Source organism: Talpa europaea, assembly GCF_964194135.1.
Source record: "Talpa europaea genome assembly, chromosome: 6".
NCBI classification, from domain to species: Eukaryota; Metazoa; Chordata; class Mammalia; order Eulipotyphla; family Talpidae; genus Talpa; species Talpa europaea.
The window spans coordinates 90,256,053-90,328,141 of NC_140072.1; the positions used below are offsets into that span (position 1 = coordinate 90,256,053).

At 41.2% G+C, this 72,089-nt stretch overlaps 2 protein-coding genes across 2 annotated transcripts; both read right to left on the minus strand.

Moving 5' to 3' along the window:
* Positions 1-16,685: 16,685 nt before the first annotated feature.
* On the minus strand, positions 16,686-49,215 carry TEX26 (testis expressed 26; the record flags this gene model as incomplete). The annotated part of the gene is made up of 7 exons (XM_084234882.1): positions 16,686-16,747; positions 23,224-23,385; positions 25,329-25,505; positions 34,453-34,606; positions 36,820-36,985; positions 43,030-43,111; positions 49,011-49,215. The coding sequence occupies 7 exons, from the start codon at positions 49,213-49,215 to the stop codon at positions 16,686-16,688; spliced, it is 1,008 nt and encodes a 335-aa protein (XP_084091008.1).
* Positions 49,216-56,629: 7,414 nt separating this feature from the next.
* MEDAG (mesenteric estrogen dependent adipogenesis) lies at positions 56,630-71,986 on the minus strand (the record flags this gene model as incomplete). The annotated part of the gene is made up of 5 exons (XM_084234970.1): positions 56,630-56,754; positions 58,121-58,406; positions 58,860-58,972; positions 61,686-61,795; positions 71,709-71,986. The coding sequence occupies 5 exons, from the start codon at positions 71,984-71,986 to the stop codon at positions 56,630-56,632; spliced, it is 912 nt and encodes a 303-aa protein (XP_084091096.1).
* Positions 71,987-72,089: the final 103 nt, after the last annotated feature.

Sequence of the window (72,089 nt, forward strand, 5' to 3'; positions counted from 1 at the left end):
ACACAACCTGTTTTCTGGGACGGTAGAGTGTAGAGATGAAGTTACATGGTTCATACATTTTAATTTTCCCAAGAGTAAAATGGTAGTAATCATAGCGCCTACCTTATAGGGTCAAAATATGAAGTAAATGCTAAAAGTATGGAAGTATTTAGAGTGGTGCAAGGCACAGGTCTTCTTATGGGGAAGACCTATTGGATCCACCTTTCCAGTTTGCCAACCAGCTTGACGCTGGTCTCTGACATGAGACCTTCAGTGCTCAAAGGGCCAGTAGCTATGGGTGAGGTTTGTCCTTCCCTGCTCTAGTTCATACAACTCTTTCACATGCCTGCCCACTCCACCTCCCAGCCTGCTTGAACCCAGGCACAAAGGGATAGTGAACAAGTCCTGTGCAAACAGGCTCTTTTAAAAGCTGAGCAGTTCAGGCAAGAAATAATCCAAACTATCACAGGGATGCATCTGTGTGGTGACCAGATCAGAGCCAACACTAACCTCCCTGCTCCCTGGGATTCTGTCTGTGGAACGTGCTTACCAGGCTGGGAAATACTAGCCTGTTTCAGATCACGATCTGGCATGCCCTAGTTGCCCATGGCAACCCAGCTGCGCTGGAGTGTTAGCATTTGTAAATGTGTGTGGGCTTAAAATTATATTATTGATTCTGTCTGCAAGACGATAGTCTGATTTGTATATAGCTCTGAATAAATTACTCATTATCCTTTACAGCCATCAGAGTACGAGTCTCTCTCTCTTCTTCTTTTAATTTTAGAGAGATAGCAAATTGTGTCAGCAGATGTGAAATGAAATGTTTCCCATAACAACCATACTAGAGGAATCAACATCCAGAGCACCAGCCCAGGAAGCAGTCTGGGCATTACTGAGTAGATAACAAATGGAATGGATTTGGAAGGAATGGAACTTATATCGGGTGTCATGTTCCAAAGGGACCATGAGGTATATTTTGACGGATTGTAGAAGTAAAGAGGGAGATACAGGCGCATCATGGGTTTGTTCTGTTCAGGTTGAGCCCAATTTCTCTCTCCTATTTCCTTTGATGTATAGTACATATTCAGGCAGTATATGAAGTATCATCATAATTCATCACCCTACCTTGTATCACTGTCCCTTGCCCTGTGACTCTGTAAATCCTCTCACAGGAGATACCATGTGATGTCCTTTACTTTGGACTTTGACTAGCTACCCTAGGTGGCAGTGTGCCACTTCTTAGCCTAGGTTTTAAGAGAATTCAAATGTTTCCACTTTGCCTTCCTGTATTTTTTGTTGGTGCTGTGGAGAACTTCCATTGGGTAGCTCCTGTCCCTTAAGCCATCTATATGGAGGAGAGTAACCCCCATCAAATCCATTCAGATCAACAACTTGAATAAGAGCTACACCTGTAATGCCCAGTCTAGGTGAGTCACTTCAGCCAAGCTGCTCCTTACTGTATGCAACTAAGGCTTTGTAGCTGCCTGTTACACAGCAGGAGCTGACTCATATAACCTCCATCTTTCCAACGTCATGGCAAACAGTGTCACTGATGATGGAAAAGACAAGAACAATATTCCTCAGCTCTTAATTTCAGTAGTGACTGATCACAAGCCTTACTGAGAGAAAATGCACATGATGCACTACAATTTCCATTCACATGGTGCACCATGCTAGCAGACAAGATTGGACATGTTCAGAATGTAGACTGCACCATGCCATCAAAGATAGCATTGCTTCCAGGAGCATAATAGAGATTTATGGGTCCAAGAGCAGCTCCAAGTAAATGTAATATTCCATGTTCACTAGTCCCTTAATGCTTGTAGAAGTGCTGTCAAATGATTGGCAGGATTAGGTTTGACTTGGGGAGGAAGAATGGCATTATGCCTCTCAGAAAGCATCACTGATGTTTTTTTCAATTCATCCTAGAGAGATCCTCCTTATCAGGAAGCTGTGCATTATTACCTTCAAACTCTTTCTAACCTCATGTTTCTACCTTCCAGTCAAGAACGTGCCACATAAGCATATTCGATCAATTTTCAACTAATATCTGGTGAGCATTTACTGTGGGCTTAGCCCTCAGAACAACATGCTAGATATCATGCTGGACAAAAGAAAAGTGGTTGTGATGGGTAGTTCAGGAAGTTGAGTAGTTAGGAGATTCTGAAACATGAAGCAGAGGGAGGTGGCATTTATTTAGATGGGAACATTGGGAAGGGGCTGGTATGGGGCAAATGAAAAGTTCAATTTTGGACATTGTGGTTTTCGAGATGCCGTCAAATGAGAGGTTCGATGTCCAAATATGGAGCTCAACAAGGCTGAAGCTATCAGTTTGAAGGGTTGCCAGTATGTAGAGGCCTTTAAAACTACATAAGTAGATGACTTTGCTAAGCAGAGTATATTCACAGAGAAGAAGGTCTAGGCTGAGTACTGTTAATAAAATTCCAATGTTTTAAAAAGAGGTAGAGGATGAGGAATAAATAAAGCAACCACAAATAAACAGCATGGGTGATAAGAAGAAAGCCAGCGCATGCACAGTGGGAAATGCTCGAGCCCATTCATTTCTACCCAGCAGCCCTCTCCCCACCTCCCATCTGCTTTTGTGTAGGTGTTGGGGGTCCATGTCCTTCAAGAGAGGCAGGGCTTTTCCTAGTTTCAGGGGTCGAATTGTGGGGTCTAAAACAGTCATGGAAACCTGCTGTCCTTGCTGGTTTGGGATGAGTTATGAGCACATGACACAACTCAAGTCAATCAAATGTGAGCAGAAGTTCATTAAGGACTTTTGGGAAAGATTTTCACACCTTTGAAAAATGAAGAAAAAAAGAAGACCAAGTAACTGTCCTACTTGAGCTGTGACCACTTATGCCTTTCAATGATCAAATTAGCCAACTTTTGAGAACTCTCTGCCACTGAATTTATATTTTAAGATAATCAATTTCTAAATGTTTCAGAATTGTCTTTGACTTTTAGCCCAAAGCATGCTCACTGGTACCTGTAGTTTTAAGAGACAAGAAACAAGATGACTGGCCCACTGGACATGAGTGTGCCAAGGACTTGAAGGTGACACTTAGTCTATAACTTCATGGTTTCTTTTACCTTTTGGGGAAGTGTGGTAATGACCCAATTTTATAAGTGTTTTGTCAACCTTAACACTAACTTAGTATTATGGTTATAGTTTGTTTCTTTCAGTAGTCAAAAACTAAATTCTTCTTCAAAGCTAAAACTTTATTTTGTCTCAGTCATCTCAAAAGAAATGGATCACTTTTAATTATGTTAATATTTTATCAACTCATGGACCAGTAAGAAGGTTGAAAGGTTAAATTAGAAATAGTCTAGGACTTATTTTCCTGCTAATATGAAAAGGAATGATAGGGGAACATGAGGAATAAGACTAGATACCTAATCATCAGGACAATAAGAAAATTAGGTATACATTTAAATGTAAACAAAGTGCCTTCAAGTCAAAATGTTTGATGACACATAGAACCTTAATTAACCAGATTCGAAGATAATGACTTTAGTGTCTTTATCTGCAAATGGTTAGGTATGTCTTTACAGCTCTTTGACTGGTGTTCTTTTTATTCAATTAATTCTTCTAAAAGAGCTTTAATTTTACATTAATCAAAAGCCCTCATGATATTTTCAGGATTTACTCAAATTCGAAGGTTTTTTTTTTAAGTATAATTAAGTTATCAAGTCAGAGGTACTGATTACAGTGGTAAAATTCCATAGCAATAGCTGATTGACACACTGAGCCCAACGCAATGCTGCTGCAGCCAACATTGACGCCAGGCCAGGGGAGTGTGGTCAGGCTCCACAGTGACTACGACAGGCTTTGCTTTACCTCCTCGTGAGGAGCAAAATCTGCTTCCTTGACAATGTAAACAATTACCTTATAATACCTATGTTTACAACAAGCAGCTCTCTGCCTATATCCTAAGCAGAATTCTAGAAAATTCTATGATATTTTACAAAAGAAAGGGAAAAAAGACCACCTTTTCTTACCTGTTAACATGAGATGTTTCTAACCATCCCAAAGCAGAACCTGTTCTTTTCCTTCTCCAATTCATGGTATTTGACAGCAAAATTTTTCAGTACTGCTTTACCTATTACAGTTGTGCTCACTTTGTCCTCTGGAATATTTACGACTGATCAGAGAGAGGCCAGAGAAAATCTTGCAGCTTTCTTTCTGGGAGCAGCTAATGCTGGCGAGCTCTACCCAAGGTGGTGGCTTGCCTCCCACTGCGCCAAGGTTTGTAACTGGAGTACCAGCGTTGGTTCCTCCTCTCCCCTCCCCTCCCCAGGTACATTAATCTCATCACATGGGAAGGTAATTGATGCTGATGTGAATTGGGGGATGGGGTGGGGAGGAAATGCTGGGCAGTGAACAAAGAGGAAATAAGTCTGGTATTAAAGTACTTCTTTATCATCTCACCCTACCAGGGTGAAATTAATAATAATTACATTTGAGGGCTATCCACTGTCTGAAATTGAACCCTTGAATGTCAAATCCCACTGCTTCTCCATCTTCCTTATCCCAGAGAGCAACTCCGTTTTTCTTGGTTAGGGAAAGCCCCTGGGCATCATCTCTCTTCCCTCTTTCTCTCTCAAACTCATGTTAGTCTTCCAACAAAGCCCGTCATTCTACCCTGGAAGCCTCTAGCATTCAGCCACTCCTCACATTTCTCTGGCAATACTTTCTAGCCGAAGTTACTCATGTCTCTCACCTGCACTTTGACAAAAGCCTCCTGATTAGTCTCTCTGGTTTAATTTTGGCCTCCCTACGATATGCTCTATGTAGAGAGTGATCTTTTAAAGACTGAAGTTAGACAATGTCAACCTTCTATTCAAAACCCCGCCATGCTTCTCATCTTACTCAAATGGCCTCAAGACTCCTATGACCTGTCTGACCTCACAGACTACTATTCTCCCCTGGCTTCTCTGGAGCCTCAGTAATTTTCTCGTAGAACATGCAGAATCTCTGTCCTTGTTCCCTCCACCTGGAAAGTCCTTCCTCCGGATACTGACAAATCACCCGGCCTCTCGCTACTGTCTGGAATGAGCTCAAGCCAATCTATAGAGACCTGCACAAACATCCCAGTAAAATAGCAGCTCATCATGCCTCTCTGTCCTTGGGCTGCTGCATTTTTCTTCATACTCCTGAATTCAACCCTGTAAAATTTATTTACTTGATATATTCTATAGGATGTACACACAGGTTTCCTTTGCTATCTGAAAGTAGAGTATTCCTATGAACCCTTTATTAAATGTAAATGGTGTAAATTAAAGGCTCAGTGACCATATTTATAGATCCCCAAATTATCTACCAAATCATACCAAATAACACATAAAACCTAAATAACACTAATACATTTAACAAAAAAAAATAGAATAAATACATAACCTGTGTAAAGCAGTTCCCAGGGGAGGAGCTTGGTGATGCCTTCTTTGAGGGTTCCCTAACTCTGTTTTTGTAAAACAAATGCTGGCCACTATTTTTGTTTTGTTTTGTTTTGTTTGCCTTTTGTCATTAAAGCAAAATTCTGATTTCTTAAAGTTAGTAAATTCTGATTTCTTAAAGTTAGTAAATGTATGTCCTTCATAAAAGGGAAATGACATCAAACTTTTGAAAAGTAAGGGATATCTGTATTTGTGTTAATATGTACATGGTTTTCCTCATATTATTACTTGAACTGCCACTAAATCAAGCATACATTTATTTGTTTATTATCAGCATTCTCCCTTCAAGAACATAAGCCTCATGGATGGGAATTTACCTCTTTTCCTGCTGCATTCCCATAGCCTAGAAGTGTGTCTAGCAGAGTTTAATGAATGAATGCACGTGTCAATCCCTCCAAAATATTTCATCAGCCTAATCTTGGGGGTAACTCTCTTAAGTGTTATGATCCTCATTTACATATGAAAAAAAAATCCAGATGGGATGTGACTCGCCTGAGGTTTCATAGTTGGTCTGTTTGGGGACATGCCAGCTCGACTCTCTGTCCTGAGCTTCTCTACAGTCACACCACCTGTGGTCTCTCCTGATGTTTTATATGAAGTGTGGAGATATCGAACTTTAAGTGGTATGGGTGAGATACCACCCAGTATACAACTCTGATTATCAGTTCCTGCAGATAAAGTATACTGGAGTGGACTTCTGTGTATATTTGTTTATTTTACATTTACATGAAGATGAACAATTCTATATCTCGTTATTTTGTAATCTACTTTAGTCACTTAACAAGATGTCTAGAATATGCTTTGTTATTCATGAATATAGAACTAAATGTGTGCAAGTCGTTCCATTCTGAACTTATTTAACAGCCCCTTACGGGGGTCACTGACATTTTCCTGCAGTTTTACATAGTACTTTGATTTCAAAACAAACTGGGCACATAACTTCTCCCCTTTGTGCAAATATCTCATTATCGTAAATTCACAAATGTGAACTCTGAAATATGTCATCAAACTAAGATCATGCTGGCTTAGGGCAGTCCCCAATCAAGTATAACTAATATCTTTATAAGAGGAAAATTTGGACACGAAAGGGAAGTGGCCATGTGAAGACACAAAGACACAGGGAGAATGCCTCATGACAAGGAGGAAGAGATTAAAGTAATGGAACTAGAAATACCTGGGACCACCAGATGCTAGAAGAAGCATGAAAGGTTAATCCTTTAGAGGCTTCAGAGGGTGAAGAGCCCTGTCAATTTCTTACCTCTAGCCTCCAGGATGGAAACAACAAATTTCTGCTTTTTAAAGTTACCCAGTTTGTGGTACTTTGTTACAGCAGCCCTAGCAAAGAGTGCTTCCCCAACAATGCAAGACAACATTGTTTCACTGCTGCCAAAATGGCAAACCTTTGCCTATTTCTCTACTAAGGTGATTGTTAATTTTTTATTGAATTAAAAAAATTGTTTAAATATACTATTTTATTACATATACTACTCATATTTTTTCAGTTGTCTTATTTTCATGGTAGGAGTTCTTTGGGATGGGTGTTTGCAGAGGTTTTAATTTTTAGGTAGACAAATTTATTTAATAAAGATTTGACTTTTACAACATGTTTAGAAAGGGATTCTTAGCCAGAGATTTAAACATTTGTAGTAGCTGGATGATTTCAATTTTATTTTTAACATTTTACATTGATTCATTCATTCATCTGCAATGTATTTTTATTGGACAGTGATGTGTAGATACATCTTTTTCCCCCCCAAAGGCTGATTTTTTAATGATATTTATTTCATTAGTCATTTTCTTCCCATAGTTTTGCATACTGGCCCCTTTACACCGACTTCCATATGTATTTGAATCTTTTTATAGAAACTCCTTTTTGTTTATTTTTTTTAACCATTCACCTACAATATGGTCTAGTATGATAAATTTGTGACATATTTAAATATTTGTAAGGAAAATTTTCTCCTAATTATTCATCTTGTGTCTAGCATCTGCATCAAAAATTTCCTAGCTATTTTTGATTTTTGTTTTTACAAATAAACCTTAGAAACTTTTTTGTTAAATTACACGCATGCATAGGGCCTACCCTGGTGGCGCAGTGGTTGAATGCTGGGCTGCAAAGCTGCCCAGCTGCCCGCAGCCTCTGCAGCGCAGGTTCGATCCCTAGCCGCTGGCGAGGGTCCCACATGGCGCGCAGACCTCTCCTGCCGCCCGCTGCTCCCCTCAGCAGTGTATTTCATAGGTCTGCCTGTTCTGCTCTCCGCTCTGACTCTGGTGAATTCTCTCACCCACCTGCGCTTCTGACTGTACCCAGTGCTTGTATGGAGAAATAAATAAATCTTTTAAAAAAAAAATTACACTCATGCATATACACACACTCATACAATACTGTTAGAAATTCTATTGCTATTAAATTTATAGGTCAATTTAGGAAAAAGTGGCATTTTGACAATATTGAATCTTCTACATAAGACTGCAATGCTTCTTCATTTACTCAAGATTTACTTTATCTCCCTTAGTGAATTTTATGCCTTCTCCAAATGAGTCCCATATATTTCTATTAAATGTTAGACAAGGTATTTTATGGGAGTTTATAGCTACTATAAAAATAAGAAAGACTAAACTAATAAAGTGAAACTAAAAAACTAATATTACTAATAATGATTACTTAATAATTGATGACTGATTAATTACATATAGCAATTAAATATAAATGTTAACCAGTAAGATTTTTAACACTATGATTTCTTATTGAGATATAATTAATATTCCATAAAATTTACCCTTTTGAAATTTTTTTCACTTTTTCCAGTTTTATGGCGATAATTTTTTTGATAACTTTTCCAATTTTATGGAGATATATTTGATAAATAACAATGAATACATTTAAGGTATAGAACATAATGGTTTAATATATGTATATATTACAAAATGATTACCACAGTAAGTTTAATTAACATCCATCACCTCACATAGTTATTTTTTTCTTGTGATAATGTTTAAGATCTACTCTCCTAGTAACATTTATATATATACAAGATAGTGATTTAATACAGTCACTGTGCTACACGTGACATCCCAGAACTGGTTTATCTTATAATTGGAACTCTAACTGGTTTATCTTATAACTGGAAGTCTGTACTTTTGCCCATTTCACCCACCTCCCACTCCTCACCTCTGACAATCCTATTTCTAGGAGTTGTGCTTTTTCAGATTCTCTATATGAGTATGGTCACAACATTTGTTTTTCTGTCATTTATTTCACATAGTACCATGCCTTCAAGACCATCATGCTGTCACAAAGGGCAGAATTTACTTAATTTTTATGGCTGAATGCTATCCCATTATCATATCTATGTCTGTATCTGTATCTATATTTATAACCTTATCTACCTATATCTATATAGCACTATTGTAGGGTAAAGAAAATATCAGGCTTTTCTGCCCTTCCGCCATCAGGATAGATGATGGATCCTTGCCTGAATGCATGCCTGATGGCGGGCACCTGGAATAGGGTGTGGGCATAGGTAGATGGGATTCAGCTGAGCTAAGACTGTGCTTTTAAGGGCTGCGTCACAGGGGGACGCTAGTAGCAGCAGCAGCAGCACCAGTAGCAGCAGCAGCACCAGTAGCAGCAGCAGCAGCAGCAGCAGCAGCAGCAGCAGCAGCAGCAGCAGCAGAACCTGAAGGAGAAGCATGAGCAGAAGCAGAGAAGGCCAGAGAGCCCAGATAGAGTGGGGATTTGCTAGGGGCTGGGAGGACTGCCAGCCTCCCAGCCCCCCAGCACCCCTGCCTGCCATGTACCCACTGAACCCCAATAAAGACCTGCAAAAAACCACTGAGGACTCTGACTCCTCCTTTACCCGGTCTGCATGGGATCAGAAAACCTGCACTGTGCCCAGTCCTGCCCTTACAACTATATATCATTATATCTCATTTCCTTTGCAATTCATCTGTTGCTGACTATTTAAGCTGGTTATTATAAATTATGCTGCAATTAACATGAGAGTGCAGACATCACAGTTTCTCTCTCTCTCTATTTTTGCTGTTGAGTTGTCCTTCAATTTGGCTAGGCAGAAACAGACATCACCTGGGCCCCAAACTGACAAGACACTAAGAAGCAGCTGTACCCTGCTCACACATGGAAGTACAGAGCCACTTCACACCTAGATATGTGCTGGCCTGCATGTGGACACTGTGGTGAACTGTTAAAGACAGAATGCTTCAAATTAAAATTATATTTCTGACTGCAGTTCTGCTTGGGGATCTAGAAAGCTGGAGATGGTATAATTCCCACTTTTACAAGAACACCAGAAAGTCAAACTAGTTGCAAGTTTTTAACTTTTCTTGTGCCCAGAAGATAGTTGAGGTCATAGGACAACCAATAAGCCCCAAATCTGAGGATACACAGACACCTGCAGGGAAAAATAGGACATTAACATTTCCTTACCTGGGACAGAAGCGGTGGAACATGAGACAAGAAGAATTTGGCAAGAGAAGTTAATGATTGGTGCAGACTGAATATAAGTTGGCGAAGAGAGTAGCCCCTGATGAAGCAATAGACGCAGGGCAAGTCCACATCCCCTTGTGGACTTCTCCATGGAACACAAAACCAGACCAATTGCTAATGAGGACGTGGAGCACTGTGAAGCAGACATGTTGCTTGCCGGTGGGAAGCATAGTAGTGCAGCCATTTCAAAATGTTTGCCAATTTCTTAGAAGGTTAAACATGCATATGACACAGCAACTCCAGATATTTATCCAAAAGAAATGAAACTTAAGAAATGAAATGAAGGGCCTCCCCAGTAGCGCAGCGGTTAAGCACTGGGTTGCGAAGCTGCCCGCGGCCTCTGCGGCGCCGGTTCGATCCCCGGCTGCAACCCGGCCACCGGAGGAGGGTCCCACATGGCACACAGACCTCTCCTGCTGCCCGCTGCTCCCCTCAGCGGTGTACTTCGGTCCTTCTGCCTGCTCTGCTCCCCGCTCTGGCTCTGGTGAATTTTCTCGCCCTCCCGTGCTTCTGACTGTACCCAGTGCATGTATAAATGAAACAAACAAACAAACAAGCAAATAAATAAATAAAACATGCCTCTATTAAAAAAAATTTTAAAAAAAAGAAATGAAATGAAAATGTATGTGAATGTTTATAACAGCTTTATTGATAGTTGCTAAAAACGGGAGACAACACAGATGTTGTCCATCAGCCACCGACGAGATAAACCATACTTCCATTCTCAGCAATAAAAAGGAAAAAATTACTATAGATTACAACAAAAATTATCTCAAATTCATTTTGTTAGGTAAAAGAAGTTAGACACAGAAGGTAACATACTGTATGATTGCAGTTAAATGACATTCTAGAAAAAGTGAAACTATATGGCTGAAAATCAGGGTTGTAACTATTCTATATCATGACAGCAGTGGTGGATACGCTACCCTATGCATTTGTCAAAATCTAAAGCATAGTACACTGAAAAGGGCAAATTTTATTGTATCTAAATTAAAAAGAAATCTGGATTTTTCAGGAACCCTATACAACCGATATGTTCAATGGGCATAATTAACTAGAAAGGACTTCAGCAGCCACTTGTAGACATGGCAAACACTTTCCAGTTCACCATAGTCCTCATCACTCCCTAACATCTCACACCTTCCCATTGTCCTCATTTAAGTCACCTGCCAAGCTCCTGCAGGCTTTTGAGTTTGAGACTCTTGCTTTTGAAAGCATAATTACAGCACTGTTTTCTCCAATAAAGATCTGGTTTCTACATTGTTCTAGCAATCTTGTCTGCCTCTTCACAATGGTGAGGTAAAGCCTCTTAGAAATCCCAAAACACCCTACACATTGCTCTATCGTAACTGTAGGGTAAGGTAAAATAATGCTTTTCTGCCCTCCCGCCATCAGGATAGATGAGGGAACCCTGTGGTCCTGAATGCATGCCTGATGGCGGGCACCTGGAGTGGGTACACCTGTGCTAAGACTATGCTTTTTTTAAGGGTGGTGTCATGGGGACGCCAGGAGAAGCCGAAAGAGAAGCAGCCCGAAGCAGAAGCAGAGAACGCCAGAGAGCCCAGATAGAGTGAGGATTTGCTGGGGGCTGGGAGGCCTGCCAGCCTCCTGGCCCCCCAGCACCCCTGCCTGCCACATGCCTGGTGAACCCCAATAAAAGACCTGCAAAAAACCACTGAGGACTCTGACTCCTCCTTTACCCGGTCTGCTGGATCAGGAAACCTACACTGTGTCCAGTCCTGCCTTTACAGTAACTCTCAGCATGCCCACTGAACTTTCTTTCTATGTTAGTTAGAAAGCAATAAATTCCCAGTGTCAGAAGTCCAGCTCATTTCAATGGTAGGAAAATGGGAAATGAAACATTTCCTGCGGGGAGGTGGAGCTGGCCTCAAGGACTGATAATCCAGTCTTGTGAAAATTTTCCGCTTTTCATGCATCTTCCTTACATATATTTTACAAATTGTTGTCATCAGTTTCAAGTGATATAATCTTTCTACTATTTTGAAAGCAAAAATAGGACAAGTTTAAACATTTATGTAAGAGTTTCCTCAAGGGGTTAAAAGCAAAGAACAGATGTTTCTCGAAAGCAACAGAACATGCTATATGTACTTTTTTGATTGAGTGTATGTGTGGAATTAAGTTTCGCAGGAGGCTAGAAAGGGAATCAAAGAGCCATCACTGGAGACCAAAAAAGAAAAAAAATTTCAGAATCATTATCTATGTTGAAACACTCCTCTCTTTGAAATATAATAAGAGGTACTAGTGCTACATAATTAACTCATGTCGAGTGTGTTGACTGATCTGATCTTGACAATCTGCTCTGGGAAGGAACCATATTAAAGCAATAATTTATACCCTTTGGCATATTAAAATAAGCAGTGGCCACTGGGCTCATGAGAACCTTTGAAGTGTTCAATGTTTTAAATACCTTCACCATTTGGCAGATTTTAAAATATAAAAGAACAACAACCATACTCCTCTATGTTAAAACACAATCACTTTTGAAACACTACACATTTTTTCATCATGCTCAGAGAATATTTTTAAGAGGGAGAACTGATTTGAACCAAGTCTTTCCAGAGATGTGTCTTCTAAATAAATCCTACGTGTGTATCAGTTAGCTATTGCTGCGTTAACCTCAGTGGCTTGCAACAGAAAGTGTCTCTCACTCACAGTCTGTGGGTCACTTGGCAGGTCTACTAGGGTAGTTCATCTGGGCTTCTATAACAAAATACCATAATTGGGTCATTTATAAACAGCAAACATTTATTTCTCACAGTTCTGGAGGATGTAAATTCCATTTCCATGATCCCAGCAGATGTGGTGTTGAATGGGGCTCTTCACTTTGATGATTGTGGTTTTTCTATATCTTCACATAATAAAAGGGATAAGGGAGTTCTGTGGAGACTTTTAAAAGGGCTCCACCCTCATGACTAGTTACCCCCCATCTCCAATGCCATCACTTCAGAGATTAGACATTTGGGGGGGGGGGAACACAAATGTTCAGGCTGTAACAGTGCTCTCCTCCACATGTCCGTCCTCTAAACCCTGGGACAGTCTAGGTTTCTGTCTTCTAACAGTCTGTTGGCTAAAGAAAATCACACTGCCAAGCTCACAAATGTTGGGAAAATACAATCCATCTTTAGTAGGAGGGACTGCAAAGTTATAACACCAAGGATGTGGATACTGGGTGAGATGAAGAATCAGGAACAATCATTCAGCCAAACAGTGTGTCCTAACACTGTATTTACACATAGAATTTCTGGCCCTAAATGGAAGTCACAGACAAATAATCAACTTCTGTACAGAGGATCCCTTTTGTCACAGGCAATGGAGGTTATGGTGGCTTTTCTTGACTGTCCTTTTCTTTGAATACCAACGCTGTCTCTAAAGAACTTATGATGGGTTTGGGGTGGGAGGAGATCGTTGAATAAATGAAGCACAGGATGATTTTTTTTGGTGAAACTATCGTATGATGTGGCTGGCAATGGTGGATAGGACACTATGTTTTTGTTGAACCCCGTAGAATTTTACAGCATAAAGAATGAAATGTAATGTATAGAAATTAAAACTTGTTATGTAGGATATTGGAGATCCCCTTTGGGACTCCCAGGGTAGGGAACCTCTCCTTTGGTGGTACTTGGAAAGCTGAAGATGTATCCACATATGTCTGCAGTGACTAAAAACATTAGTTCTGGACAAAGCGTTGCTACCACAGTTTGAGGAAAAGGATTAGCATAACACCAAACCATGTTTATGAGTGAGCCACAACTTGATTCAACAGAAAATTATTGAATATTCTGAGATACAGAAACTAAATGAAGAGAGTCCATGTTATCAGAAATCAGTGGAAATCAGACCACGTGTGATGTGATCCCTGCCTCCTTGTTTGTATGGTAGTTCTTCTAGTCCATCTCTAGCTGACTCTTCGAAGGTCACTGCGGGGGGAGGTGCAGCATCTACCACTCCGTCTCCTGCTGTTTCTTGAACACTTGAGATATTTCCTACCTTAATGTACTTGTCTCATTATTTCCCAAGCCTGGACTGCTATTGCCTCATCTCCTCACATGACTGGTTCCTTCTCTTGAAGGACTGACTCAAATCCTTCCTCGGAGGAGTCTGCCACTATTCTCCAGCACGGCACCATTTATATTGAGTGTAACACTTATACTTTGCGATTAAAATGTTCATTTATGATCTGTCACTCCTTCTAGAATGTAAGGACATGTGAGGACACAGAGAAACTCTATTCCTCTCTACAGGAAGGCCTATGTAGAGGCAGGAATGACACAGAACAGGTTTTTTATGATTCTATGCAGAGGGGGTAAGGGGAGGAGTCAGAGCCCTCAGTGGCTTTTGCAGGTCTTTTATTTAGATTTACCAGGCATATGGCAGGCAGGGGTGCTGGGGGGCCGGGAGGCTGGCAGGCCTCCCAGGCCCCCACAAATCCTCACTCTATCTGGGCTCTCTGGAGTTCTCTCTGCTTCTCTTTTTCTCTCGGCTTCCATCCGTTCTTGGCTTCTGCTGGCGTCCCCGTGATGCCACCCTTATAAACTCAGTCTCTCAGCCCTGGTGTACCCACTCCAGGTGCCCCGCCATCAGGCATGCATTCAGGATCACAGGGTTCCCTCATCTATCCTGATGGCGGGAGGGCAGAAAAGCCGGACACTTTTTACCCTACCCTACAGCCTACCAGACACCATATCTGCTGGTGTGTTTTCACTTTGTGTGTATTCCCATTACGTAAAACACTGTTTTAAAGATAGTGGGTGTTTGACAAATATTGAATGAAGGGGCCTCTTATTTTTTAATACTTGGTTCTAGATCCTGAATAGATCATTCCATTCTTTGGCATGATCATTGTGGGGGTAGTCAGGAAATCCCAACCTCGCACACTGAAACGAGAGTGCATGTGAAATTACTGGCTACACAGCACTCTGCCTTAGCACTCCAACAAAGACACAGACAGCAGCCTGATGCTCGAACCCTGGCCAAAAACTACAAATGGAGGACACACACCAGCTAACTGGTAGAAAATTACCCCCATCTGGAAGAAGCACAGATGGGATATTACTGTTAAGGTACAAAATGGAAGCAGAATGTAGGACAGGGCCCAAAAGAGATGCAAAGAAAATCTAGTGCTCGGGCTACCTTTCCAGGCGAGTCTTACTGGCAGTTGTCCTTCAGGGCAGGGGGAAGAGAAGAGGTGCCTCCTCTCCCCACAAGGACTTCCTCAAAGGAAGAAAGGGCAGTGAATGTGGCAAAGAAGACTTACTACAAATCTCTGAAAAATGTGTAGCTTCCCGGTCCCCTTACAGTCAACCAAACTGAGCATTATTGAGAGGGTGCTGGGATATATGTGAAGCCACATATTCTTCAGAGATTTGGAGTAGATACAAGACCTCATTCTCCTGAAACCTAGTGCCAGGATAAAGCAGGAGGTGCAGGGCTATAGGGAAAGTCTCTCTCTGCTGGAGTTCATAGTCAAGACCTCAGACTTCAGACTCTTTGATGGCCCCAGGTGGGCAGATGTGGGAAAATTCCTTCCAAAAGGAGTCACACCTGGTTTACTTGTTGCTTATGGTTCTTAAGAGGAACTGCCCAGGCATGTTAGCTATACAACATACACAACACCTGGAGGGGTTTGCAATAGCGGGATATACTTTTCCTAGACTGTGCAGTTGAGAGAGAGTTGCCATCCCCTACTTGAAGGAGACCAGGGGAAGCATGGAACACTTATCTGAACTCTGTTACTACCACCCCTTTATTGTTTATCCACGAAACCAAAAATTGACCAGCTTTCCCTTAAGGCTCATTTTCCTTGATCCAAGAGGCCCCAAAAGGAATTATAATTACAAAGAAAAATTGTCATTTAAGGGACGGCAAAGACATACTAAGTAAATTCAACGGGAAAAAGAAACTGAATTTAATAGCAATATTAATATCAATTAAAATATAGTTAAAGATCAAAAGCATTAATAAATGAGGTCTAAGAGGAATAAAATGTAATTAGGGGAAAAGTTATCAATAAAGAGCTCTGTATGAACCATAAACATTAATAGGTAAACAAGATAGTAGCCATACACACACACACACACACACACACACACACACACATATTTTGCCCAGAAATGCAAGGAGACATTGATGAAATTATTTTTATTTGAGGATGTTTTAATATTATTTCAGAACTTGACAGCTCATATACAATGAAGGCAAAGAGGAGGTGAAGATAGGGGAGTTGAAAAATGTAATAAACTGGTTAACATTTTTCACTTTTATTCATGGAATGCACAAAATAATCATATAGTTGGCCTTAAAGAAAACGGTTAAATTTCCCAGTGCAGAGACCTTTTTTTTTACTTTTAAACAAAAAGTCAACAATAAAAGTTTTTAAAATTCTCAAATTATTGGAAAATTAAGAAACCTTTTCCACAATATTCCTGGTTCCAAGAGGAAATAAAAATTGAAACCACAAATTAAGTATCCAAAAGAGAATAGTTAAAGACCTTATAGCAAAACCTACTGTAAAGCTATATAGCTATGTTGGGGTGTGGGGAAGGGAAGAATTTATACATACAATTTTAGTGTTTAAAAATAAAATAAAATTGCACAAACTCATGAATATCAAAACATATTTGGAACAATTGCCATCTTATTTTTCCTTGATTATTGAGAAAATGGCTCAGCAAGGTCTAATGCTTCCATTGAGTTATATCTTTTCTTCATTTTCTTTTTTTCATCTTATCTCCCCGTCAATGTCAATGTGAGAGCGAATAAAACGATCAAGAATTTGTCTGTCTGAAAATTATGAAGAAAAACAGAATGTAAGCCTCTATTTAACTATTTAAATGCTAACAGAAAAATTCTAGGAAGTAGGCACAGATCTTATAATAGTTCTCTGTATTCAAAACTTGGTGAGACCAAAATAACCAGAGAATACCATGTCTAATAGCTAAAAAAGTCACAACTGGGTGATTATTGATTAAAGAGCTATCTTAAGTTCAAGGATGAGCAAAGCTTACTGGAAAGAACATGGATTTTGGAATGAAACAGACTTAGGTTTCAATTCTGTGCTGTCACATATTTGCAAATTATTTAACCTCTCCATCTCTTCAGTTCTTCATCTTTGAACAAAGGTATTAATAGTTACCTTTCTTGGTTGTTGGAATGGATTAGGAACACTGTGAGCACTGTACCTAGACACTACCTTGTTCATAAGAGATAATCACAATCAATAGTACAGCCTTATCCTTTTATTACTGAGTCCGTAGCAAGAAGCACTGATGATAAAAGAACAATAGAGACTATTCCCTACTTTTCACTGAAGCTGGGGCTCTTTTTCTGCTCACCACCATTGGTATGGCTTGCAAACTTTGAGTGATAACTGATTAATAGGGGACCGTAGCCTGGTCTCCATTTCCTCATCTGTGAAATGGAGGAGTCTTGTCTGGTTCTGAACATCTACCATTCTCTAACCTCAAGTACGTGACTTTTTTTAAAAAAAGATTTATTTATTTATGCATACAAGAGCTGGGGTTTAGGCCAGAGGTGGGGGAGGTGAGAGGATTCACCAGAGACAGAATGAACAGGCAGATTTAGTGAAATACACTAACGAGGGGAGCAGTGAGCGAGACAGGAGAGGTCTGCTGTGCCCTGTGGGTTAGCTTCCTGGCTGGGGATCAAACTGAAGCCGCAGTGACTGCTGATAGCTTCATGGTGCTGAGACTTAACCCCTTGTGCCAGCAGGGACTTTTTTTTAACAGTACAAAGTAGAGCTGTAAAACTTTGCTCACCCCTAGCAATTGTCATGCTTGCAGCCAAAACCAAAAGAGACAAAGAATGCAAGTGATGACATATCATGTTCAATGTCCATACTGTAATGTTCAATGTTACAAATGCCAGCTGAGGTCTATAGATCAGGGGTGTGTGTGTGCGTGTGTGTGTGCGTGTGTGCATGTGTGCATGTGCATGTGTGTGTGTGTGTTCTTATTTTACTCTCCAAATATGCAGCCTCTATTTGCATGTATTTGTTTATATGATCTCACAATTAATTTTTTTAAAGATTTATTCATTCATGCATACAAGAACCAGGATACAGGCCAGATGCGCAGGAGGGTGAGAGGAACAGAACAGGTGGACTGACTGAAAAACACTGCTGAGGGGAGCAGCAGGCAACACAGGAGAGGTCTGCCATACCATGTGGGATTCTCTCCAGCTGGGATCGAACCAGCGCTGCAGAGGCTGCAGACAGCTTCACAGTGCGGCGCTCAACTGTCTGTGCCACCAGGGGAGCCCTCTCTCACATTTAATTTTGAATCATTTCTACAACATTTGAAAATTGAGGTATATTTATCATAAAGTGAAATACACTAATATTCCATGCACAGTTCAATGGTTGACATGTACGTGTAGCCCACACCCTTATGATGATATAGATCATTTCCATCACCTCAGAAAGACCCATTACACCCCTTCCCAGTCAATAATGTCTACTTTAAGATAGCCACTGTTTAGATTTCTTTCATTATAGATAACTTTTGTCTCTTGTAAATATTTAAGTAAATGAAGGCATAAAAATGCATTCTTTTATGTTTCACTTCTTTCACTCAGCATGTTTTTGAGGCTCATACATTTTGTACACTACATCAGTAATTTGTTCTTTTTGATTGACTAGTAGTATTTTATGATGTGACTATACCACGCAGTTTGCTTGTTGATGGAGATTTGGGTTATGTCCAGTTTGCAACAATTAAGCATAAAATAGTTATAAATATTTGTGTACAAGTAATTTTGTGAATTTATGGGTTTTTTTTCCTCTTGGGTCAATACCCAGAACTGGAATTTCTAGGTCATGGAGTAGGTATACATTTAACTTTATCAGATACTGCTAGGTCTGTTTCCAAAGTGATCTTACTACGTGATACTCCTATAGCAACGTATTGCTCCATATTGTCAACATTTGGTATCGTCAATCCTTTTCATTATGAGCAAAAAATGTTCCAATTTTTAAACCTTATCCCAAAAAGTTAATTTTAAGTAAGCAAAAATTTTCTTCTAATAATAAAATAAATTAAATATAACAGTTGGGCATGATTTAATAAAACAGATGAGTGTCAAATTTTTCAATTTAAACACCCATTCAAAAAGGCTATTGTTGTCATTCAAATGCTACCTGTATTATGCAAAGGCAGATTCACTGGGATTTTGTTTAAGTTGTACCTTCTGCATAGGAGTTTTCCTGCCTCTCCTTGTCATGCTCATTCATCCTTGACTTTTAAGGGGGGGTCTCTTGGGTCCCTATCAACGCACAGGTAGACCTCTTACAGGTTTCTAATATGCTCAAATACTATTTCCATTACAGAGTTTATGATACTCTAACTACATGTCTGTCTCCCAAATCTGACAATACATTCCCGAGACAGATTTGGTTTTTATTTATATTTGTATCAAGATAGCACTTTAGATATTCAGTCAATGAAACTCACTGAGAGAGGGAATAAATGCATTCTTAACAATCCTGAATCATCCCCTAGAAAGAAACACCCCTTTGATAGCTATATCCATGGCAGCTTTAACTGGAAAAAGAAATGGGAAAACAAAGTTGAAAAATTCACAAAAAAACAGATTTTGTATAATAATATCCCTCTAGGGGAGGAGATAAATAGCAGAGATAAGACTATCTGTACCGGGCCTCCCCGGTGGCACAGCGGTTGAGTGCTGGGTTGCGAAGCTGCCCGCGGCCTCTGCGCGCCGGTTCGATCCCCGGCTGCTCCCCGGACACCGGAGGAGGGTCCCACATGGCGCGCAGACCTCTCCTGCTGCCCGCTGCTCCCCTCAGCAGTGTACTTTGCTCCTTCTGCCTGCTCTGCTCCCCGCTCTGGCTCTGGTGAATTCTCTCACTCTCCCCTGCATCTGACTGTACCCAGTGCATGTATAAACAAAAACAAACAAACAAATAAATAAAACATGCCTCTATTAAAAAAAAAAAAAAAAGACTATCTGTACCAACAGAGAGCAGAAGCCCAAAGGGTAAACTTTTGGGTGGCCTGAATCACACCCAGAGATTACAACAATTTTGAAACTACAATGGCCACTGAAGACATCTAGTTTGATTTCCTTAAGTTATAAACAGAAACTCAATAGTGACACCCAATGAATGAAAATAAAAGGCTTATCTCAGCTGCTTTTCCTTTCTTTTCCCCGGCTCTATTTTTTTTTTTTTTAAGGTTTATTTATACAAGCACTGGGTACAGTCAGAAGCACGGCAGGGTGAGAGGATTCACCAGAGCCAGAGCGGGGAACAGAACAGGCAGACCGACTAAATACACTGCTGAGGGGAGCAGCGGGTGGCAGGAGAGGTCTGCTTGCCAAGTGGGACCCTCGTCAGGCGGCCAGGGATGGAACCGGTGCTACAGAGGCTGCGGGCAGCTTTGCAGCCCAGTGCTCAACCATTGCGCCACCAGGGGAGGCCCCAGCTCTATTTTTTTGTCTACCTGCTTTTTTCTCTATCCCACCTCATCCTGCCATGTTCCCAGATCCTGACTTAGGCCATTATTCTGACCCTGGCCCTCCTCTTCCAAACTGTACCTGTTCTGGGTGCTATACTCTCTAGAGAGGTAATCCAGTAAAGTTATTTGATCTGAGATGACAGAAATTCAGCCTCGAATATCTCCCAGTTTTCTTTCTTTCTTTTTTTTTTGGTAGATTCCATTCTTTATTGATAACATTTAATTTTTCTTATTACACAAATAATGTATTCACTGTAAAATGGTAGATTGATTTCCTTATGTCAATATTTTGGGTTTCTTTATTTTTTTATATTAATTTTTAAATTTTTTTTTACAACATTGTTCATTTTTAAACAATATTTGCTTCCCCCACCCTCTCAGGTGTAGTCCCCATAGAGTTTCCTTCACCAAGGCACCCGTGCACCATCACCTCAGTGTCCTGTGCTCCTCCCTCCCTCCCTCTGATCCCTCTCCCTCCTCCTCCCCTGCAGTATGTCTCCGATTTATAATTGTCTGTTTTTACTTTGTTGTGTTTTGTACTGTCATTCTCCCAGTTTTCTTATCCTCTTGTATACTTGCTCAGTTCCACCATAAACCAGCTCTGACTGAAAAACACAGGTATCAAAAATACTGGCAAATGACAAGAGGTTTGGGCAGCCAGAATTCAAAGGAAATCTCTTATTTGCTTGTCATCCATCAGCACAGCTGGTGTTGATGAGGTGGCCATTCTAAAGCCAAGCTAGGAATGAGAACTAGAACCTGTAGGAAGCCCCACATACACCTCAGCCAGCACTAAGTGACAAGACCAGGTATGGGCATTCAGGTCCCTGCCTTAAATGATGTCCTATGTGACCCAGGAAAACAGAAGAGCTATGAAGAAACAAAAGGCTAAGCTGGTCCTAAGTTCCATTGTAAGCTAAGTAAGTTCCATTGTAAGTTCCATTATAACTTAAGGAAAACAAATTATGTTTCCTCATCTGAGTGGCCCCAAGTAGACAGAATTTTTATGTGAAGGATCAGTTTTACTTTGAGAATCTTGAAGAAAGTAGATCTGAATTGAGTAGAGGCTGCCAGAATGCTTTGAGGAGTCTTCAGCTCACCCTCAGGGGACACAGCTAAGGAGTGGATGTAAATGACACACAGACAGAGGCAGAGGTGCCCAGCAGCCACCACAGTTTCCACGCAGACAGAGAAGTGACAGCTCCATCTGCAGTGTGAGTCCCTGGGCAGACGGGAGCATCTGCTTCTGGAACCCAGAAGTACTCACCCTCTAGGGTCAAACAGATGTGGCTCCTAAAGGTTAAAAGGGCACCTTACAAAATGCAGATGATGCTTTCATATATGTGAACCAAAACTGGGAAGGAACACACAGCTTCTGCTCTGCCTCCTGGGAAGATCTGACCAGCAGACCTCAAGGAGCCTCTGAGTTTCCTTTTGACGCGTGAAACTGGCCCAGAGGCATCTGCTGAGAGGAATGAAGCTCCCAGTGGAAAATATAGACTTCTGCCTCTGCTTAATGTGAGGCGAAACATCTGCTTCTTATATTTCCTTGAAACACGATATTCAAACTCTTTTAAGTGCCTTCGGGCTGTCAGTCCTCTGAGGGTGGAAAATACTCCCCCTTTTCCCCTCCACTACAGGGTACCCCCCTTTCAGCCTTGCCTACAGTAGGGTTTCAGTCTTGTGTGGGGCAGAAGATCCAAAACGAAAATTTCAGAGGAGCAATTTCTGATTATGACTAGAGAGGACGGGGCAAAGGGCAGAAATTGGGGACCCAAGGGGGTCAGCAGGAGACTGAGAACAGTTAGAGGATTATTGAGTAGCTGAAAGAAGTCCTGAATTTAAGTCTGACCCTGGGGAACAACGCACATCAGCAACACCCCATAGCCTAGAGCACTAAGTGGGGTACAGAAAATGGTCTACTGTGTGCAGGAAGAAATACTGCAAACTCTATTTAGATTTGCTTTATACTCTATTTAGATTTGCTTTATACTTCCTCTAACTTTAACATTTTCTCTGTTTTTAAATGCACACAATACATTAGTTTAGTGGTATGGGAATTCTCTCTCTATAAAATATCCATCTACATTTGGTGGGCACATGCTTCAAAATGAGGAGTGATCAGGTGCATGGTCGGTAGCTCCCTAGCATCAGGTGCTGAGGGGCAGTTGCTGGAAGAGTTTCATTTCCAACTCATTCTCTGAGTTGGCTTTTTACTCACATGCAGTGAGGCTCAGCATTTGTCCCCAAAACTCTCCCAACAGACTCTCACCACTAGACCCTGAACTGGGATGAGTCTTTGTTTTGTGACTGACATTTGCTCTCTTTGAAAATGTGATACAAGACTCTCATGTATTCTAAAAAAGCCTGTCACAAAAAAGTACTAAACAGGAAATAAAGATTAAACAAAATAAAACAAAACTATGCAAAAGGACAAACACCCGCTAGAGAAATCAATTAACTGTAAGAAAAAGAGAGTCCTCCTGGAGCAATTCAACTCCAGGCAATGCAAGATCAGAAAGGAATGAAAAACGATGAATTTTCTTTTTTAAGTGGAGATAAAGTCATTGGGGCCTCCTTTAAGAAAAATATATTTTCAATGATGGTCGAGTTTTACACAAAACTATGGGATTTTTTTGAGGCAGTGTTTTGTGTGTGCGAACATTTAATTGCAGTGCCTGGAAGTTGGAACAATCTTTGTTTGGTATACAGCAATGGATAATGACCTGCAGATACATTAAACAGTAACTGAAGACCTCATCTTACCTTTGCAGGAAACACTGTGAAGGTACTCTTGGACTTGAGAGGGAGGGAATGCTTTCAAAAGTGTTAAGAAATCCAGGTAGTCTTTCCCATAATCACTTTGGTATATAGTTTGTGTCTTTGTGAGCTCTTGATTCTTCATGTGGCTGTGGAGCACAGAAGGTACTAGGGAAACACAAAATAAGGAAGGGGTGGCTGTCACTGAGCAAGGAATTCCAACCCTTATTTGGTGCACATTCCCGGACAGCGCAGAGTTCAACTTGCAGTTCCATCAACATCCTTGCTGATACTGGCCACTGAGGTGCTGCATGAAGTGCTGGAGCCCATGACTAAGACAGTGCAGAGCAGCTGGGACTCCCAAGCTGCTGCTGTCAGAAGTGGGAATGATTGGAGAGGACAGCCAGAGGTTGCATTTGATCACTGGTTTCTGAAAAGAAGTTCTCCCTGAAAGGGACCCCTCTGCAGACCAGTTAGGATGTCAATATTCACCACCTGCTTAATGAACACCTTCATCGATGTTTCTTTCCTTTTCCTGCCATCTCCTGTACAGATGTGGACTGACATACTAAGGGACCAAGTGTATTAGGATGAGCACTTTGGAAGAATGATATCTATGGTCAGCACTTATTGTTCAGACTAGTAGAAGTATGAGGTGAATGCAAAGCCAAAAATTACTTATATTTATTTCTAAATTTTTGTTTAACTGTCATGGAATTATCATGAAAAAAATAATGAAGACAAGATGTGAGAGCATAATTTCTATTCCTTACCCAATCTTTATAAACTTTAAGGACACTTAAGTACCGCTTTCAGTTACAGATGTCCCCTGTAAAGGAACCACTGGCTAGATGGAGGGGCCAGGTGGATGAGGAGACTTGGAGACTTGAGGGTGTGTCCTGAGAAGTGTACTGGTAGTGTCTGGAAATGCTAAGTGGAGAAGACTTAGAAGGCATGTAATATGGTTTTCCTTGAATAATGGATTTATTTTAGTTTATTTTGTAGGGAGAAGTAGAATCAGTGGCTAGAGATTTAGTGAGGAAGATTCCAGTTATTAAGGATTTTCCAACAGTATCTAAGAAGTAAGGAGCTGCGTTGGGGGACAGGTACTCCCGTAGGAGTTTAAGCAGGGCTGATATCACCTCTTGGCAAGAATTTGATAGAAATTTTCACATGTGATATGAGGACCTAGACAAAGTAACTTCTAGGTTACCTTCTAACCTCAAGATCCTAAGCTTCTATTTGTGATTTTTGTCTAAAGTAATACTTGATCCTAACTCTGTGCAGGAATAAATCACGATTTCACAGAGACATCAAATTATCCTCTTAACTAGTATCCTGAAGATAGCTTAGTCATGGACTTTTATTTTTTAATTTTTTAAAGATTTATTTATTTATTATTTATTATTTATTTATTTATACAAGCACTGGGTACAGTCAGAAGCACGGGAGGGTGAGAGAATTCACCAGCACCAGAGCGTGGAGCAGAACAGACAGACTGACAAAGTACACTGCTGAGGGGAGCAGCAGGCACACAGGAGAGATCTGCGGGCCAAGTGGGACCCTCGCCTGGTGGCCAGGGATCGAACTGGTGCTGCAGAGGCAGCTTCGCAGCCCAGCGCTCAACTGCTGAGCCAACAGGGGAGGCCCCGGTCATGGACTTTTAAAACATCTGTCTAAAAAACAAGGGGAATCGGGATCATAAAAGAACATTTTAATTGAGTGGATGCCAGATCTGAAGATTCTTGTGTCACATGCATAAATCTCAGTGGATAATTGACAAGTCTTCTTTGACTATCATCGATTCTCTTCTTCTGCCTTTTATAGCAGCTGAACCTTTTACTTTAAAGGGGGAGAGTGTTCCCTAATCCCGACACGGCCACACACATGCAGAGAATGTACTCATTTCAAGGCACAAGCAATCAGGCCTCATCTGAGACTTACTGTTCCTTGTGTTTGAGGGTAGACACCATGGTTTAGCTGCTGTGCAAAGACCACTGCCTTCTCCATGACAGTTCTAAGGGCTCCTGCCAAGGTCCAAAGCATCGGGAAATCTCATAGCAAGAGGGCAGAATCTATGAAGTTGTTTTAAAAACTACAGGCGTACTTACCTATACCCCGAGAAATATTTGGAAGGCTGGAGTAGCATCCATATCTGAAAGCGAAATCCTGAAACTCAGGAATTTTAGCTGGAATTTGGTAGTTCCGTCGAAATTCGGTGTCTGCAGGTTGCGGAATTAATGTTTTCCACTCTGGAGACATCTGAGATCTTTGCTTAATCTTCTCAGCTAAGGGAAGGGTAGAAATAGAAGGCAATAATTATTCTTTATAAGTTATTTCTAAAAAGCATTATATTTTCATTCCATTTTGCTTCTGGCAATAGCATCCATTTTATCACACTAAAACCCACTCTTCTTTTACTTAGAGGTATGGCCAATGTACTTTTTGTGGATATTTCAGTCAAGAAATAATTTTCTGCTTTATCAAGTCAAGAAGTATATGCTGAAATTATTACAAGCAGTTTCTAATGAATATATTGTGTGACAGTTACATGTGTCCTTTTGTTCTGCTTGGTGTACATAGAAGACATTGTCCTCTCCAGTAGGTCTGCCCATTCCTTGGGGCTGGGGTGGGGAGCAGGCGGAGGTATGTTAAGTAGGGCTAGGGTTCCGAGAGAAAAGAAAGGACACCAGTTAAATTTGATTTTCAGATAAATAATGAGAGATAAATAAGGATTTTAGGGTAACCACATATTGTAAGTATAATTATTCATTATTTATTTACTATAAAGTGTTATTCATATTTAGCTGGATATCCTTTATTTTTATCTGCTAAGACTGGCAGCCCCAGATTGGGCAGTCCATCTCATACCCATCACCTGGAAAACACTTGAAGCTTATCCTTTACTTAAAATAACCCTGCTAAGAAATAGTCACTAAATGTATAATCATTACATATCCATGGAGCAACGACTAAATATCAGGTTGCACACACACTACCAGGTCACAGAGAAAAGTGTCACAAGCCATCTCACTGAGAATGAGTTCATTCCTAATTCTTGTTAGTTGAGAGGCACATCATAAAGCACCAACTTGATTCAGGACGAAGGTGTTTTAAAAAAAAAAAAATGGATTTCATGAGAAATATCCACACAGCATAAATTACTGTTGATGCTAAACTCAATTCTGTTCCAGATTAGTTTTTCAATGGGTCTTTTCAAAATTTCAAATGTAAATTATACAGTAAGCAATACGTGAGGTCATCTACTGGCACCCAAGAGCATTTTCACATTGACTTTTAAAAAATGGTCTCTGTCTAGACCAGCACAGGGAAGAGGGTTTCACTGCACGTTGCCTTCTAATTTATATGACTCAGGAGGAGAGAACGATGTACTCAGTAGCTCTCAGGGTGACCTCAAAGTGCCTAAGGAGAAGGCAAGGTTATTGGGGGGAGGAGGAACCCCAGGGTTCAAAATCAGGACATTGCTTAAGATATTTTGGAAAGTCATCTGTTATTATTTTCAGTAAGCAGCATCTGTAACTTGTTTTTTTATAAGTTACCAATTTTTTTTAGGAGAATAGCAAATTACCGTTGAAATACTTGATGCATATATTTACCCCTCTGCCCTAGAGCTATTCCATTCACAAATGTTTTCAGTTCCTATGTATATTCTGTGCAAGGTTAAAGATAACTAAGTTATTGACTTACATTAATACAACCTCAAACTGGTATAATTAGAAGGGTATTTACAGGATGAACAGATAAGGAATATAGTATCTTTCAAACATAACACTGGAACTTAGGTTCTCACATAGAGCTATACATCGGAATTACCTGGGATAGTTTTTCCAAAATATACCTGGTGAGCCTTGTCTCAGAGATTGGAGATCTTTGGAAGAGAGATCCAGGTACTTATGTAGCAAACCAGCTTCCATATGCTTAAGAATCCCTCACTCAGAGCTTTGAAAAGGTACTAGGGAAGCCCAGAGTGTAGTCAACTCTGTTAAGGGAAGGAAAGACAAGAACCGAAAAGCAGATACAGGAAAGGATATACTTTGACAATGGGTCAACACAGACTCAAAAAGTATACAGCGCGGTTATGGAACGTGGTTTAGCTGGTGGGACTGTGAAGGACTCAGGACAGGGAGGAGGAGCTGCGGGTGAAGCGGGAGAGGTAGGTTTAGAAGCAGGCTGGGAAGGTTCTGCACAGACCAAGATGGAGCAGAATAGAGGAGCAGCAATTGGAGATGAAGACCCAGAGAATATAGGAATAAGGACTTACTCTGAGTTCCTTTGAACATAAATATTATGTTATTCTTCATTGATCCTTAGTACTTAACACAGTAATAGGTCTCATTAAATATTTATGAAATTAATGCGAGACAAAAGAAAAAATTAGAAACATAATCGCTACGGATTAGCAATCTAAACCACACTCTAGCAACTGCCTGTGTGATATATACTTAAAGTATTTCTTAGTTTTTCTCAACTTATGCCTTTATTGCCTTTATAAAATTCCATGTTAATGAGTTCCTTCAGGTATTATTAAAAAGAGAACTCTTGATACAAAGGGATCTAAACCAAGGCCTGAAGTTCCCGCAGTCATATTGAAGTATTGGCAGATAAGACAACTGTGACTAAGAGTGAACCTGTCCCAGTGCCAACCACACCTCCAGGAACTGGGCCCCTGTAAGGTAAATAATTTTCAGGCTTTTCTGCCCTCCCACCATTAGGATTGCCACGTCTGATGATGGGTACCTGCATTTTGTTACATTGTTAATTTCAGTCATGTTGTTTACTTTTGTGGGCCATGGCTGCAGTATTGATATGTTAGCCAAGAGAAGCAGAGGCAAGAGAGAGAACAGGAGACAGAAGGGGAGAAAGAGCACTTGAGAGCCCAGAGTGAAGACTTGCTGGGGGCTTGGAGGCCTGCTGGCCTCTTGGCCCCCCTGTTGCCCCTGACTGCTGTGTACCTGGTTGCCTTACTACATGTAAAATCCCAATAAAAACCTGAAAAAGCCACCGAGGTCTCCAGGAATCTCCTTTATGCATCTGGTCCAATCATAGAGATCCTGCTCCATCCCTTCCTGGCACTATAGCCCCTCAAGGGAGAACCTCTGCTCCTCAGGAGCTCAGCTCCCACTCCCTGCTGATTTCTTTTGCATTTGATAATTATGATACTATACAAGAGTAGTTATAGTCCAAAGAGGCCCATTGGAGATGAGATACAGTGTCTGCACAAAGGTCTAATCCAAAAGGAAATCTCAGCAAGGACTATTCAAAACCACTAGGATCACTGGCACCTAATCTATAGCCAAGTGAGAACTAGTTGTGCTGTCTTTACCTGCTTGTAGTGCCAGGAAGGCACTGAGCAGGTTTTCTCTGGCCCGGCAGACGGGTAAAGGAGAGTCCTGAAGCTCTCAGTGGCTTTTCTCAGGCTTTTATATATAGTGCAGCAATCAGGTACACGGCAGGCAGGAGTGCTGGGGGGGCCAGGAGGCCAGCAGGGCTCCAAGCCCCCAGCAAGTCTTTACTCAGGGCTTCTCTCCCTCTTCGGGCTTCTTTCTCCTCTCTCCTCTCTTCTCCTGCTTCTTCTTCTCTTGGCAGCTGATATATCAATACTGAGCCATGGCCCACAGAAGTAAACAACACAGCCTACAACAATGTAAGAACTGCAGGTGCCCCATCAGGCAGGGCTATCCTAATGGCAGGAGGGCAGAAAAGCCTGAAAACCATTTACCCTACACTGCTATTCTATTTCATCAAAGTCTAGTTCTCCAAGTCTGTATGTGAAAACTAGCACCTTTTTAATGCTTCTCATTCACTTCAATTCAGTAGTGAGGATACAAAGATAAGACATTGTGACTGTGCTTCAGAAGCTTAAAGTATTGAAGATACAGATACATAAAAAGATAATTACAGAATTATGGCGTCAATGTGGTAAAAGAAGTAAGAGGAAGTTCTGGGAAACACACCTGAGAGGATCAGAGAAGACTCCTGGAAGAGAAATGAGGCTTACAGTTACACTGAAATGATGAAGTAGACAAAGGTCAAAAGATGGAGGGGAGAGGTATGCCATAGGGAAAAAGAAAAGCGCAAAGGGTGTGGGTGTATGTGCAGCATGGGTCTGGAGGGGGAAAGCAATGGATCTCATAGCTTGGAAGATGGCAAGGGAGGATCTTAGAGAGGTGGACAAGGGCCAGATTACATAGGACTCTTGTTAAGGTGTTCAGCTTTTTTTTTTTAAGTTTTATCTATTTATTTATGCACACAAGAGCTGGGGTACAGGTCAGAGATGTGGGGGGGGGGTGAGAGGATTCACCAGAGACAGAGTAGAGAACAGAATAGGCAGACTGACTGTAGAGGCTGTGGATTGCTTCATAGTGCAGTGCTTAACACCTTGCACCACCAGGGAGGCCTAAGGTGTTTAGCTTTTATCTGGAAGACAATGGGAAGTCACTGAAGTGTTTGAAGGAGGCAGGTAAAGTTTGCACATCTGGAAACAGTATAGCCAGTGGATTAGAAGAAACTGGAAAAGGAGTTGGGTCCAAGGTCATCCAAGGGAGAGACCTTGGCAGCCTGAACTAAGGTAGTGGTTGTGGGGAGGGAGAGACGCAGACAGCATTAAAAAGTTTAGGAAGGAGTCTTGGGTATTTATCTGCACGTGGGGAAATAGCAATTTGCACATGTTGAAAGGTCAACTTTGATTGGGAGGTCAAGACATATTTTAAGAATGCTGACATTTCCGATGCTTTCCATGAAACTTAATGTATAGAGCTGCAAGCATGGAGGTCTTTTGATTTTATACCCAACTAGCTTCAAAAAGCATACTTTCATGTATTATTTGCATCATGCAGCAAATATTTAGAGTGCTTCCTATACACTATGCATTGCACTAAACCCTGGATGGATAAAGGCCTTTGGAAGCTTACTGTGCAGCAGAGGAAAGAACAAAACAAAGATAACAAAAGATAAGAATTGGCAAATGACTATAAAATGCAAAGTTCTAGAAGGAAATAAACGGTGGCAGCATGCTGGTCAGATCAAAGAGTAAGAAACATCTCGCAGACAAGGTGACATTTAAACAGAGTGACAAATGGAAACCACAGAAAGACCTGGGAGAACATCATTCTGGCATAGGGGATAACCTAAACACTGACCAAAGGTGAAAAAGCAGTTGACATCTTATAGAAATTAGAAAAACGTCCACATGACTGAAACCTGGTGAATGAGGGAGCTAGAATGCAGAATGATGAGAAAGCAAGCAAGGACCAAGCTCACCTGGCACGACTTATGAATTAAGACAAGGAAATGGAATTAGTGTTTTATACAAAGTTCAGTGGGATGCTAGTGAAAAGAAACAGTAGAATAATATTATCTGATTTAGATGTCTAAAAGATCAGTTAGTTGCCCTGTAGCAAAGGCAATGGAGGGGACATAAATAAAGTATGTATGATATAGCTAATGTAGGGAGGTTAGTTGACAGGGAAAAGAATAGGTCATAAATTGGAATCCCTCTGAGACTTCTACTCAATCCCCAAATATATAAAATCAGGGATTCAGGAGAGGTTTGGGAAAGAGATACAACTGTGTTAATCCTCAGTAGAGATGCTCTGGAAAGGAATCAGGTGCTCTAAAGAATTCAAATTATTAGAGGTCAAATAGAAAAAGGATCAGAAAGAAGACATCAAAGAATAGGGAAGCCCGGCGGAGTGTGGTGTCACAGAAGCCCAAAGGTAAGTGTTTTAAAAAAGAGCAAACAGCCAACAACATTTAATGCTGCTAGAAGGTCGGGTAAGATGCAGACAGGAAAATGTCGCTGACAGTCACTGGGGCCCTTGGCATGGGCACTTTCAATGACATGATGGGGGCAGAGACCAGGTTGAAAGGGATTAGAAAGTGAAGAGGTTAATGGTGCTTCCCACGAAACCCTGTGGGAAGCACCTCCTTCCCCAAACTTCATCAGAATAATAGTTGAGATGTTAACCCATATTTAGAAGATGGAAACCAAGTGGAGATGAAGCAATTGATTTAACAAAGTAGAGGAAACTAAAACTAACAATCTGCAGAGGGGGCTAACAAAAAAGTGAATTCATCCACACTACAGAACCCCAACAGGTTGAAATTTAGAAGTAACACCTATAGTGGAAGGCAGGTAGTGAGGTTGTGGGCTGAAACTAAAGAGTTTGGGCGAAAACGTGGATACATGGTGGTTTCCTTGATCACCTCCTTAGCCTCATATGCACTCATACAACTATCCCTTCCTAACCAGGAATTCTCTGTAGAACTGAACCAGAGAAACTCTGGATTTAGGGACACCAGGCACAATTAAAGGTAGGTGACTTGAGATACTGGACTAGAAAGAGAGGGATTCAGTAAGAGTCCGTACAACAGGAAGATCCAGTTCCCTCCCTAGTCCTGCTCTCAGAATGTCAACTGCCAAATGTGTATCTTTCACCTAAGTCAAGCACCAGCTAACAAGTTCCATCTCTATATGTGATTTCCAGTCAGATTTGAGTGACACCCTGGTAGGTTTTGTGGACCTTGAGCTTCATATTTTGGGCATACCTGATGGAGGACAAGAACAGAAAGACTGGAGGGCCTCCCCGGTGGCGCAGCGGTTGAGCGCTGGGTTGCGAAGCTGCCCGCAGCCTCTGCAGCCCCGGTTTGATCCCCGGCTGCTCCCCGGCCATCGGAGGAGGATCCCGCATGGCATGCAGGCCTCTCCTGCCGCCTGCTGCTCCCCTCAGCAGTGTACTTTGGTCCTTCTGCCTGCTCTGCTCCCTGCTCTGGCTCTGGTGAATTCTCTCACCCTCCCGCACTTCTGACTGTACCCAGTGCTTGTATAAATAAATAAACAAATAAATCTTTAAAAAAAAATTTAAAAAAAAAGAATAGAAAGACTGGAAAGGAGGTGCCCCACTACCAGAACCTGACTCACAAGGAGGTGGGGGTCGAGGGGAATAACATGACCATTTATTTACCCAGCTGTAGTGGTCGTGATCCTCAGGCACCAGTGCTTTATCACAAGGCATGAGACCCAAGCAGGATCAGATGCTACAGGGAGTAGAGCACAGACCCGAGGGTAAAGAGATGGTGATTGGGCCCATCCTGGAATCTCTGGTCCCTTCCTGGTTTTGCCTAGTTATTCCAAATCAGCAACAAACAGGCCACTCCACGGAGGAGTGACCCCTCCCAAAGAGAAGAGGACTATATCAGTGCAGTCTCTGCACAGGCTCAGTGCAGCTCTCCCGCTGCCCACCTGTGCCTATGCAGGTGCTTCTTTTCACCAACTCTCTCCCTCTACAGGGCAGCAGCCTTCTGCCTGCCTGTGACCTGCACCTGTCGGGACTTCTCTTCACTGACCTCCCTCAGCAGAGGCCGCTCTCCTCAATGTCACCCGCCCGCAACCATGCAGGCTTTTTCTTTGCAAACCTGTCCCTTTCCCCTTCCCTAATAAACCTATTTTTTAAATATGACTAATGTCTCCATCTCATGGAGAAACTCGCCTGGGGAACTCACCATGTGCCGCTGAAATAGGAGCTCTGGTGAAACCTTTCCCAGAGTGAACCCAAGGACCCGCAACTCTACAAAACCCCATCACACCCGCTTTAAGAACACACGGAGTATGATTCAATTTTTATTAATTTCATAGGAAATCTGCCTTTGCTCCTTTGTAAATATAAACAGAAAACAAAGTTTTTACCAGACCATTAAGACTCTCAGAGAAAATAGAGCTCATGCAAGAAACAGATGAAAACAATGAAAATAAAGTATAACAAAGATTCTAAAACATATGACGATTTTTGCATCTATAGAAGAACAGAATGCTGCTTTAAAATAATCAGAGAGAGGAAGAAAAGGGGCTCAGAAATTGAAAATATGAGAGCTAAATTTAAAAATTCAGTAGAAGAGTTAAAAAGCATTTTTTTTCAAAAAGAAAATTTCTTTTAACAAAAAGAAAGATATTAGGAGAGAAAAGATAAGAAATTTAAAGGATCAATCAGACAAACAGGAATCTCAGAAGAGAACAAAGAGATGGAGAACAATAGTGAGGACTACGCTGGCAACAGTTCCCAGAATGAAGGACGTGAATTTCTAAATTGAAAGGGCCCTTGATTGTTGGACATGAGTGGCAAAAAATTCTCACAAATGCATACAATTGTAAACTTTCAGAATGTCAGGAATAGAGAAGATCTTAAAAACTTTTCCAGGAAATAAAATGATACTAAAGTTCAGGCATCAAAACAGCATTAGTCTTCCACATAGAAATCCTGGATACTGGGAAACATTGGAGGAATACTGTCTGAGGGAAGATTGCCATCATATCCAGCCAAACTATCAGACTAGTGTAAAGAAGAAAAAAGGACATTCCTAGAAGAATGCACTCAAGAACATTCCTCCACACACTATTTCTTTTTCTTTTTTTAAAAAAAGATTTATTTATTTATGTATACAAGAACTGGTGTATAGGCCAGAGGTGCAGGGTATGAAAAGATTCATCAGAGCCAGAGTGGGAAGCAGAACAGGCAGACTGACTGAAATACACTGCTGAGAGAAGCAGCGGGCTAGACAGGAGAGGTCTAGGAGATACCATGTGGGTATCTCCCTGGCAGGCCAGGAATCAAACCTGTGCTGCTGTGGACAGCTGTGGACAGAGGCTGTGGACAGCTTCACAGCGCTGCACTCAACCCACTGTGCCACCAAGGAGGCCCTAAGGATATATTTTTTTAATATGAAGGATCACATAAGAAGAAATAGTTCAAAGGATTAAAATTGGTTGCCAAAGGGAGCAGGACTAGGAGTGGAGAGAGGTGCTGTTATTTCATTGTACATTGTTATTTCATTGTACATTTCATTGCAGGTAACTATAGTTAAGTAGATACATGCATTCGTTTAATTAAATTAAATCAATGTTTTAAAATAGCAAATGAGCAGTTAAGAACTGGAAACAGGTATAACTCAATCCCATCATCTTTACATGGCTAATTTGTCTCATCCTTCAGGCTCATCTTTTCCTGACCTCTCTCCCCTCAGCACCTTATGTAAGTACCCACTGCACCCGCATTTCCTACAGAGTGCATCTTTTATACCGCATTCTTCTTGTTTACTGAATCACCTTCTTCCCTGTCTACACTGTGAGTTCCTTGAGGAAAGAGACTGCATCATATTGCTCATTCCATCAGTATCAAGCCTATGCAGTACAAGGATTAGGAAAACACTAAACATGCTTACCTTTTGTTCTGTCCACAAAGTCTCTCTTAGTGTGGGAAATAAACTGATTTGCTATTGCCTTCTTGACCTCTTCCATTGAAGCATCAATTTTCCAAGGGAAGTAGTTCTTGACTGATGCTGATCGACCTCGAGGTAGTGTCCAGAGAAAGCAGTCCTATGACAAACACAATTTTCAAGAAAATCCTTTTGGCTTCAAGTATTGGAATGCAGAAAGTGTGTGTCTCTGTGTACATGTTCTTTTGAGTACTTTACATCGGCTACCACAGCACAGTTTTGATAGACGCAGGAGCCTGTCAACAGGTCTCATTGGATACCCAACTGTAATGCAGGTACCCAATCATTTCTTTGACTTTAACATTGGGCCCACAAAAATGTGATTGCAAAGAGCTGTGCCTGCAACCAGACATCTCTTCCAGACAAGAACACATGAATTACAGCCCTGGCCAAGGATCAGATAGTCACTTCTTCCCCTTAAGAGCCCTCTCCTCAAAGACAACAACCTCACTGCAGAAGCCTCAGCAGCATCCTGAAGGAACTGAGAGGGTGGGACCTCTCTCCTCTTCACCTCCAAAGAGACTTCATAAAACTTGAAACCTCCATTACCTCTTCCATCTTCCCTCTCTCTTGACTTTGCTTCCTACTTTCCTGATAAAACCACATGAAGAGACCCTCCATGGCCTGCCATTATGTTTCAATGGGATTGAAGGGTAGCCGAGGTGCTCCTAGATGGCTCAGTCCCCGCCCATGGCCTTCAGGCGCTCCAGCACATCACCCCAACAATTCTTATTTTTCTTTCACAACTTCTATTTCTTTCTCTCTACTGGGTCATTGCCATCAATATCAAGCTTGCCTTCATTTTGCCAATCTTAAAGAGAAAACACTCTCTTTACACTAAACCCCTCTAATTACTCCTTCTCACCTGCCCCTTACACTGGAATTCCTCATAATAGTTATAGGCACTCACTGTCACAAATCTGTCTTTTAAGTCTCTATTACTTTCAAGTTCCACCTCCATCCTTTCCTTTCCCTTCTAATTTCTCTACTGAAGAAACTAAGCCTTTTGATGTATAGAACTTTCCATAATCTGGATTTTATTGATTATATATTTACTGTGCTGTGTGCCCTGTATTTCTTGCTTGTTGGAAACTAGATCCAGAGACTGACTTAAACTTATTTGAGAACCCATTGTCAAGATGAGAGATGGTGTTTGGAAAGACTGTAGGAGGAGATATTGTAGTTATTCCTCTGGTATGACTGTGTTAGCAGCTGTTGCTACTCGATGTCTAGGTTAATTGAGTCAAAGTGTGATACTCTATCATTTCTTTTCCATTTTTTTATTAGTTAGAATATCTTTATTAAGAGACATATCCTCTCAACTATAGTTTGGTTCTCCAGTGCCATTGTTCATAAAGAAAAGACAGGAAACAGTTGATCTTTTTCCCTTATCAGTTTTAGAGATAATAATGAGCTTCCTACTTTCTCTGAAAGTGTCCCAATTTCTTAAACAGAACTCACAGATTTACACATATTTGATGTGTTTCAAAGTATCACATATATTATCTATTGAAGACAGGCACCTCTTCAATTTTGACATGACTGTAGTAGTTTTTGATAAGCTTTTTTTTAAAAAAAATTTCTATTTTAGAGAGTCAATGGAATGATAAAAGGCCTGTGGTTTGAAAATATATAGTACCAAGTGCAACTATTTGTACATAGCTGTTCATAGCACCATTATTCATAATAGCCAAAAGACAGAAACAACCAAAATGCCCATTGTCAGATAAACAAATTAGTGTATATGCATATAATAGAATATTACTCAATCATAAAAAGGAATGAAATACTGATGAAGAATACATTAGTCTTTATCCTAAGTGAATATTATCCTAAGTGGAAGAAGTCAGATATAATAGGTCACATTTTGTCTGATTCTACATATGAAATGCCCAGAATCTGTCATCTATAGAGATAGAAAATGGATTGGTAGTTGTCCGGCTAGAGGAGAGGGGAGTGGACAATAATTTCTTAATGGGTATGGAGTTTATTTCTGGGACAATGAAAGTGTTTTGGAATGAGATCGATGTGGTTGGAGAACATTAGGAATGTACTAATTGCCAGTAAGTTGTTTATATTAAAATAGTTAATTTTTTGTGTGAATTCCACTTTAGATATAATTTTTTGTAAATTTAGGAGATAGGGAGAAGTAGATAGACAGAAATGTGAAACAGTTGCCAAGAAATAGTCTCATAAGAATCATACTGTAGAAGATGAAGGACTTTTTGATATAGATTTTAAAAAAAAAAACCTTTCATTCCTATGGGTTTTGATACAGTATTAAATTCAACAGGTATGTAGATATTATCTTACTTGAATGTAGTGAGATTTGTGGTTCTTGATTCCTCTTGAAGTCCCAGGTTTGATCAAATCTTCTTTAGAATATGATTTCCAAACATACTCATCATTGTACTGTGTCTGATTGGGAATAGGATCGCTAAGTGAGTATGTATATCCTAATCTTCTGATACTTTTTTGACTATAAGAAAAGACAGTGGAAATTAAAGGGTTAAATACCAAATCTCAGGACTCTACACATGTCAATTGATTTTACTCATGACAGTTTTTTAAAGATTGGCTAACTTAAAACTTAATGTCAGAAATAAATTAATTCCCAGGTTCCTCCAAGAAGAAGCAATCCTATATTTTAGGATGGCTCTTAACCAAAGTATGGGAGGCCTTAAATCAAATATAAAAGAGCAGCAATTTGAAATATATTAAATTTCTAATTTTTAAGTCCTAAGTCCTCTACTCTACATACAGTACTTCAGTGTAAATGGATTTTTTTCTACAGAAATATTCCAGTTAACAAAAGGGATAAATAAAAATATTAGCATACCACTGGTTTGCAAATTCCTAAGGTAAGGACCAGCAGTTGCTAACCATAGCTCAAAAAGAGAGACGGCCAGATGTTATATGCTGTGGATGAGCATTTACACCACTGTCTATTAGATATTTTTGCCAAAATACCCAACCTGAGTCAGAAATCTTTAGAATTTCAGATTACAGGAAACACACGAAAAGAGGAAAATCAAGAGCAGCAATGCTGCTTCAGCAAAGAATGTCTCAAAAAAAAAAAAAAAAAGAGAGGAGGAAGGAATGCAACATGCAGACCTAATTTAGATTGTTTTGAATCAGTTGCTTGTTTTTAATTATAAGATAATTAAATAATTAAATAATTGGGGGATTTGATAGAGAATTGGCTATTTGATATTAAAGAAATGGTTTTTATTTGAGATAATATCACTGTTATATATTATTAGGATGTCCTTATTTTTTAGAGATACAGAAAAAACATATAGAATTGAAATGATACATTGATTGCCTGGAGTTTGCTTCAACATCATCCTGTGGGAAGGCTGCGTGGAAGTTATCCATGAAGTGCCTGCAGGTTGTCGATTATTAAAGCAGCGTGGTAACTGGATACTCATTGTATGTTGTATGTCTACAATATTTCATGTTGACTACTTTTAAAAAGAGGGCTGGATTCAGTCCTAGTTATATCTGCAAGAAACCAACATCCAGAGAGCGGGATACATCTGGGTGATGGATTATTTTACTTGTCATCCAGATGCGTAGGGTCAAGTGGGACTGTGGTCCTAAATCAATCTGTGGTAATCAAAGGCACACGAAGATTTTCCAAGAGGAACACTGCACAAGAAGCTTTAGCAGAGTCGATGTTCAGACCTCCATTTCTCAGCACACTCTTTCCCAGCTTGCATCTACCTAAGAGCAAACCTACACGTCTATCTGGGTCCCTTCTCTCCCTTCTGCAGTTCACACAGGGTTTCACTAAGTGCATTTCACTCCAGCATGCAAGCCTCCAACCTCTGGAAGAGTGCCCAATAGAGGGAAACTTTGTCAGAGTGGCTTCAGGATAGTTGCTTTGTAACCCAAGTCCCACACAAGTGCCTTGGGCTTGTCACACTAGGTCTGATGCATATTTCTGAGGGCACGAAGCCAGGCATGACAGTGAGGGGCTGTGTGGGGTGTTCTGAATGTCACTACCTCAGTAGTCCCACATTATCTTAGGTTTTGCTTGCCACTGCTTCCTTTACCCTGGTCAACCATGGTCTGAATATTATATCCAATAGGGTATTTTGGGGAGGAACACATTCACATAACTTGTTATGATATAAAATTTTATGATTGTTGTTAACTTCTTACTGTGCCTAATTTATAAATTAAACTTTATTATAGTGTGGACTAAAAGAAGAAATCTACTGTCTGTTGGAGATGTCTGTGCTCTGAAAACAATGCAGAACAGCTACAGAAGCCTGGAGGCAGTGGGAGATGTTTGCTGTGAGGAAGCCTGTGGCCAAATTAATGCAAAAGCCCTGGGGCCAAGTCTAACACCCCTATCCCCCTTCCAGATGCAAGTGGCTACAGGAAGGAACTAGAAATGAGCAGCTGGCCACACAGTCTTCCCCTCACATCTCAGGAACACTCTAGTATTAAAAAAAAAAAAATCTAAGCCTTGATGCTTGCACCTTCCCCCACATGGATAATATCTGACTATAGGGTAAGAGATCATTTTACATTATACACAGCATCCTCCTTTATCATGAATGAAGAATGCAAACAGATGTCTGCTTTATCTCTGTTACGGAATTATGTGTCCTTTCTGTGCATGTAGCCCAGCTACACAAATGGTGATATAAACTGGAACCAAACCTTTGAAGAATGAGACTGGCACTCAGAGAAATCTGAAGGCTGTCTCCCTGAATTTGCTCTGAATATCCTCTTTAAAAACCTTTTTTGAATTGCTTCACAATGGTGAATATTTCAGTCAATAACAGCTATGTATGTATAAGAAAATCATAGGATATATAAGGTTTGTACCCTCCACAGTTTCAGGCATCCATTGGGGGCTTCCAAGGTATCCTCTGTCGATAAGGGGAGACTACTGTACATTGTGTGGTGATGTGACTGAGGCAATGTCTGGTTTTCCATCTAACAATTACCAAGTGTACATCCTTCTTCAGGGAGAGGCCTCTGAAGGGAGAGCAGAAAACATGGAATGGCTGAAATGACCCTTTCCCCATGTATTTAAAGCTAACCGTTTTTCAACTTTTTAAAATTAAAACATTTGTTAAGTCTCTGGGACATGTCATTTGCTGGAAAGAAAAATATCTCTGAGTCAATGAAGCAGCACAAATTGGCAACGCAGACTCTTTTAAAGCACCTGGAATCTAAGATTATCAAGTTTTTAAAGATCTTGGTATAAAACTGACTGGTGATAAAAATCTTATGGTATTTTTTAGATTTTGTATTTATTATTCAATAGGTATTTAAATCTTTTTTAAATCCACCCAGATTATGAAATACTCCCATTTAGCCAGTTCTCATTTTATCTTACCTATGAAATATGTAGTCAAACATGAAAATATATGCTAGATTGTCAGAACAATTAATTTTTTAGCATATATAATATTAATTTCATTAAATGCATAGTAAATGTTTGATTTTGTGTATATAAAAATTAATGAAATTGTTTCTGATTTTTATATGTAACGATTAAATTATTTTCCAAAGTAAAGTACCAAAGTTCTACATGAGAACATTTAACTGAGGAACTTCATCTTTTAAAATTACATTCCTCACTTTACAGACAGCACACACATTTTAACTACAACGTTTCATTGCATTTTTTGTATTACTTGGATATAATTAATCTTATTAGACCTGAATCTTTTTATACTTCTTGTCTACATTTAATAATCTTTCCTAAAATATTCATTGCATAAATTATTAGTAGTTTTCATAATACTCCTTAAAACACATATTAACATTTACTTGAAATAGAAGCATAGTCATATTTTGTCACAGGAAGTAAGTTTAACTCTACTTGTTGGTTTGACAACAGAGACTAATTTTATCACTAGATAAACATGATGTAAATTGCATGAGTTAAATCTTCAACTCCAAGGTTTTGATAAATACATATATATATTTTATAGAGGCATGTTTTATTTATTTATTTATTTGTTTGTTTGTTTGTTTTGTTTATACATGCACTGGGTACAGTCAGAAGCGCCGGAGGGTGAGAGAATTCACCAGAGCCAGAGCGGGGAGCAGAGCAGGCAGAAGGACCGAAGTACACTGCTGAGGGGAGCAGCGGGCGGCAGGAGAGGTCTGCGCGCCATGTGGGACCCTCCTCCAGTGGCCGGGGAGCAGCCGGGGATTGAACCCAGGGCCGCAGAGGCCGCGGGCAGCTTCGCAACCCAGCGCTCACCGCTGCACCACCAGGGAGGCCCTGATAAAAATATATTTAAAGTACTTTATGATAAGAGCATTTTGTCAAAAATAAGATTGGACTGGAAACATTTATTGAAATTAATGTTCCTATTTTCCTAAGTCCTTTTTGGTTATATAATATCAAACAAGTTTCCACCAAGTGAAAGTGTAACAGATGTAATTTAATAGTCATTTGTAAAGATGTGCCTTTCTGAGAAGTATACTTCCCAGAAAAACATGAGATAGGGAATAACTCAATAACTGGATGACAAATCATCTAATTGTTTATTTTGAAAAAATTGAAGAAGTGCCCAACCAAGTTGTCAGCTGATCAGTTATTGAAAATCACCTTGTAATTTTTGGCATAGAACTCAGAAAGAGTTCGAACTATTGAGTGACAATGCGACATGAAAACTCACTTCGTTCACATCTACTTGTTTATGTGAAGAAGGCCTCTCAATGTTAGCATGTATAAATTGAAAAAAAAAAAAAAGGAGCAAAAACCTCTGATGCTCAATGTGGTCTTAGTCCAAAAACAATGACATTCAAAACTGGATACATAAACGGAATTAATTGAAAACAAAACAGCCCCATTTATCTCATTAAGATGTGTTTTTAAAAATTTACTTTTTGTCTTTTATAGTTATTTACATTTGTAGTAAAATTGCTTTGGCCAGCAGTATACTAAAAATAATTGTGATAGCTCAATACTTAGGGTCATATAACATGTTTAAAAATTAATTTCAATTAATGTACTGAAACACTTGTAAAGAAGTACAATGGAATGATCAATAAATTGCTTTTAAACATATTACCTCAGGGTAAAATTCAGCTGAGGAAGTGGTGTGGGAATAGGCATTCAAGAAGCACTAGGAATGAAATAAATTATCTATTAAAAGGTGTGTTTCTGTATTTTTTTAAAGGATCATTGTGTTCTCAATTCGATCACGTGTTTAAATTACCCATTGGTTTTATTTAAAGAAATGACTCAATAATTTTATTTTAAAATATCAATATTTAGGGTGGAATGGGAATTTTATCTTTTGCAGCTATTTTAATTTAAAACTTTCCTATGAAGAGAAAAAATGTGAATTTATAGACCACTGACCTAGACTCAGTAAGCACCCATGTGTTTTTGGCTTTCAGCCCAAAGGTTTCTTTCTTTAGACTGTGTTTCTGTCTGGGAAGCTGGTATAATCATTACTGTCAGATGATACATCTCCTGGTTAAGGGATACAATGCAACTCAGCGGGATACACAGTAATTCGGAAATCAGAAGCCTTGCAGCCCCTGCACTTTTTTGGAAATCTGTCATATATTGTGCTGTGGGGAAAATTAATGAAAACATTTTAAGTAAGTCTTTTGTGCTAGTCACTGCAGTGCTTTCATTCTGTGCTCAGAGCCACCACCATGGGGCTGCGTCATCATTTCCACTTCACCAGCCATAAATCTGAGCACAGGTAGCTTGTTACTTGCCTGAGGCACAGAGATGATAAGGGTTAAAGCAGAGAGCTGAGTAAGAACCCACCCTTGTCTGACTCTGCAGCCACTGTCTCCCAATACTTCATCTGACTTCTCAATAACTTGAACTTCTAAGGTGAAAAGATCCTCTTTATTGGAAACAATTCACAGAGTAAACACAGGTTAGTGAAGATGCCCCATGTTCATTTCCCATCACAACTGATCCAATGAAAGACGGCATGGCTTTCCTGGTCCCACTCTCCCTCACCCCTCCCGGAGCTTAGAGGGGCATCCACTGGATGGAGGCTACCACGACCCTCAGTTCAGATGGAACTGGAGAAGTTACAAGCCTAGTTGCGTTAGCAAACAATGAATGGAGATGTGGGGGTAAGGAAGGAAGGGGATTGCACCTTCCTTCAGCTTCCAAGACTAGTATTGATGATGGAAGTGATAGCATTCATTCATTCAATTGTCATTGACTGCCTACTACTATGTATCAGGTAATGGGTTCAATTCATACACAGTGTTTTAGGCAGTGCAATTCTATTGACATATATGCTGAAGCTATTATAAAGCATGATGCATGCTTTATAACTTTATGAAGAATCCACATTAATTTCCCTAGTTTGGAGGTTTGGATACTGTTGGAAGGGGGATCTCTCTTTGATGCTCGGAGGAGAGCTGCACATGCCATAGGTCCTAACTGAATGCATTTTGTGTAAGCCTTCTGTGATTATTTTTTTTATTGTCTTTGGATTCTGAATAATAGAATACAGGTGAACAGATTATAATGTGTAAATCAACCTGACTCAAATAAAGATCTACCGAATCAAGGCAGGCACTGCTCCTGTCTTGGGTGTGAATGCAGTCTTCATCGTGGTGGCATAGGAATCCCAGTTGGTATCACCTGCTAAAGCATAATAGAACAGTTTTAAATGTGGCAAACCAGCACAATTTGATCAAATGTTGTTTTAATAATTACAATGATTTTGCCAGAGAAAAACATTTTGGATCAGATTTAGAGTCTAAAGGAATAAAGGGAAGCTTGTGCCTTCTATTAGGAGAGAGGGAAAGCTCAATTTAATTTCTGAGTTTCCTCCCTTAGTAAAAGCAGGTCTCTTATTTTTCTCAAGAATACATACATGCTAGTTTTCTCTAAAATTCTTGTTCAAGCAATGCATAAAAATAGAAAGCAGAAAGTTCATTTGAAATCCTATCATTGAAAAGATGCTCACTATTAATGTTTTAGTGACCAGCTTTTCATGTATCGTATTAGACATATTGAACATATGAGGTGATTTTATACAGCAGGGCTCATGTTTTACATGTCAAGGTTTATCCGGGACACCTATTCCTTGGTTCTTCCTCTCTGTATTATCACTCTCCTTTCCTCCCTACACCATGTTAACAGCTGTACCTTTTACTTTTACACCTGCTGCTATAATCACATGTAGGTTTATATATGCATATGCAAATACATTGACACATTAGGCTTCAGTTCTCACCATTTTTACAAAAATGCACTCATATTAAACAGTGTCCTTTTCTTCTACCGTGACAATAGTGTCTTTTTGGAACCCCCCCAACTCATTGGATATAGCTCTAATTCATGTTTGTATTAACTGTGTAAGATTCTGTGGCATTGGTGTTATTTAAAGTGGATGAGATCAACAGGCAAAGGAGCATAGTTAGAGGAGATGAAGTCCAAAAGTTAAGTCTGGGGTCGTGTCAGAGGTTGGGGAGATGAAGGAGCCAGTAAAGGTAGTAGGCAGAGTAGTCACTGAGAGGAGAGGAACACGGATAGTATGCGGCATCCTAACAGCCACAGGAAGAAAGCGTTTACAGGGGAGGAAGGGGCTGCCTAAGGCTAATGCTCCTGGTAGGATCTAGGGGGGCAAGGACAGAGAATTTGCCATCAGGTAGACGCTAGCCACAGCTAGCATTGATCTGAGCCAACCTCCGTTGGTGACAGAGTGCCACCAAATCTCTTGGGAATATGTATTTCAAATTTAAATCAGTCATCCTTCCCTTGTCATAGCCAACAGTTACCTGTTGCTTTTTTTTTTTTAATATTTGTAGAATCTTTTTTTTTTTTTAAGATTTATTTATTTATACAAGCACTGGGTACAGTCAGAAGCACAGGAAGGTGAGAGAGTTCACCAGAGCCAGAGCGGGGAGCAGAGCAGGCAGAAGGACCGAAGTACACTGCTGAGGGGAGCAGCGGGCGGCAGGAGAGGTCTGCGCGCCATGTAGGACCCTCCTCTGGTGGCCGGGGAGCAGCCAGGGATCGAACTGGCGCTGCAGAGGCTGCGGCCAGCTTCGCAACCCAGCACTCAACCGCTGCGCCACCAGGGAGGCCCTACCTGTTGCTTTTTACATTTCATTAGAATCTGGGTTTAAATGTCCCCTTTATGGCTAAACTCTGGTCTGGGGGTTGTTAGCTGACCTCTAGACACTGCAGTCAGTCACCTCATTGCTGGCATTTGCTCACAGTCATGAATTCAAAAAACAATTGCTGTAAAGTATCTAAAATACCTCTTCGACTTCCACTGCCTTGCATGGAGAGGCCTGAGCAAACAGACCATACCTTTCATCTTTGCCCTTCTCCTGCTGACGTCCACATGTCCTCCCCACTCCCTGCCGCCCAGGTCTCGTTGATTAATTGAACAGGCTCCGGGAGCCCAGCCAGGCAGCTGGATCTGCTTATCTGTGAAGATTTACCAGTTGCCTTCACACTGGTTGAGTTTCTCCTACACCTAGAGACTGCCACAGCCAAGCCCCTGCATGCCCCTCTCTCTCTCTGGTTACAGACTCCTGGTCTGCCCTCTGACACCACTCTATGAGAATTATCTTGTCACACTCCTGCTTTACTGGGAATCATTTTATGCATTAAAGCATTTTATTTTAGTAGCAGAATTAAATGTTCTTTGTTAAGAGAATTTCAAGTGTGGGAGAGTAAGTGGGAGACGTAAGTGAGACAGTGCTGCTCTTAAAGGCAGGCTTCATTTAACTTGATCAAAATCGCTGCATTTCACTCTTGGAAGAATTGGGAAAAATCCTCCACACAGAGATAGCACAACACTTCTCCTTTTTCCCCAAGACATAAAACATGAACCTAACTCAGATCTTACCTACATTAAATGCCCTGGTCATACCATGTCCCTGACAGCACCTCCCAGTAAATCATGGGGCGAGCTACACAACTCAGCGTTCCCAGGGCTGGGGTTTTTCTCCTTTAAGAACAGACTGGAGCCTGGAGGCCTTCTGTTGCTGAGTGCCTATTCCAGAAAGCTGCAGGGCCAGGGGACATAACAGGTTGCTTCTAGGATCTGAGACCAGACTTTCTCTCCCTCTCGTTACATAAGTGCAGACCTAGAAGTGTCTTCTTGCTTCCTAATTCTAACCCACCTGAGTTAAACATAAGGACACACACTTAGTTTCTGGTCTACCTTTCTTTAATTTCGTGTTTAATAATCTTCCTTATTACACCTCTTCTTTGTCAAGTATCATTTTGCTTTTTTTTTTTTTTAAAGATTTATTTATTGATTGATAGAAGCACTGGATACAGTCAGAAGCGTGGGAGGGTGAGAGCATTCACCAGAGCCAGAGCGGGGAGCAGAAAAGGCAGAAGGACCGAAGTACACTGCTGAGGGGAGCAGCGGGCGGCAGGAGAGGTCTGCGCGCCATGTGGGACCCTCGACCAGCGTTCGGGTCGGGGATTGAACCGGCGCTGCAGAGGCTGCAGGCAGCCTCACAACCCAGCGCTCAACCGCTGCGCCACCGGGGAGGCCCTCATTTTGCTTTTTGACTTCCATTGACAAATGTTGTAAAAACGAAATAATACTAGAATCAGTTTTCTACATTTTCAGAAATAATACTAAATATCTATAATCAGAATGGTCTAAAAATCTGTCTCCAATGCATTCTCTGTGTCAAGGGTTTCTTTTGCCCTTATTTTGGGTAAGTATCTCAATATCTTTGTAACTCTTTGCTACCTCTCCTGTAATTCTGTCTGCCTGGCTCTTTTTTCCATCTCCTATTCACCGCTTAAGTACAAACAAATCCTAAGCCTGTCCCAAAGAACAAACCTCATGCTAGGCAGTGGGCCACGAGGTCCTGGCCTGGCCTTAAAGAACTCACAGGCCAGTAGATGAAATCACAAATATCGCTAAGCACAGCTTATAAATATGCTGATGTCCCTTGTGCCCTGGGATCCTGGGTGATGATGCTATCCTTTCTGCTTAGATGAGAGGGCACTTGGGGCAGGAGGAGAAACTTCAGAGTAGTAGCATCTGAACTGGGACTTAGTTCAGAAGAACTTTGACAAGGAAACATAGGAGGATGTGGAGGGAAACCTTTTACAGAGGAAGTGGCATGAGGTATGAAAATCTGAGAGGGACATGGACAAGGAGTCAATGGGAGTGTAGCAGGGGAGAAATGGTCCACCATCGGTCAGTGAGGCCAAGTTTGCCCTCCTATATCCTGCTGCAGAGAGGCCCTATTGCACTCACCTTGCTAACATCTCTGGAGTTGTTCACAATTATAAGTTTTATAAACATTATAAAATGTGTTTTATACAACATGTGTGTGTACATCATCTCACATATTACAAAGTGTTTCCACAGAATGTTACCTCATTTTATTCCCACAATAACATGATAAAGCAGGTATTAACAATATCTGATAACTGTAACTTCACAACATTGTTGTGAGGACTATAGATGATCAATTTAAAGCATTTGTAGTAAAACGAACGGAGTCCCCAGGAGATACATCTTTGACCTAACCCCCAGAATCTTGGATGGTACCTTATTTGGAAAAAGGGTCTTTGCGGATGCAATCAAGGATCTTGACATGAGCTGATCATCTTGGGTTATCCGATGGGCCCTAAATGCAATTTCAATGTCTTTATAATAGAGAGGCAATGGGAGATGAGACAGAGGTGGAGAAGCACGGAAGCAGAGACTGGAGTGGTGAGGCCACAAGTCGAGAATGCCCACAGCCACCAGCAGCTGGACGAGATTCTCCTTTAGAGCCACCAGAAGAGGAGCAGCATGCCAACATTCAGAATGTGAGAGAATAAATTTCTGTTGTTTTAAGCCACCAGTTTGTGGTAATTTATGGCTGTCCTTGGAAGTAATCAGCATTTAAGATAATAGTTCAATAGCAGTTGGCTCATCAACTCATTCTATTTTTGAACCAAAGCTTGACAGTGACACATCAGTCTCACCTTGTAGTCGAGATGACACTTACAGCAACAGCTACAGAGGGAAGACCCAAGTCTAGATGTGAATATTTAAACACCCAGAGGAAGGAGAATTTTGGAGGTAGAATTAGTGAGTCCTGGTGATGAAACTGAGGTGTCAGTGAAGCTGCCCCCCTTCTTGAGCATCTGGAACCCTTTTCATTGAGCTTGCAGAGTCTAGAGGACAAGAGTGAAATTTTGTGCATTTTGAATCTGAGAGCCTTCTGTGATATCCAAATGGGATTGTGTGATACAGTTGAGTGTTTTAGTCTGAAAATTGAATGTCCCATTTAGAGGTAAAGATCTGATAGTTAGCACTGTTGTGTAGACCTGAAGCTCTACGGCAGGATGTGACAGCTCATGTAGAAGATATGAACCCAAAAGAGTAAGTTGTGGACAACACCATCATTTCCAGATAAGAAGGTGGGTGGGGTGGGGGGAAGACAAGGACAGAAACAAAGACAGTGGCTAGAAATAGAAAGAGAGGAGATTCAAAAGGAATGGGGGGATGCATCTGTGGGCGGGGGTCATCCTGGGTAGGAAGTTCACCCTCTTCTGTCTCTCCACTTTGCCTTGAGATTATCTAGAAACTTGTCATTATAAGTATTTTTTGTTCTAATGAGGTATTTTTTGTTTTTCATCCTTAACTTACAAGGGGATGAATGGAATGAAAATACCTTATTTCATTCACTCTCATGGGACTACAGTTCTAAGATACTTGCAACTGAAGTATCCAGTTCCCAGTGCTATGTAGCCACAGCAGAATCACAACTACTCAGCCAGACTGCAGGAATGAGTTATTACTGCCACAAGAAAGGCCACTGTGCTGGAATTACACAGTGAACATGCCACTTGGCATCCAACAAGACAACTTTCCCCTCCATTGACACAAAAAGCTGGGTTAGTAAACCTGCTGCATTTGCATGCAAGATTAGTATTAAAGGCATTACATCTAAATGCAAGATCATTTTGAAGGAAAGACCAGCAAAAGCTAAAGCGAGTTGAACGCCAGTCATTGCTCCCAGCCTGGGCGCTAAAGCCACAGCCAAAAGGTCCTTTGCAGACCTTCTTGGGGGCGGCTTCCCTGTGTTAGATACTTTCTGTGCTTCCCAGATCCTGCGTGGGGGTCACAACTCCAGCTGTCTCTGTTCTCTTCTTTGCCTTTGACCTTGATCTCTGGGGAAGGCACTAGTCAGTTTTTCCTGTCCCCTCCTAGTCAGATATGCCGTAGGTGTGGTTTAAAAAAAAAAAAAAATCACCTGAGCAGTTTAGGGAGGAGTTTGGTAGGAGTTTGGCGAAGGGCTGGAAGTCATGAACACCCGCTCCCTGACTCCCAGCTTTTCCTTACTTTGGATTTCACCCATAAGAGGGAGGCCCACGCACTTAAACACCCACACAGCCAGTGCCCCAGCTTACTCCTTCTCTCGAAACAAAAAAAAAAAAAAAAAACCTCCCCCGCCCCCGCGGGGAGGGCTTGTCCCCAGCCTTACTTGGTGAAATTTCCTGGCAGCAACACTGAGACGTGTGTGGAGCCTCCAGCCCAGGCAATGCCATTCTTTACCCGAAGAGGCCGTGTAGAGCCCCTTGCTCCTGCTGGACCCGGTGCTGAGGCCGCGCGCGGATGCTTTGTGACGCGTCTCCATGGCGACGCGGATCAGTTCGCAGTTGTGCTGAGGCGAAGGTGTGAGCAAGAGCGTCTTCGAATCCTTAACCAGGTCAGGGGCTGCAGGGGGTGCAAAGGCAAAAAGTCGAGTTTCCAATGACATGGGTACTTAAACGTGTTTGTACAGTTTTGAAATAAACTTTCCTGTGCATTGTATTAGACATTGGGAAAAAGAGCAAAAGGGGGAGTAGTTATTGAATAGAAAATATTCAGATTTTCAACTGCAAATTTTTCACTTATGCATAACTCTCAGCTTAAGTAAATGTGGATAAAGTTGTCAGGGATCTTGCAGTAATTAGGAAACAAGCAGGAAGACAAGATCATAAGAAATCTCGCATCAATAGAACAAGAACCAGGATTTCCAAGAAGAGTTTCACTCTAGCAAGCTGAGCATCCCTGAAGAGGGATTGGGAGCAGACAGGAAGGTAGAAAGTGTGCTTAGAAACAGGAGTGGACAGGGATGTTTGCGATGCCTTTCTCTTCACCAGGCCACGTTCCAGGCATGGACATTCGTGTTTGGTGATTGTTGATTTAATTGTTCTTCTACTCACATATATGTAAGAGTTTTCCCAGAATGTGGAGGTTTGATATATTAAATATTTTTGAATGAAATACTATTGTCTTACATTCCGTTTAATTTTTTGACAGTATGGAATTTCTCCTTCAGGTAGGTAGCCCTCCCACAGCCAAAGCACCCACAGTCCTCACCACAGTCCATTGTGCTCTCTCCCTCTTGCCCCTCTTCCTCTCTCTCCCCTCCCAGATGCCTCAGATCTATGGTCAGTTTCCAAGGGCTGGTTTTAAAGTCTGTTTTTGTCTGACCCTTTGTGTGGAGATAATTTCATCTTTGTATTCTTTGCAACTAACCAGTAAATTGACCCATAGTAGATAGTAATACTGACTGACTCCTGGCTGGGAAAAGCTACTACCCACTTGGGTGCCAAGAGGAGACAGTAAGTACACCTTGGAGGATACAGGTGCCATGTTTAGAAAGTAACTTCCAGCCATCTTATCTGTGAAGGGGTTATTTTATTTTATTTATTTTTGTAAACAAATTTTTGGAGAGTTTTTTACTTTCTTTTTATTTATTTATTTATTTATTTGTTTGTTTGTTTATTTATTTATTTATTTATTTATTTATTTGTAAAGCACTGGGTACAGTCAGAAGTGCGGGAGGATGAGAGAATTCACCAGAGCCAGAGAGGGGAGCAGAGCAGGCAGAAGGACCGAAGTACGCTGCTGAGGGGAGCAGCGGGTGGCAGGAGAGTTCTGCGTGCCATGCGGGACCCTCCTCCAGTGGCTGGGGAGCAGCCGGGGATCGAACCGGCGCTGCAGAGGCTGCGGGCAGCTTCGCAACCCAGCGCTCAACCGCTGTGCCACTGGGGAGGCCCTGAAGGGGTTATTTTAATATAGAAACTTAGGTGAACAGTCATGTGCAACAAAGGGGAGTGTATCAAAGGAGACAGAGTAGGCATAAAGGTAAGAATACCAGGTTGATGTGCTTTCAATTTGTTAAAAAGGAAGAGCTAAACTAGAATTTTCTGAGGATAGATTCCTAGCCATATGATGGAATGAATATAACACATTTTAGACTCGCAGATTTTAAAGCAATGAATGGTGGAGCACATGAGAACGCATCAACTTCTGTCGACGTTATTAAAAGGAATGAGTCTAAATTAGGATTTGGTAGTGGCAGCTAAATTAAGAAAGTAACACCCAATAACAGATTACTGTCTGGAAATGGTAGAGCTAATTAGCATAGCATAATTGAAGAGAAATGTATTTTTAAAATAGAGCAGTGAGTATATAGAATTTTAAAAGTGCATTTTTATTAATATCTTCCATTTGTCTCATCTCAGACAGGCTGTGAAGTGGTGGGATACTCACTGAGTCAAAAACCAGAAGATCTCCTTGTACTTCCTATGTGGGGAATTTGGGGTAAAGTAGATTCTTCTCTGAGCCCCAGTTTCCTGATCTGTAAATTGACCTACCCTTGTCTGTAAATATGAATAATTCTAACAACAATTTATAAATTTTGAAAACACAGAAACCTAAGGTATTGCTCCTCTGTCTTATTGCTATTCTTTTTATAGACTCTTTTCTATTTCAAATGGCCTTTGATGCAGAACCATTTATTGTGTGCAGTCCAGCAGTACCCCTGCCTTTGAATGTGGGTTGCTTATGGCAACCTCCTTTAAGGATTAAGTAGATTCCCTGCCTTCCTCCAGTATCTGTGCCCTGGGCAGGGGCTGTCTGATGACACTGAGGGCAATGGATGTTATGGGAGCTAGGCAGGCTGTCCTGGAGAAGGAAATGTCAGAGCCGAGCTCTTCAAGATGGCTGAGGGGTAGCCAGGTGAAGGGAGGCTCGGGAGGGATGGAGCAGCCTGTGGACTCCAGGGACCACGAGTCTCTTGGCATTGCCATTTTGTAAAGAACAGGGGTTAAGCCGAGAGGTAACTGAGGCAGAAACCCTGCAGTTCATGCTGAGAAGCTTGGACTTCACCTGAGTGCAAGGAGAATTCACTGAAGTAGGTTAAATACAAGGTGAAGGGGTTAGGTCAGAAGTTTAAGAAGTCCTGTTCTCGTATTCTAAGAGGGAGTTTGAGAAGCAAGGTTCCACTATCATCCTGCCAAAATAAGTGAATCATTCAGAAATTAAGACTAAATCACTAATGTGCCTTTTACAGAGTTTTGATCAAAAAACAATGAGAGTAGTTATATTGAATGAGTAACATATTAATTGGTTGTTTCCAATTTAAATTATCATAATAAGGTTCTTTCTCTACATGCACAGCACGTGTGCAGAGCAAATATAATATGAAGGAGTAAAGATGGGAAGGTTGTGGAGGGAGGAGTCAGCAATTTCAGAACACTCAAATTTTGATTGTGAACACTGAGTGGAGTGTCTCTGGTTTTCTGGTTTGGTTGTTATATTTGGACCAAAGATTTTCCATTGCTATATAGCATGCTGTGCTTTTATTCAAGGGTCCTCATGTCAAAAAATTATTTTCTCCTTGGTTTTAGTTGATTGATGAACTCTTAAAACATTTTCTCCATTTCTGTGATGGACTCCATCATTCAGAGTTCATTAGAAAAACAGAACCAATAGTGTGTGTGTTTGTGTGTGTGCATATGTGTGTGTGTTTCTTTGTGTGTGTAGAAAGAGAGAGAAATATTTTGAGGAATTGACTTACAATTATGGAACCTGGGGAGCCCAAAATCTCCAGGGCGTGACAACTGGCTGGAGACCAGAAGGTGACACTGCATTTCAGGTGGAAGGCTACTTTATGGGATTTACTCTTGCTTGCAGAGGTCAGTTTTTTGTTCTGTTTAGGCCTTTAGCTGATAGGAGAGGCCAACTCATGCTTTGGAGGGCAAGCTGCTGTATTCCCTATAGTTCATGTGTCCAGATGTTAATCTCATTAAAAAATACCTACATAGAAACTTCTACGATAATGTTTGGCAGAATATTTTGGGCACTGTGGTCCAACCAAGTTAACACATAAAATCAGCCATCATAGAATTGAATCTCCCTGAGGTCATTTAGTTCAAACACACCACTAAGCAGTTCAAAAATGTTTGCTATCCTTTTATTGAAAAAATCAGCAAAGAAAATTCTATAACACTCTCTATTAGAGCAGTCCAACTTAATGGGGTCAGTTATAAGCTTTGCTTCTGACTGACCACTCACCAAACTTATATTTTTCGAGATAAAGCCATAGCAGTGCATTCAAACTGTTGATTCTATAACAGCCTTGTCAAACTGTTGTAGAGCAACCCCGATACAAAACGGGGTGCCTGACTGTGGGTCCTCACCCGCGCGCTTAAAAGGACTTATCAATGCTCTACTGCAGGCACACGTGAAAGGTTAATAAAAGGTTTATTTACAAGGGAAGGGGAAATGAGGAAATGTACAGCTCTGGAGAAAAGTGGGGGACAAAGTTTTAAATGAGTCCTACCCAATCCGCCGATCAGGAATCCCAAAATGGCGCTCTCAGAGTTGGCCGCCAAGCCGTGAAGCCAGGAGGCGAGCGATCGCGAGCCAGAGAGAGCCCAAGGCCCATGTGTCTGGTTTTTATATCCAACCTGGCTGCCCAACTCCACCCTCAGGTCCCAGCCACCCTCCCTTTGGTGGTGATGGGATTTGTCTTTCCCAATGTCTTGATGGCTTTAGTCTGGAGTGGGGGTGGGGTCCACAAAGCCTGTATGGGATTAACTCAGGACATCATTTCCCCCTAACAAATCCTGTCTAAATGACACAGGGACATAAATGGCAGGAGCATCCCTGCTGCCTCGAATTCTTGTGTTTTCCTCTAAGCTATTAAGAGGTAAGCTGGCCACACCAGTCACTGAGGAGTTACCAATGCCTCATACTGTTCGTTTTCTCATATTTATTCTGGTGGTAAATATCAAGTGTGAATGCTCATTCTAAATTATATAGGCATTTATTCATTCAAGTTAATTCTTCTTCAAAGTAATGATTTATTCCAATGAAATTCTTGAAATTCTTCAGCATTTTTGAAGTGCTTCAGAAACTGCCTTTACAAACTGATACACTTTCCAATGAAATTTTTAAAATATCTGCATAAAAAACATTTGCGCTGACAATTAAGGTAGTGGTCAAGAAGGGCCACACTATCCTTGACTGGAAATCAATCTATAACCATGAGGCAATGCAAAAAAAAATTGTTGCATTGTGTAGATAATATTGGATTTGCATGTTTTTGGAATAAATTAACAGACCCTCAATCACTGAGAGTTTCAACAAATTGGTCACTTGGGTAAGTCAATCCTTATTTGTTCTGAAATTAAATTCTATGGCTATTCTTCATTATTTCCAAAACTGTACCATAAGCATCTTAGATGTTTTCTTTTTTGAACTTCTCTCATAGCATTGCTATATTGTTCTTATTAGTTTGTACACGTCTTTTTTCTTTTTTTAAAGATTTATTTATTTATTTATTTATACAAGCACTGGGTACAGTCAGAAGTGCGGGAGGGTGAGAGAATTCACCAGAGCCAGAGCAGGGAACAGAACAGGCAGGCTGACGATATACACTGCTAAGGCAAGTAGCGGACGTAGCAGGAGAGGTCTGCATGCCATGTGGGACCCTCACCAGCGGCCGGGTCTCCAACCAGCGCTGCAGAGTCTGCAGGCAGCTTCGCCCTCGCAGCGCTCAACCGCTGCGCCATCAGGGGAGCCCCTGTACGCGTCTTCTTGTATAAGACTGGGAACCCTTCAAAAGCAATGGCTAGGCATTTTCTATTCCAGCATCCACCTCGGTGTCTCAGTGTATTGTACACGTGTGGAATAAATGGGTGGATGGATGGACAGATGGATGGATAAAGGGATTTTCTATTAATCTTACAGTGTTAAAAAAAAAAAAGTCTGAATAACTCCACGCTGACACCCAGATGGAGGTCTCTTTCACCGAAAAATATCTATCCCTTTAGATTTTTCATCTATTTAAAAGATTTTCCAATATCACTTGTGTGATATTTGCCAATAAAATATACTTGCTCCATATTTATTTCTTTTTTTTTCCCTAAAATTATTTCAGAGGCATGATACTTCTGAAATGTATTTTTTTAAAGATTTATTTATTTATTTATACAAGCACTAGGTACAGTCAGAAGCGGGGAGGGTAAGAGAATTCACCAGAGCCAGAAACAGAACAAGCAGAGTGACGAAATACACTGGTGAGGGGAGCAGCGGGTGTGGCAGGAGAGGTCTGCACGCCACGTGGGACTCTCTCTGGTGGCCAGGGATCGAACTAGCGCTGCAGAGGCTGTGGGCAGCTTCGCAGCCCAGCACTCAACCGCTGCGCCACCAGGGGAGGCCCCATATTTATTTCTTTATAGACAGCTGACAAAGCTTTGCTGAGTGAATATTGAATAAGTGAATGCATTTGGTTTAGAGTCAATTGGAAAAATAAATTTCTAATGATAAAAGACACATTTCAGATTAAAGAATCCACTGCTGAAATAAATTTTGATGGTTTTTCTCAATTCGGCTATGTTTAAAACATCTTCTTTGTCAGTTTTTGTGAATAGAACTTCTATTTCCTTTGGGAAGCATTTAATTTTTGATTCTTAAGGTTTGTTTGCACTGGTAGAAAACATATTGTTAATACTCCACTTTTCACTAAGTTGAATAACAAGTGTTTACTCTTTTCTGCTATTAAGGAACATTTCCCTTTGCTTTTCTGAAAGGTCATTATCAAATTGTGCTTCTTTCCTCCAAATGATAAAACCATTGTTCAAAAGGCTCATCTTAAGAATGTGGCTGTGAATTCTTATGTAATTTAGTAAGTTACAAGACAAATATATGACCTGTAGACTACAAATGAAAGATCACATACACATTTGGCCACAAATTTAACCAGTTGACTGCTAAGAAAAATTTTAATTGCACAAACATGATACATAACATTTCAAATAAAAATGAAAGAACAATCAGTAGTGTTATCAAAAGGTGTAATACAGGAATACTTTTAAAAAAATAGAAAAATTAAACTTGGGGCCCATAAATCTTCATTATAAGCATATGTAGTAATTCATTCTTGCAGGTTTCTACATGTAGATAAGATGATTTTTTTTCTTCTTGAAGAATTCAAAAAGAATTGTAGTTATGAGATGAAAATGTATTGATGTTACAATAGATTATGGTAATGTTACAACTTTCTTCTATCTTGCTTTTTGTGTTAGGATTGCTAAATGCTTATTTAAAATACCCAACTGGCATAATGTGCTTTCAATCAAGAGGACACTGCTGTATAAATTATCCATCCCCTGCCATTGCTTGGTACCACATCATCTATCCTAGTTCTACAGAGACCACTTTGTTAAGAAGGTGGCCAAGGAAGTTTAAATTTCAGGCAGTAGGAGACAGTTTCCATCCTATCAACCTGGCCAATCCCCTAATGAACCTTATCATGAATGTTTCTCCTAAGGCATATTGTAAGCCGGATGAAAAACAAGCTTGCCTTCTAGTGAAAGGTGTCCTAGAATTTTTGCCTAGCCAGGTTTGTGAGAGACCAGCACCATTGACCCCATATTTGCTGTGTTTGGGTTCAGACAGAGGTCCCAGCAGAGGAGCAAACCCAGATTTATGAAGCCTCATGGGTCAACACCCAGGTCAGACTGCTCCCACAGGGGCTGTAAGAAAAGTCCCAGGCTACAAACGCACTAAGCAAAGTGGTCAGGGTAGCAGGACCCTGATGCTCCCTCTGCCTCTTTGGAAAAGGGTTAAAAGGAGAGGATACCTGTGCTCCCCTCAGTCATGGAGCCAAAATCCTCACATCCTAAAGTCAGCTGCCAGTGTGCCACCCAGGCAAATGGAAAAAAAGGGCCGTCTGTAGAAACCAAGGAGGAACAGAGGGGTTGACAAGTTGGAGGAAGTGCCAGGTTCCCACCAACCTGTTCCCTCAACCTTCACCTCCTACTTTCTCCTCTCAGCCTCCAGTTCTGGTATGGGTCTGGAGTGTAGGAGTAACTGCAAGATGTTCAGTCCAATCAGATCAATTGATTGGGCGTCTCTTCACATTCCAGAACACTTGGAAATGGTAATTCTGCCAAGAGTGGATCTGTCAGAGATGATCTGGGTGACAGACTGCAGTTAAAAACGTCATCTATTGAACCTGAAGACAGCAAACAAGACATGCCTCATTACCATTACTGAAAAAACAAGAGTCTTTACAACTCACACAACATACAATGTAACCATGACAATAATTAATAGAGAATCCCAGCTTTCTCAGAAAAAATACAAAAAGCTAAACAGAAATGTGTTGCTTTGTACTTATCAGTAGGATGTGAACTGTCATTTCCTTCTCTGGGCTGGAGTAGTCTGCAGTGAGTTGGCTGCACCCTTTCTACTTGATGACAAAAGGTACATGTTTGGGGGACAGATACCTAGGGCAGAGGTCAGTTTTTGAGCCAAGACTGGGTGAGTTAATCTTCTCCAAGATTATTAGCTATATAATCCCCCACTAAAGTATCTTTGTAAGCCTTCAGGCAGAGAAAGTTAAAGACTGTGGAATGGGGGAGAAGGAGGCAGGAAAAGAGAGGGGGAAATAAGGAGGGGCGTGAGGAAGAGAGAGAACTTTTGGCATAAGAATAATTAGGCATAAGCATTCTTGTTATAAACACTGGAAGAAAGAAACTATATTAAATACAATCAATAAAGACAAGATTATTTGATATCTGAACTTTTTGAAAACTGCAGGTTCATACAGACTGGTGCTGGTGCTTTTTATGGTGGTTTGTTTTTTTGTTTTTTTTTGATTGTTTGGTTGTTTTTTTGTTTTGTTTTGTTTTGTTTTTTTTGGCAACCACCAGTAAAAGTCCTGCTTCCAGGAAGTTGCTTTCTGGAGCAGACTAGCAGGGCCTGGTGAATGGGCTCAGCAGAAGACAAGTCCAGACAGGTCTTGATTGATGTCACCTGCCTCAGCCACACCAGACAAAAGTCTGGCCAGCTCTTGCGGAGGAGGCACTGGATATTAAAATCCAGATCCGCCATCTATAATTCATAGTTTGTTAAGCAAAGCATTCTCAAGAGTTATCCTTTTGTGTTCTTGCAAACTCTGGAGAACCCTTCCAAATATTTTTAAAGATGTTGACCATGAAGTGTCCTCTCTGAGCTGGCCTTTTGAAATAATATTCTGTTATCCCAAATATACACATCATGAAAGTCTTATAATATTTAAATTATTGTTAATAATACTTAAATGATAGTAATATGTATTTAAGTCAATAACTTTAAAAAATATTACCTCGGTGTGCTGCACAATAGAACTATGTCCAAAAACATTAAGCCATATAAAAGGAAAAGTCACTACCTTTCTTTTTGGTAGTAAACACTTCTCATTTCTGAATTATGTGTTATTATATTGCACTGTTACAAGGGGGCCTTGCTGTTTCCATGAGTCAGCCCTCCTCACCCATGCAGTCTTCTACCCTGTTATGGAGCTACTGTCCCCAGGTACTTGAGAATTTTTAACTTACCTCTGGAAGTTACACTGAATTTTCGGTCAGAAAAACTGCTCCTTCGGATTAAAGGTTCACTCATTTTTTCCAGAAATAATTTAATTGTCTCCTTCTTTTCTGGTCTTGTACTCGATAAATTCAAAACTTTTCCATTCACCTTGACAGTGGAATTGCTGAGCCCAAACCAATAGAAGAAATCAAATAATGCATCAGCTTTGAACTCATATGCAAAGCTCAAATTTTCACCATTAACCACCTCATTTCCTGGAGGGAAGAAATCCTTTACTACATCTTGAAAATCAAACTGAAAGAGAAAGAAGCATTTAATTAATTTCATGAATTAACTATAGCCTTTATTAGAGAATATAATTATATTAGAGAATGTAATATGTATTACAATAGAATTGGCTGGCTAAATATCCAAAATAGCATACCTCTTACTCCTCTTTCACCCTGATACAGTTTAAGGTTATTGCCTTTATTACTTTTTTAAACAGGTTTTTGTAATGGCATCATAATCCATCAAAAGACCTTCAACAGCTTACTCAAAGCTAAATTTACCACATTTCTAATAAGTGATTTCTAGTTACTAGAAGCTAAGCTCACTTTATTAGTAAATATATTGAAGCAGTGGGGAGCTGATGGTGCCTGGATACACTTAAGGTATAGCGAGGCTCTAGGGACACGGTCCTGGCAAGAAATGCACAGACCACTAGGGTGTGGTTGGCAGCCTGGGTTCAGAGAGACCAAGGCTTACCTGGAGCCGGTAGCTTTCTCCAATCACTGAGGAAATGATCATGTCCATCCCCTGCTCTATCTGTCTTCTTATCTTGGGGTGTCTTGTGTTCACAAGAAATGCATATGTCCTTTCTAGACATGAGGAAGCAGAATTCAAAAAGTAGGCATGTATGACATAAACCCTCTTCTTAGTGCTTGATAAAGCCGTGATTCACACCTTATTTGGAGATTTCTCTCATTTGTAATCTCCCTCGCTGCTCCTTCAAACCCTTACCACAAAGCCTAACCAGATTTCTAGAAATGTTGCAGAGTATTTTACAGACTTGAAGGAAGATCTGGGATAGTGTAAAAGCAGGTTAGAGAATCGGCTCTCCCAGGCTGCAGTTTGTTACTTGTGTCTCAGAAATCAAAAACCCCATTCTGTAATTGTCACAGATGAGACCTGAGCCTTCGCCACCGTACCCAGCACAGGGAGCTAGAGAGAAAACTCAGACGCCTGCTTTTCAAGGCACCACCTTCCTGGATATTTAAAAAGCACTTGGCTCCCACCTTGTCCTCATATGCAAAGCAGAAAATCTGTGAAGTCCTAGGAAGGAGTCTGCCCCACTCCCTTCTCATTTCTCTTCACAGCCACTAGAGACCTGACATTCATTCTGCCAGAGAACCAGTCCAGGTTTCTAAGGGATCAAGGGAAGCTGAGATTGATCTCTCTGCCCTACCCCCAAAACAGTCCCCAATGGGAAGAGAAGTCCTGCCCTTTGTTTAAATACTATCGTGTTTCTGAAGTCCAGGTGGATAGTTGTTTTGTTTTTGGTAATCCCTTAAATCTAATTCTGTCTAATTCTATATAATCTAAGTAAGGGAAAGCTGCTTACTCATTAGAAAATTTGAATATTATTAACCAATAACGTCTTAACTCTTCCAGGCCCCAGAATCAAGCTCATGGCTTTAATTACTCAAGTACTTTTCCTAGGGAGACACAGAACGCTAATAGTCACCCTATGTTTAAGGGCCACGGCCCAGCCATGCCCACCATTTTGGGGAACTGAAAATTTTGCATTAGCTTTGATAACCAAACCTCTGATCCACCAATGAAAATGTTAAATCCTTGAAGAATACATTTCTACTAACCTTGGCATTAACATCATCTTATTTTTCCTATCCTTATTTCTCCCATTTTTTGGGGAACTTTACATATAAACTACTTTATATTCTCTCTAAGATAATAAACAAACTAAACAATCAGGCAAGCAATTTGATTAATTTAATTAATTTTTACACAAACTAAGCCAGGTTGCTTAGATCGTCAGCATCACCATACTCCACCATTGTGCTGGATACCCCAGGTTGTGCACTGCTCAAGCTTAGAGGATGTTATTCATATTCACAGACATTGTCTATTTGTATATTAATTTTGACAAACTAACTTCTAAGGAGAATTAGCAAATGGTGGTGAACTAATAATGGTCTTTTTCCAATTTGCACTAAAGTACACTTTAGGATAGCAGCAGGACTGGCTACTGTCTTAACCACAATTCTCCTAATTTAAACTTGACCATCTTGAGCTTCTGTATTATGCAATCTCTTCATTTCATAACTTTCCTCACACTAACCAGTGCTGGGTGTCTGTACTGCTTCCATAATTGTTGTCATACAACTGGGTACCTTTGTACGCCACCTGCAAACATCTTCTTGTGCCATTCCCTGCACTTTCATTAACATATTAAAATGGAGAGATCTCTTATTCTTTCTTAAAATTCCTCCTGAGAGATTGAGGCAGGAGGTGTACTTGACACATCTGTGAATTACATTCCCAGAGAGTTCTCTGCCTTTCTGGTCATCATCAAGTCAAATAAAATCAGTGATTCAGATGCTCTAAGGTGCATTGCTTGTTACCTTGCATCTGTCCTGACTCTTCCTGCTGAGAGAGCAGTGAGACTTTGCATTATGAAGTGAGCAGAGAATCAAAATGATTCAGAATGAAATGAGCAGAGAATTTGAATGAGAGTGAATGTTTCTGGAAGTCTATTTGGAATTTGTAGATCTTCTTTATTACCTTGGACTCACTGTAAAAATGTTATTTAGAAGTAAGTTTAAGAAATTCTGCTCCTATCACAGAATATTATGCCCATAACTTTCCCTCCATATTACTCTGAGCAGGAGGAAGAAGGAAAACTGAGATATTCTCATATTGGAATTTTGAGTTAATATATTGCTTATCAATTAGTCGGATTTACTGGAAGAAATAATAAGATGTTTAAAACTGAAATTTGAGCACTGGAAAATGAAATACAAAAGCATTTATAGCTGCTGTTATTTTTACCTTTATTTCCTCACCTACACAATGGGGATAGTGAAGTCTTCCAAGGTAGGGTACCTCAAATTCTAGTTTTCCTGGCCAGTCCTAGTTTATATCTTTGTATACTTACTAACAGCCTTTCAGCTCAAATGTGTTTCTATTTGAATGGTAAGTCTACAGGGCCACTGTGACAATAAATGACATTAGACTATGCCTTGCATATGTGTTTGATACACTGTAGGTATTTTTAAATATCACCTTCAACACTCTAGTCATTTTTGTACCCCCCACAGGCTGAGAACATCGAATCACTTCCTGTCTAGAGAGGAAGTACAAAAGAAACTAAGAGACAGATGGCTTCTGCCCCAGGCTCATTTAGAGATTTGTTCTGCAAGTTTGTGCTGTGCTTCAGATGGTCTAACACACCAGGCTTCTCGTTCCCAGCCTCATCTCAAGCTGACATCCACTCTGTTTTGCACCTCATCAGCATGCCACAGTACACAATCCAGCAAAGCAGCGTCAAACCAAACGTACTTCTATACTTACCTTTTGAGGTGTCTGTTTTGGTCAGTACATTAATAAAGAACAGCATTGGTTTGCTCAATATAGTCTCTCTGTAATCTTTATAATCGAAGTAGTTGGTTATTTCCACATATCTATGAAGAAAGCAGAGGCAATTTCAACGTAATCATGAAGGGGCTGTACCAGACCAATCTTTTGAGGGAAGTCCCCCAAAATGTATCCTGCTGGAGGCAGCCATATTTGTACCATACACATAAATCTTCCCATGGTGTGCTGTGACATCAGTGTGCAATCTAGAGATGGACATGATCTTTGGGGGACCTGGCACTAATGCCTGTCTCTCAGGGGCAGCCTTTTCCATAAGACCACCAGCACCATTTATCATCCGGGCTGGAAGCATTTATTTGCAGCTATAAGAACTCTATGTTTCTGGATTGAGAATAAATTACACTCAATAAGTGGAATTAGCTGGGTCTTCTCCAGGCCAGTTTAACTGGTGGGTCTGAAATTTTCTTTTCATTCTCCTCCCCTCTTTCTCTAACCTCAAGATAAACTCAGCTCCCCCTTCGTCTCCCTGATATTGAGTTTGTGTAATTAGAAAAACAAAACCCAACAATTAATGTTGGATTTTTGCTCACGGTCCTGTTAAATTTAATCTCCTTGGATTTAGTTTGTTATTCCAGTCTGGAAAGATTTTTTTTTTTTTTTTTTTTTGCTTTGTGACTGTCATTCTACATGTCAGTTCTCTCCCTACTTTACAAATTTTCCAAGGAGTCCTTCTCTTATCTTTACCCACATTGTTGATAGAGGAAAGATCCATACTCAAATGGACTTCCTTTAAGAAGATGGTCAAGTTTCTAACCAAAGTTTCTGATACCACATGGACACCCTTTGAATGGCATCCAGCAGGTTGGTGATGCTTCTGCCACTGTCCCTCTTCACTTCGGAGCTGAATTCCCCTTGGGAAGCACAGAGTGCATGGAGTGAATGGGCTGCCTTGCCGACAGCACTCTCTGGGTTTGCTACACTGTAGTGTGTTGCCTTCTTACATCTAACAGTGAGAAGAGACAGCTCCAGCATTTTTTTCTGACTTGTTGTCTTTCCAACGCCTGACATGAAAATCACAGCCTTGGCGAGCACGCTGCAGGGAGCAGTGGTCACACAGTTCCCTCAGCCCCTTTGCCCCCTCCAACCTACTTTCCATAACCCATTTAGAAGGGCCAGCACATAGCACAGTGACCCAAGCATGAGTCAAGAGTACACAGGAAAATATCTACCCCCAAGTCAGAAAAACACAACTTTAGCGTGTCTGTTCCCCAGCTTGGTTTCTTAAAATCTGTGTTATTATCTATTTTCTGGGCTTGCTAGACCTGATTTGGAAAGCTTTTAAAACCTGACCCCTGAAGAGGCCTCTAAAATTCTTCCTGCCTTCTGTCTCCCCAGATGTTTTATGTGATCTCTCAACCCCTGAGTACTGTGGTAGTTAGGGGGCTGGTCCTGGGATGGGGGAGGGGGAAGACAATGGGCTGCAGCATTCCAAGAAAGAATAGGGGGTTGCTGTGGTTGATGTTCAGGGGTGCAGGTGAAGAATGCTGCAGTAGAGGAGAGGAGGGTGGGGATGAAGAAGGGCAAGGACCCTGCAGAGTATCTGGAGAATGGACTAGGTCAGATACTATAGATGGAATTTTTGTCCCTTTCCACCCTCCCCTCACCTGTCAGCACAGTGTGGAGAGAGAACGGGGTGAGGTGGGGGCACCGGCAGTGGAGAAGCATTTGTGTTCCGCATCAGCAGGGAGAAACTACTTGTTATTTTTTTTCCCCCAATTGACCAACTGCTTAAAGGTACTGAAGAAAGGAAGCAAAGAAGGAAAGAGAAAGGGAATCACCATGTGCTAGTTCATGTGACCTTCCTTCCTTCCTTCCTTCCTTCCCTCAGCAACACTAATCACGCACCAGTTATGCACCAGGTAGGCCTTCACATGTGCCTTATTACCTCCAAGGAGCTCAGGCCTAGGAAGTGGGGGCGGGGCAGAGGGTGGCAGGACAGGGGAATCCCTGTGCCCTCGAATCTCCTGCTATACCAAGGACCCTGCTGGGGCAGGCCAGAGCTGCTCAGGAAGAAGATGGAGAGAGACTGGTGAGGTTTATGGTTGTAGGATAGAGGGCTGGGAGTTGAGGAGATGCAGAGGGAGAAAAGGGGAAGAAAACTCCTGCAGCAGCAGCAGAAGAAGAAAATTGAGTCTGACTGTAGTAAACATGAAAAAGTAATGTGTGACATTGAGGTGGGAATCGGGTACCACCTTTGACCCATCCAAGGTGGATTTTCATGTTCTCCCACCATGTTCATCATGTAGTTAATTTATAGTCACTTAAAATACTTCGTATTTTCCTCAGGACGCTATTTCTGTTCTCATAATACCCATGGCTTGACTGTCATTGTCCAGGGCACACACAAGGCATTTGTACAGATCATTTAGAAAATTCAAAGCTTTGATTACTTTTCTGATGGCACAAATGATAGTGCAGTACTTCCCTCTGCCTACAAAATCAATTGACAATCCTATTGGAGGAAACAATGATTTTGTTTCAATGAATCAGCAGCTCACAGGGAAAAGATTAAAAAAAAAAACAACTATAATTGATCACTGGTTGGGAGGATGATTGGTTTTCCCTCAGAATTCCATGGAAGGTTTGTTTGAACGCTGTGGGGTTCAAAGAACTGTTACTTGGTATAATCAGAGAATGGGACTGGGGAAGTGGTGCTTCTGGATAGTCCTACATTGAGTTTAATGTATAGCTTATACATGTAGCAACCATTTTGGAGCCTGAATTTAATAAGATGCCCTGAATAATAAAATCATGTGGAAACTAATTTAGTTTTCTTTTGATGACTTAGAGGCACTTTTAGGATCTTAGTGGGGCTGTAAATATCATCACAGCACACATCAGTTAGCACTGTACCATAGACGTGTGAAAACGCAGCTGTATGAGACTCTGATACAGAATTTAAGATAAGAGATGTTGGCAAGATCCCTAATTAATTAAACTCACTATTTAAACCAGGTCACAAATAAGAAATACCTTCTAACTCTTCCATTCCTAGCCTCCCAATTATGATTCAATTTTTTCCAGTGAAAATAACTCACAATTTCAGTGAAAGAAATAATGAGCATTCTTTTGAAATTCACTGTTAGAAAATTTGGATATGTAAGTCACTAAAGTACAAAAGGATTGAAGTCCTACTTATTAAGTCTTGCAGGTATTTCAGTATCTGACAGTCAATCATTGGTTTTAAGTGGAGCCTTACTAGGCTACATCAGGGACTTGTTATCTTATCTTTAATCAAGTGTATTTCTGAATTACTAAGGCAAATATTGCTTCTGTGTGTTGGATATTTATTACATTTGCTGAAGTTATCATTAGGGATGAAAAGCAAACAGTTAAAAGATAGTCTTTCAAACTTTCATTTCTTCATTACTTTTACCCCAGCCCCCAAATGTTTGTAGACTGAGATTTTCTATGTCTGATTCAATGCAAAGATTGAAAGGCAGAACAACGTGGTGGAAAGCATAGTGATTTGAAATGAGAAGATCCAACTCATGTCCTAATTGACTGGTTGTGTGAATTCAGTTCCAGAGCAGCAACTTACTGTGACCTTGAGTAAGTTACTTAACTTGCCTGAACCTGTCCCCTCATCTGTAAAAGGAATATAACAGTATTACAGTATATAACAGTATTCTGTTTGATGACCTGATGCAGTGCATGTAATGTAGACATAAGCACTTGGGCCCATAGTAAATGCCTGAAAAATATTGTTAGTATCTTTAATCCTGGCCAAGTCTGTTGGCCACAGGCTGCTGTTCTGTAAGCTCGAGACACACACCAGGTGTGTATCCATTGACAGATTATGAGGACAAAATGAATATCTAAAAAATAACAGAGCAAGAGTGGCCCTTCCTTGCTCCAGTTGCTTTCTTAATCTTTTCAGCTTGAAGGTTATAGGGAACAAGTTGGTGAAGGCACTGATTTTGCTTCTAGAAAACTAGGAGTGGCTAAAATATCCCCCACCCTTGAAGATGTTACCTTTGTCCAGATGTTCATTCAGGTTTCATATCACCTCTAGCATGACCTGAAAAGCTGTTCCCAATTTCCCTTGGTTCTGACAATTTGCTGCTCAAAGACAAATAAGAATTCAAGCCAATGGCTCTACCTGAGGCTGTGTGTGCATGCACTCATTTTTTTTTTTTAAATATGGAATATAGGGCAGTGAAAAAGAGAAACACATGTTGAAATAGTTGTGTAGAAGATCCAGAGGTTGCTTCTTGCTTTCATCACCCTTTGCTGTGACACTAAGCAAATGCGAGCAGGAGTATTCTGCCCCAGAGAGCCGGCAGGAAGTCCTGCCCTGTTTCCAGAGCTAACTTGATAGCTTCAAGCAGAGCCTCACCCTAACTTCTTAAACAGCTCCTTCTTTTTCTACCTTTCCTTCTTCTGCCCCAACTCTAGTGACAGTAAGCAAACTTTTCAGATGTATTACTCTAATGTTTGTGACGCCATTCAAGAGCACATATATTCATTCATTCATCAACTGTGGATGCCCAATGTGAGTAAAACACCATGATGGGACAGAGAAGGACTCATTCACTCATTCACTGAATAAACATTTGCCAGGAAGCTGCTTAGTAAATAGACTTGCTTTCAAGAAGCATACAGTCTTTTTGGAAGACAAAGAAAATGCATCTCTTTGATATGAAAATGATAGATGATAGTTTGCTTAAAAAAGTGATCCTGAGACACCTGGGCGCCACCCAGGAGCTTATCAAACTGCAGAAGTTCAGGTCCCGTCCCAGCTTCAGTCTTCTAAAATCTGCATATTAACAAGATCCTCAGGAGACTTTCAAGCTTATTTTAAGTCTGAGATGCCTAAGACATGGTCCCTCTCATTCAGAGGTTTACAAATAAATTAATCATTCAAATCATAAATGCCAAGGGAAAGCATAGTTCTTGTCATTCATTTGTCCAAGTTCCAGTGGGGGTATGTCCTAGTTATTTAAATAAGAAGGAGCAAAGTGGGAGGGACCTGGGGTTAGAACCACTAATTCATCTGAGGTGTTAAAAGAGGGATTTTCTTTCCAATGAAATACACTGTGCAGCAAAATGTGGGGAGATGAGCACCCTAGGAGAAGTTACAGTTTAGCTGAAACTTGGGGGATGTGGGCACACAGTACAGGTGAGCTGAGAGTAAGAGGTAGACCAGGGAGTGGATGGAAGTCCAGAAGGTAGATATCAATGGCTTGTGGTTTCTGAATCATCAGGTCAGGGTTCAAGTTCTGTCTCTGACCTCAGCCAATTTTCAAACTTTGCTGAGACTCGTTTCCTCACTGAGAAAATCTGGTAACAGATTTTTTTAACACCCACAACATGTGGGTGTACTTGGTTTATGGGGCTGCTTCATAAAACTACAACTTGTCAAGTGATCAAATGTGCCAATAACTGTCTTATGGGTTTTAAAAATTTAAACTCTGAACAACAACCCTATAAGGTTATTACTATTTCCATTTTATAATGAGGAGACTGAGTCACAGAGATGATATAACTTTCCCAAGTCACTCAACTTCAAGCAGCAGAGCTAGGATCCAAACCAAGGCAGTTCAGTCCTAGTCCTCATGCTGCCCCACATTTCCTCTAGATTAAATTTCATAAAAATCATGGCCCAACACATATATAATAACTTCTTCAGTATCATTATGCATCTTTTTAAGGGGCTGCTGTTCTAGACAAGTCACCCAATCCAAGACTCAGACAGAGGGATTAAGACAAAGGACCAGATAGGAGGACAGGATGACAGCATTGCACATGGCATGGGAGTGTTCCCACATCTTCCCCTCAAGTCAGGGTGGCCTGAGAGGTGGCCCTGGGTGTTGGGGGAGGGCACACAGAGCCTGAGCATGTCCCCTCACCTCCCACTTCCCCACCCCTCTGGGTAAAAATCTGAGTGTGTTCCAGTGCTGAAGTAACTCTCACTTTCCCCATTTCATTCCTCTCACCACCCTCCATGCCTGCTGCCTGCCCTGGGAGAGTGTGACTGTCATCACCGAACAGCTGGTCAGACCTGGGCAGGAGCAGGTCACATCTTCACATTTAGCAGCTCCCTCAAATTCACTGGACCTGGGCCTCCCTGGTGGCGCAGTGGGTTCAGCGCAGCGTTGTGAAGCTGTCTGCAGCCTCCGCAGCACCAGTTCGATTCCTGGCAGGCCAGGGAGAATCCCACATGGCACGGCAGACCTCTCTTGTCTCACCCGCTGCTCCCCTCAGCAATGCCTTCGATCTGTCTGCCTGTTCTGCTCCCTGCTCTGTCTCTAGTGAATCCTCTCACCCTCCCACGACTCTGGCCTGTACCCTAGCTCTTGTATAAATAAAAAATCTTTAAAAAAAAAATCGCTGGACTTACTTTTTAGACCAATTATTCAGGAAGTATATAAAATTCCAGTTTTTTGTTTGCAGATTGAGAAATTTCTGAGAAACCTGCTGTGATCTATAGCAACCCAGAATTATATCCAGATTTTAGGCAGTTTGCTGAACGCACAGGCCTTGTACCTGGACTGTGCTACCTAAAAGCCCTGACACTACTGCTCACCCGCATCTTACTCAGGGGAATGACTTAATCGCTCTGGGTCCTGATGTTTTCATCTGGGAAAAAGAGAAATAGTGATGCTTTTGTAAGATCTCTTGAGCTAGTAACTGTGAAGTATTTTGCTCCATTCCTAGTATTCAAGGAAACATCAGTAACCACCATTATTATTGCTGTACTTCTTTTACTACTTGAGCAGCTTCTTTCTTACTAGGAGACCATTGAAATGAGGAATCAGAGTTCCCCTTTGACAAGCATTCATCGGTTCATCTCACCGATAGAGTAAATTATAGGGGAAAAATATGTATGTGTAAGAAAGAAATCGAGAAGGAGAGAGAGTAGTGATTTACACCTGGTATGTTCAATAGGTTTTTGTCTATAATATGGATGGAAATTCAAAGCTTGGAAGAAAGAAGATAACAATAAGAATCTTGCCAAAAATTCCCCCAAAATGGGGAATTTTTAAAGCAATTTCTTGAAGGTGCTTTAAAGACCTTTGTGACCATCACTACCTACCCACCACCCAAGATTTCCTTAGGTTTATCTACAAAGTATGTATTTAGAAAAATATTCAAGTATAAGAAAACAAACGAGTAATTTGAGCCACCAAGTCGTCCTCTGGTTCTCTGAGCAAGTGACATAGCAGTAAGGGTGAGTAGCTCCTAGCCTTTTGGGGTTCTTTCCTTTGAGAAAGGCCCTTAAGAAAATCACAGCATCACTTCTGAGACTGAGAAGAGAAATCCTGCTTTTGTTGTGGGCTTAATCTCATGCCAAAAATATTTGTTGAATGAACACAAACAATCGGGGGAAAAAAAACAACAACAACAAACAAGCAACTAGTGAATAGAACCAGGATTCTAACTGGATCCAAGCATCTTCTAAACTCCTTGAGTAACTGGTGACACTGGGTATTCATCTACACTTCTGGGAGGAAAAAAATCTATATCTGAATCTCAGGAGCTCTATGGCCCAAAGAGATTAAGAATCATCCTTTTGCCCTTCTCACCTCCCCCTGCCATCTGAGCAGCTGCTCTTGCTTGGGGGCCGTCCCACACATAAGGCAGGAATATGGTGGTAGCACAGAAGAGGAAAAAGTGCCCAGGGTCCATCAATTTTAAGTTCCATCTCCTTATGAAAAGTGGAAAGTGTGTGCTGGGGAACAGGCCGACTCTAAGATGATAGCAAGGCAAAGCCAAACTCATCTTTACCAATGGCCGCATAGCCTGGAGGAAATCTGAAGTAGGCCGTAGTGACTGAAACTGGTGTCCAACACTACAGAGGCAATAATACTGAATTGAGCGCTGGGAGGAGAAAATACTGCAAAGTATGCACACTAGCTGTCATTGATCCAATGAGTCCGTCATCTTTAGAAGTGTGCCAGAACAGACTGGTAAAAAGTAAATCATTCTAGGTTTTTCCTTCGTATAACTGGCCAGAGCTTATTTAAGAAAGAAAGAAGGAAAGAAGGAAGAGGGAGGGATTGAGGGTTAGAGAGAGATAGAGAATGAATGTCTGCTTTAGAGCAATATTTTAAGAGGGGAAGTTGAATGCTATCCCCAAAGCCAAGAACAACTGAGCAAATTTGGCATATCTGAGGTGCAGCAACTTCAGATGTCAGAATCCTGACTGGCCACCCAACTCCTGATCCATGAGGGCAAAATCTGTGACTGCTGCCTACTACCCAGTGTTCTGGTTCTTTCTAGAAGACTTTGTCCATTCAGACCAGACCCCTGCAAGTCATCCTCAGTTATAAAAGCAGTTATAAAAGTCCACTTCCCCTGCCGTAGTACATCCTCTTGAGAGGAATTTAGAACATTCCTTCCATCACTCAAATTATTCTTAGATGCTCCCTGCCTTTTCCCAGGGTAAAAAGCCCTCGCACAATTGCTTAGACACCAAGAACCTTTTATTTGTTAATTCCTATTTGTGCCCTGGCCTGTCAGTGTTTCTTCTGGACTCTAAACTGCCAGAGGACCAGTACCATTAAAAATCCTTTTGTGTAGGAGGTGTTCAAAGCAAGAGTTTAACAACCAGACTTCTAAATCATTTTAAATTTGTAGCACTGTTTGCTGAGATTGGGGGAACTGGCTCCAACCTGTAGCTTCCATTAATTCTGGACCTTTTTATTTTTTATTCTCTGTTCTCAAATGCAGTGGTTATCTTCTTTTTAAATCTTTGCAAATATGATTTCTAACTCAGTTCCTCCTAGAGTCCCCTGCTAAGGGGTTGGAATTTTCAATTCAGTAAGAAAGGGAGAAATTCTTGCTGGGGAATGTTTTTTCAGATATTCAAAGCTCTCACTCTCTTTGCTTGGGGGTGGAGGGAGAGGTTTTTTTTACTGACACCTTGGAAAAGGCTTTTAAGCATCTCATTTTGTTTGTCTGCCTCTCTTGGGTGCCACAGTGCTGCTCTTTTCTAGTAGCACTCTTCATACCTTAAGAGTCGGTGGGCTTACTCATCTCTGAATCAGACTCTGGACTGTACTTGCTGACTTCTGGGAACTCAGCTGTGCAGCACAAATATAAGACTCATATGTGCCCAGAATGACCTCTGGAGGCACCAGGCACGTAGTCAATTGTGAAGTGCCCTCTTCCTTTACACAGGGGTGATCAAAGCCAGCTTCAGATAGACAACATTCCCCACAGATATGGAGTCTGCTCCATGTCTTCAGGCACTTGAGCCACAATGGCTAAACTGGGATTCCACCATCAAATGTGGTGGTGCCAGCCACGATCTAGGAAACTGCTTATTTTCCCTAGAACCTAAATCTACCTGCAAGATAACCCATTGAGCAGACTCTGGGCTGGACTTAATTGGCTTTGTTCCCTTCAGAGCCACAGTTTATCTATTTCTTTAAAACAAACAAACAAACAAACACAAAGGGAGGCCAAAGATAGGAAACTTTGAACTTTTGCACGTTTTGCTCACTGGGGCTCCTCATTAATAAAAAGGAGCCGTGCACAGAATTGAGCACCCTCTCCTACTACCTCTTTCCAAAACCTAAAGCCAGGGTGTAAGTCTCTTCTCTGTAAACATCCCCTGTAGGGTGTGCCCCCAATTTGAGCTCATCTGACCAGTTGAGCCAGAAAGGGAAACTCATCAGGCAGTTATGTGCTATCCACCCTACCTCCCCCATTAGCCTGCCCTGATGCCCTCCTGGGCGGCTTCAGTGGCAGCTGCAAAACGTCAATGCAAAAGGCAGAAAAAGTGAGGTCAGGGAGAGTTTTGCAGCCCCAGGTGACCTTAGCATGAGAAATATCTAGAAACAGCTGGAAGGGGAGGGAGTAGAGAGGGAAGGGGTTGTCTGAGGCAAGGTTGAGTAAAGCCAAGTCAGTCAGGGCTCCCGGGAGCAGCAGCAGGGTGGAGGCCTCTACGAGGACAGGCAGCTGGCTGGGAAGCATGGCGAGGCCACCCACCTCTTGATGTAGCTGCTGAGGCGATAGGACTGCCCGTCCAGGCGCACCAGGCCATCGCCAAAGACGTTGAAGCCCCCGCGCGCGGCTACCGGCTCGGCGGGGCCGTGCACTAGGAGCTGGTCGCCGCGCAGTTGGAAGGCTCCGGGCTGCAGGCGCAGCAGCTGCACCAGGGGCAGCACGGCCAGCTCGCAGTCGCACGTCCACAGGCTGCGCAGCTCCCCCGACGAGATGGAGGTCAGGCTCGGCCTGGCCGGGGGCACACACTCCGCCCCCGCCATGGCTCTGTCGTCGGCCCTTTTGCAGCCGACCCCACTCGTACCGGAAGGTGCCCGAAAGCAGCCGCACGCCCAGGCTCGATCCGTCCTCCGCCCTCGGGTGCCG